Source organism: Apium graveolens, unplaced genomic scaffold (genome assembly GCF_009905375.1).
Source record: "Apium graveolens cultivar Ventura unplaced genomic scaffold, ASM990537v1 ctg7422, whole genome shotgun sequence".
Lineage (NCBI taxonomy): Eukaryota > Viridiplantae > Streptophyta > Magnoliopsida > Apiales > Apiaceae > Apium > Apium graveolens.
Window position 1 is genome coordinate 1 of NW_027420318.1, and position 67,019 is coordinate 67,019.

General features: G+C 31.5%; 2 protein-coding genes across 3 annotated transcripts; both read right to left on the bottom strand.

Annotated features, from left to right (window-relative positions):
* Positions 1–10,888: 10,888 nt before the first annotated feature.
* Positions 10,889–38,311, bottom strand: LOC141704118 (uncharacterized). The gene is made up of 8 exons (XM_074507431.1): positions 38,254–38,311; positions 37,626–37,709; positions 37,387–37,537; positions 37,161–37,286; positions 36,953–37,040; positions 34,921–35,112; positions 16,025–16,136; positions 10,889–10,947 (listed from the first exon to the last, which is right to left on the bottom strand). The coding sequence occupies exons 1-8, from the start codon at positions 38,309–38,311 to the stop codon at positions 10,889–10,891; spliced, it is 870 nt and encodes a 289-aa protein (XP_074363532.1).
* A 16,051-nt stretch (positions 38,312–54,362) lies between these two features.
* Positions 54,363–57,977, bottom strand: LOC141704119 (kinesin-like protein KIN-14K). Of its 2 annotated transcripts, none has more exons than XM_074507434.1 (8): positions 57,610–57,977; positions 57,412–57,510; positions 56,444–56,601; positions 56,241–56,351; positions 55,929–56,076; positions 55,454–55,545; positions 55,235–55,327; positions 54,363–54,600 (listed from the first exon to the last, which is right to left on the bottom strand). In XM_074507434.1, the coding sequence occupies exons 3-8, from the start codon at positions 56,597–56,599 to the stop codon at positions 54,478–54,480; spliced, it is 723 nt and encodes a 240-aa protein (XP_074363535.1). In that variant the 5' UTR covers positions 56,600–56,601; positions 57,412–57,510; positions 57,610–57,977; the 3' UTR covers positions 54,363–54,477. The 2 variants fall into 2 exon arrangements, with proteins under 2 accessions (XP_074363535.1, XP_074363533.1); XM_074507432.1 differs by having other exon boundaries at positions 54,363–54,664.
* Between the last annotated feature and the right edge of the window lie 9,042 nt (positions 57,978–67,019).

Here is a 67,019-nt window from a genome sequence, read left to right on the forward strand (position 1 = left end):
TAATTTAAACCAATTCCGGTGAAATCATTCGATTCACACCAATTCTCGGGAATTCTCCATTTGACAACAATTCCGGTGAGTTCAACTCATCACCTCCGACGAGAGTATATGCCATTACCTCCGACAAATTCATTTCCGAAAACTTACAAGTAAAATAAGACTTGTATTAATCAGTTCATGTATATGAACAATTTAAGTTTATTTTTAATTTTTTTCAAATTTGTTTATCATTTGGGAGAGTTAATTTTATAATATTTGATTTTCAATATGTTACTAGAGGATTGAAATTGTGGTATTTAAAAATCTATATTACATATTTATGTAATTTTAATATTAGTAAATAAAAATTCTTATTGTGTCCGTTATTATTTTATAATATTACATTACGGAAAACCTAGTAAAAAATTTCAAACAAAAAATTTGAGCAACAAAATGCATTCTGCTGCATATTGCTGCTATATTTTAAAAATGTGGCGCTTACTAAATTCTACCAAATTTGGTCGAATTTAGCACACTTGTTTCGACCATATTTGGTCCAATTTAGCGTAGTAATTTCGACCAGATTTGGTCGAATTTAGTATTTGTGGGAGGGAGTTTTGAATTTTTATGAAATTTTGAAATTTTGTCAAAAAAATTTGGGGATGAGTTTTTGCAACCAATTTCGGTCGAATTTAGTTGGTCGAATTTATTCAGTCGAATTTATTCGGTCGAAATTAGTATGGTCGAATTTAGCTAAATTCGACCGCACCCCTTATTTTCGACTAGCCTTTGTTCGACTAACAACTGGTTGGTTGAAAATAGCTATTTTCGACCTAAAAAATTCAGTCGAATTTAGCCGAATTTCTTGTAGTGTATCTCGACTTAGTCATTTGCCATTCTATCATCTCTTAGTTCTCTATAATCATCTACAATCTTTCTATATCTCCCACGATGCACATATCTAATTATATACATATACATATTTATATATCTTGTTGTATATCAATTTGTGTTGTAATGTTCTTTTTGCTGTGTTTTATGGCAAATTGGTATATTAAATGGCCTTTTCAAGAAAGAACGCACACTTTAAAATTATACGAGGAAAATATTAATTTTGAGTCGTTCTCTAGTTTGAACATGTTATAGTTCGGCTCGAAAAGTTTAACGAACATTTTTGTTATTCGAGTTCAAGATCGAGCTCTTAACGAACTGAGCTGAACATAACTTTTAAGGAGTCGAGCTCAAACTGTTTATGATAAAATAATATAATTGTTGGAAGGTTGTTTTAATTTTAACTATTGTATTGTAACCGTACCTAGGGCACAAATACAATATGTTTTTACTTTTTTTAAATTTTTGAAGTATTTATTTGACCTTGTAATATTAGATAACGATATTATGTAAAAAAATCATGATGTTGTAATTATTAAAAAAATGATACAATGATTGTATTATAGTTAATTTAAAATAATTTAAATAAATATTCTTAGGGATTGGGAGTATCATCTGTCATTAATAATATAGCTAGTTATACATAATAAAACCATGCCTGGTCTTTATGCCTTGCACATCTGTACCACATATGGAGTACAACATGGTGTAGTTACTCAGTTCAAGGACCTTGTAGATGCTGATTTCAATATGGGAAATAAAAAAAATTCATATCAGAATTAAGGATCATTCTATGTGAAGAATTATAGCCCTAATTTTCCTTATTTAAGAATAAACAAAATAAGTTATATTCTTATCTATGTTGGGCAGAAAAAGTGAGTGCTTTAGCATTTACATTATCAATTTGGAGAAAACTACACCATTTCAGTAACTCTGATTCAAAAACAAGGAAGCCAACATATGGGTGACCATTTTGAATGGATCTATCACCATTTGATGGGATTGCATGAGTAAAGAAATTACTGAGGATAAAAAGTTTAAAATCAATCTCTCATTTTGGGAATAGGTCTTCTTTAACATGTATTTCATGATGATGATCTAAGAAAAAGGATTACGCCGGCTAAATGCAACACAAACACCAGACATCAAAAGAGCAAAGACAACACCATGAGCAGATACTAATAATTAACCTCTTTTTTAGACTTCCCTTCGAAGTTTAACAAATATAACAAATTTTCCACATACCTTGTAATATCTCGAAGTAAATGCGGCTAAAAAAATATTCACGAACCGCTGTGATTGTTTTATCCCTTTCAAGATGGCTAGCAAGCCCTCCCCCATGCAAATCCTAAATGACCTCTTCTTGTAAAAATGTTCGAGCAAGATGAAGCTGATTGCCATGCATTAAAAATCCATCATGAACATAAAAATCACGTGAAAGGTGCCCGGTAGTGCAACTCCCCTAAATATTTCCAAAGTCCTCATCACCAACGTAACAATATTTTAAACCTTCAATCCCAATAATTTCTTGTTGCAACGTGACTAACATTCTTTCTCGATGACTTAGGGCATTAGCCACAATATCGTGTGCATGTCTTTACTAATCCGTTTCTGCTGTTCAAATATTTTAAAGCTTCGTGATCATAATAAAGAATAAATTCTTTACCCACAAGATAGTGCTCTGATACTTTCAAAGCTTGCACAACTGAATAGAATTTTATATAATAGTTACTCAACTTTTGCCTCGCGTCACTGTGCTTCTCACTAAAATAATATATAAGCTTGTGTTCGTGATATAAAACAACACCAATCCCCACACCACTAGCATCACAATCAACCTCGAACAACTTTTCAAAACTTAGTAAAGCTAAAAAAAGGTGCAATACATAATTTTTGCTTTAATATAGAAAAACTGGTATCTGCCTCTTCACTCCAGTTAAACTTTTATTTCTTCGTATATTCCATAATAGGTGACGCTATAGTGCTAAAATCTTTGATGAAGCGCCCTATAGAAAGTTGCAAGCCCATCAAAGCTACGAACCTCTAAAACCGTTCTAGTTGTAGGCCCATACCAAATTTCTTTTATTTTGACATCTTCTATTTGAATTCAATTAGCACCAACAATATAACCCAAAATTAACAATTTTTTGGTCATGAAACTACACTTTTTATGATAAACATAGAACTTGTATTCTCGGAGTATTGTTAAAACTTCTCGTAAATGTGAGGCATGCTTCTCTTCTGTCTGACTATAGATCAAATTATCGTCAAAGTAAACAACCACAAATTTACCAATAAAGCATTTTAGTTACTGGTGATTAGACGTACAAAGGTGCTCGGCGAAATAGAAAGTCCAAAAGGCATCACCAACCACTCAAATAAGCCTTATTTTTTAAATGCAGTCTTCCATTCATATCTCGGCCTGATTCGAATCTGCTGGTTCCCATTCTTCAAATCCAGCTTAGTAAACCATTTAGACCCATGTAATATATCCAACATATATCAAGCCTCAACATTGGAAATTTATATCCCACCGTAATTTTATTGGTGGCACGACTATCCACACACATCCTCCAAGTTCCATCTTTCTTTGGTGTTAAAAAGCAGGTTCAGCACACAGACTCAAACTCTCTTGGATATGTCCCTTGCGCAACAACTCCTCCACTATTTTTTTCAAAATCTCACTCTCTTTGGGACTTATTCGATAATAAGAGAGATTTAGTAAAATAGCTCCTGGAATCAAGTTAATACAATGTTGGATATCTCTTATAGGTGGTAATCCATCAGGATCTTTTTCGAGCATCACCTCTTTTAATTCAGAAATTAATGGGCTTAACAGCTCTGGAATATTTCCAACTTTGTTACCACAAGATTTTTTGTTTTGACACCAATGTGAAAATCTGTCATGTCTCTTTTGCCTCTGCCTCAAAATAATGAGTTACAGTAAGAAAGTTTTTTTGCATCAACGAGTTACCTTTTTGTTGTAAATTACGTGGCAAAGTAAATTTCACTCCCCCTTTCTCTAAAGTTTATTGATTACTTTTCCCAATGATCTTCCAAATAGCAAATAACATATGTCCATATCCACCACATCGTAAAATATTTCGTCACTATATTTCCCAATGGAGAATAGAACTTAACATCTCTCAGTTACCTCGATAGTGTCTACTCCAGACTTTATCCAACTTATAGTCACTACTAGAAATACTGCCTACGATATCACACATTTAATATCGGTTAGAAATGTCACCGATTTTACAAGAAATTTTAACATCGAACTTTTTTAACGCGATTTTAAAGATCGTCTAAGACATCGCTCTATAAAGTAGCCGATGTCTATTTTCGTTTTTATAAAAATAAAAAACACCCGCTTTTCAAATTCCTCCGATTTTATACAAAAAAGTTCCCCCTTAAACCAAAAATTCATTTCCCCCTCCCTTCATCCGAAAAACCCTAATTCCCCCCTTTTCATCAAGCTATCTGTATTCTCTCTCACTCTCTCGATACTCTTTGTCACCATCTCCGTCTCTCTTACCATAACACTCCATCATCATCCTAGTATCTCTTTTTTCTCTCACTTCTCTTACCATCCCCGTCGCTCTCTTCATAACCCTAATTAGGAAAATAAACCCTAGTTTGTAGTCACCAACAACATCTCTCTCACCATAGCCCTTATTATTCAAAACACAGTTTGAGGTATGTTCTTATCATGCTTAATAACCTAATTAGAATCTAAGAATAACACACACAAAACCAGACATATATTCGATTACAAGGTGAAAAAATATGCACACGATATAATCAATAACTATTATCAAAGCGAGGAACAAGAAATATTTTATAATCCACATAATAAATTCTTAATCAATCGATAAATCTTAATAACAAATTCTTATCATTAGTCCCCCAATCCGAAATCACACCTTATGTCACACTTTGCGAGTGACCGACATCTTATACTTTAATCCACACTTCCCAAGTGACCGGGTTCTTATTCTTATTCGATGAGGGGGCTAGTTTACGTCCCTCTTCAACTGAAACCAAAGCTTGAAAAGGTATAGATGTGTTCCGGACGTGCACAAACTAGTTCCAAGTTCTATGTGTCACACTGCCAGTGATCGAGTTCTAATTTATACATTACTATGACTGGGGATTTCCAAAAATACATTATCTTATTAATCATATATCCATGTCATACTTATAATAGTTAAACAAATATTGGAGAACATCTAATCACACATAATAAGGCACATTACAAAATACATACGGAGCAATAAAGATTCACCTACGTAATCAAACAGATAATTCATGTTTCAAAATATACGGAGTAATGGATAATCACTTACAGAACACGTAAGTAAACAAATGGTACGGAGCAACGAAATGTTACTTAGCTCAATCACGCACACAGATAAATCACATTGGAACACATATTCGATTAATAGTATCTCAAAATACATGCACATCTCAAATCTCTAATATCTCCATGAATTCTGATCAGATTATGATTTAGCCTTTTTAACCTTTTAAATAACATTTTCTTGGAAAAGACGAACCACAAAAGTTGTAGAGAACGAAATGTTTTTTTCGAAAAGTCCATAATCAACGAATTCCGACTTACGATGATATTCTACGAATTTTACAAAAGTGCCGATTTTTGTGTAAAAGAGCAATACGAATTTTGATATTAAAAATGAGAAATACGAATATAGTGTATTTATGATGATACAAAACTCTATATCTTAACCTCCAAGTTATCCGTATTAGAATTTGATCAAAATTTTAGGCACATTAGTCTAATTCAATTTTAAATCCTAATCTTTCTCAAATCTTACCTCCTTTTTACTAATATTATTATTATTCTAAAAATTACGGGATATTAAAGTTAGTGCCTTATAGAATATAGGGTTTTATCTAATATAGTGGCAATAATGACGTGCATTAACAGTTATCTTTTTTTTAACCCTAGCAGTTGCTCTCTATTCATCTAAATTAAATTTTTGAGTACTCTATTTGTTATCTTCAAAATAAACTAATTTGAGCCTTTTTCTAAATGAAGTTAACGGTAACCGCATAAGTATGTTTTTTTGGCAAAAGTTACCATTTTTTGTAATACTATGTTCCAGAATGGACCCTTAAAAACTAGTTCAAGAAAGTAGAGATTTATGATTTATTTGTACTTTATTTACATGTTTTGTTCTTCTGCACATCTTTATTAATAATTTATTTAATTTTTAAAATAAATTTTCCTATAATAATTGTAATTATACTACTTTAATTTTCTTAGGAAAAATTAATCTCCTTTTATATATATAACATATATATATATTTATCAAAATATATATTTCAAATGTTTTTAAGAATAATAATAAGACATTTTGATTCAAAAAAGATAATTACAATAATAATATAATATAATAATAATAATAATAATATAGCGTGTATGCATAAATTTTAATATAAAATACAGTTCAAATTTGTTAATGAGAAATATATAAAATGTGTTGAAGAATACTTTTTTAATAACTTTTAAAATACATAAAAATTTAGTGCATTTCTATGTCTATTAAATATTTAAATTATGTTAATTTAAAAATCTATACGTGACACTAATTATGATTCAGATATAAACTATATAATATAAAACGAAAAGAAAAGAATGGTATTTAGGTGAATTTACACAAAATACTATTAGTTTCATCAACTTTTATAATTATGTAGGAACTTAACTTTGTGAGTTCAAATTACAAGTTTCAAGATAACTAAATATATGTGTTTGGTTTATTGATATGCAACTAGAGGTTAAGTTATTAATTTTGGTAAGTAACTAATATTTTTATATTAAATAGTTAGTTAACTTGTAATAATCACTTTGGAGTTTGATAACACCCTTTTTGTGTTAACTACAAAAGTTATGTAAGTTGAAGTTAGTAGTTTAAAATACAGTAAACCTATCATACACCAAATCTAACACTATAACTTATTTTAAATTCAAAGAACTTTAAGTTACTTTAGTAGAAAGAAAGGAGGCCTACAGCAAGTTAAATTTAAATTAAAAATACATATATTTTTACCAATCTAAATATAAAAATAGTAATGTAATTCAAAGTGCTTATTTCTCAAAAAGTCTATCTATATATTTCCTGCATTTGTACGAAAAATATTGATAAACATTAGAATATTAATAAGTACACGTTGCTGCAAGGTCAAAACACTAAGTACCGGCCTAATTATATCATCTTATCATTGAGTTTTAGCAACAATTACATTTTACCATGATGTATTTGTAATTAAGTAAATATAGTACACCAGTTGTACTTTTTCAGCTAATGAGAGCTCCTTTAGTTGCACATGTCTAGATTTGGCCTTGTAGTCTTTAGAGCAATGAGATCGAGCTGCTTTAGTTCGACCAAACATGGACCAAGCCACCCTGTTGACCAGGGTATATCTCACCGCGTTCTTCATCATAAAAGACATAAGTGATGTCTTTTAGTGCACCTTCAACAGTGCTCTTGATTTTAGTACCTTTGATTGGCTTGCTTAAGTTGCACCTTCTACCACTGCACTTGCATTCTTTTATCACACTGGTGTTACGAGCATTGATCTTGGCAAGGCATTTACCGGTCAAGATACTGCTGATCTTTATTGACCCAGCTGCACAAAAACACATGAAATGCAATATATAATTCATATGTTAAGAATTAATCCGCAGTGTGTGCGTGCGAACGTGGTGGACCATCATCTTCATCTTCATCAAGCACTACAGGAGTGTCAACAGTATTCTTGAAGCCCTGTTAGGAAACAAATGCACCATCAAGCAGAATTTATGAAAATGCAATAATTAAAAATTGATAAGGAGAGTTAGATATTACCCTTAGCATTGAGTATCTTCCTCTTTTCCTGTTTCTGAAAGGAGGATTGGGAGGTGGTATTCTCTTCTTCTTCTTTTTAGGACTAATTTCAACCTCACTCTCACTGGAATCCATATTTGAACTATCTCCATTAAAACTCACATCATCTTTCTCTTCATCCCCCTCACAGTCATCTTTCCCCACTTCTTCATGTTTTCCTTTTGCTTGACACTCTTCAATCATACACTCAACTCTTTGTATTCTCTCATCAGTGTTAAATTGAGTGAAATCAAAGTCAAGCAAGTCACTGTAATTATCTTTGGCAGTGGTATAAACTTGAAGGCACTTAGTGTAAACTAACATATCCAACATGGTCCCAACATCATCATCGAAATCTAATGGATTTATAGTATCAACACATAACTCTCTCTCAGGAAGGGAAAACCACAGATCATATGAACCCTCTCCTATGCCTATTTCCTTACACATTGAGTCCAAATCAACTATTCTAAAATTTCTAAGAGAGCACATATCAAAAAATTTGCATTCCCCGTCAATGTACGCAGTAAAATCTTGACTAAACTCTCCCCCATATAACAGTTTAATGGAGAAATTAAGTGAATAATCTGAAATAAAACCAATTTTGTATACATGTAAACAATAATATCACAACATAAACACATTGTCACAGTTAAAAAAGACCACGAATTGGACAAAAAAAACCCTAAAAACTCAGATGACAAAGTAACCCCACTTGTATAACTTATAACTGAAATTGCTAGATGACAAAGTATTTAGGGACCACCAATTGTTCAATAAACAATAGAAACCCTAAAAATCATGCATGCAAACATATTGGGTTTAATCGATACCATACAAACACTATAACCAGACTTGGAATAGAAATTAACCCCCATATTCTGGTATTTCAGCATCATCTTCCATTATTGGTGCTTCAATCACCGGGATTTCAACTCCTTTGTCCAACACTTGTAGCCAATAATCCTCTGGAACTTCATTCCAACTTATTGTTCTCAAGTTATCATCACTTACTACTCGCATACGGCCTCGCATTTTCTCACAGATGTCTAGGGTTCACAAATTAGGGGTTTCAATTAGGGGTTCACAAATTAACGTAAATGAGAGAGTGGTTAGGTTTAATTGATATGGAGTTTGGTTTCCTGTTTTGGTTTATTTTACTCTGTTTTTTGTTTTTAATTAGTAATTGACTAAAATGCCCTCATTCCCGTTAACGTTAACGGCACAGTTGGATGGAAAAGCGCCCATGGCGTGCAAAAAGAAGCGAAAATAATTGTTCGGGGTGCAAACTGACAGAAAAAATAATATAGGCCCAAATCGAAAAAATGAAAATAATAGTAGGGTACAAACTGCCAATTACTCTAATATTTAGTATCAGGTATTGAAAAGGATGTTTACCATTTTGTCCCAACCATAGGTCATCTAAATGAGCCTTGCAGAAAAATATAATAAGATCCTGGCTAGCTGTGACATAAATGTTCTTAAAGCTTCTACCAGGAGACCCATAAATTATATTTTAAGAAATATCTCTTGAAAATAGGTGTTAGACAACTGCAAGGTGTATTGTTATAAAGTTCATTACTATATTTTTATATAAATGAATGGTGTCTATGACTTGTGTACTGTCTACATAAAGATCAAGGACTTTGAGTAGCACCTTCATAGTCATGCATTTTAAAGGGCTTGAGCAGCAGAGTCAATGTCTTAGACACAAGCCATCCAAAGCAAGTTAATTAGGCTCTACATATATACTCCAAGATAGACAAATAGAGAATGGCAGTGAAAAAAACCTAGCTAGCTAACCTCTTCTTCAATTTTTTTCTCCCATATACAAACATAAATATGACAATTCACATAATCTGAATGATTTCAGTGAAAAAACCTAGATAATCTCTTTTTCTAGTTTTTTTCTCGAATATACAAACATAGACAAAAATATTTAAAAATTGAATTACTTTCGGATCACATCAGTTTTCGGTTATCGTATAATTACATCAAGTTCATATTATATTGAATTAGGTTAGGTTCAGGTTTAACTCGTAAACAAAATTATCAGAAAAAATTTCGATTAAGTTATTTTTATACAGAAATATCATCTTAAATACAAAATTTTCTGATGAAAAGATAATTTATTAACTTAAACATAGTTTAATTAATATGAAATATAAGTTATGACTCTTTAAAATTATAACAACTAAACTAAAATTCAGTTTTATTCAATTTTTAAAATTCAGATATAGATACATATTCGATCTCGTACTTTGAGTCATATTCTGTTCAAACAATTTATTATTTGGTTTTGATCGGTTTCTGGTTACAATTACATATAATACTTCAAATTATTTTCTCTTAAATTTTCGGTTTAGATAATTTTTAGATTGTGGATCAGATTGAATTTTGGATCAGTATCGTATAATATATATCGAATAGTTTTATGAATTTTCATCTGGTTCTTCAAATCTGGACATAATTTGTTAAGCCTATTTATACACGCCTACATGATTTTCCATGTGGATTGAGGTGTGGGCTCCATTGAACTTTTCCTCCTAACAAATTTCTTGTTTATGTTTTATCCTCTAAGTAAATTCGCACTATCCTAGCACAACATGCAGGTGGAGCAAATTTCTCTTCAATAACTACGCTGTCTCTTGTATGATGAGGCTATTTTATATTTTAGACACATATAAGTCACCTTTATTTCTTATTGGGTTATAATATTGCTTTTATTGATTCTACAAGTTGTTTGACCTTCATGATTAATTTCGTTAATTAATTTTAATTGCATATTCTTGACTTGTTATTTAAATTTAATTTATTTCCATCTAGTTGTGTGTGACATTTTTTTTAGTTTTACCAAGGTATACCCTAGTATACTTGGATATAAGGGATATATATATTTGAAGTATGGAGATATTGAATATTAACCCATTTTTTAAAAAAATGAATGTGAAATGATATATATTTAGGGGTTAATTAGTGACACCCCTTAATTAAAATCAGAACTAATAACTTATTAAAAATCACTAAAATTAAAATCAAACACCAAAAAATTAAACATAGATAATGACCATCCACAACCACTATTAATACTATCAATGATATCAATGTCGACCCCACCTACCCATCCGTCAACATGCCACCATCACCACCCCGTTCACCACTATCAAACCACCATAACTACCACCCACTGCCACGAAAATTACCAAATTTAATTAAACTATACCACATCACAAGTTGTTGAATCACTAAAATAAATGTCAATCATAAAAAATTTATCCAAATTACAAAATTTTATGTGCAAGTCACTAAATTTATCATACTATAATGATGAAACCACATCATAAATAAAAATAACCGTATATTTATGCCCTTAATGAATATAAGATATATGGTGTATTTATAAAATAATGATGACTTTTTCGGAACTCTGGAAAAATGACGATTTTGAATGACATTTTGCGCAATTTGTGGTGTTGGGAGATGAATGTGAAGAAAAATATACGTAAATTTACACATATGTATTATATATATGATGAGATGAAATGAAGGTTAGAGGTGATGTAAAAATAAATATTTAAATTTGATGTTGATGTGCACTTGATACTAATTCTAGACATGACAAATTTGATTAGTATATATATACCTAAGTTACACAAAAATTTTATTTAAAAATCATTTAACATTAATGAAATAGTTTAAAATGATTATGTAGTAGAATCACATTTATCCAAAATTATTCTACAATGGTATTAAAGTTAAAATCAATAGTTTTTTTTATCAGATTTTAAGTGATAAAATTTTATAATATTCTAATATAATTATCATTATACAGTACTATGAAATTTTATAAATTTTGAATAAATTTTTACATTTTGGGATTGCATTCTATAAGAAGGAAACATGGATAGAATTATATGGGTTCTCGATGAAATTCTGTAAAAGGGTTCTCTGACCTACACATAACAATAAATTATATTATAACTATTTAGGGCCTATCAATAAGTTACACATAAATAATTACTAAATTACCGAGAGTCGTAAAATTATATAATGTGATCACTAAATGAGTAAATGAGTGTGTTGTCATAAATATATATGTAAGTGCATTATTTAATATTAATCAATAATTATACCTATACCGATCTCGGTTGTTAGTTTGAGTTATAATATTGATTTTTATTTAATCACCAGCCCATCCAATGGAATTTGTTGTTAGTAACTAATTTCATAATTGAGGAATTAGGTAGTATTTATTGGTTAAATATGATTCTACTTATTGATTGTGCTTATTATGTTCTTGAGGTGGGTGGGAAACTCTTTTTAATATATTTAGGAGGGGTAATGAATTGGAAAATTAATTATAATTCTAGTTGATTATATTATGAAATAGAATTTTACTTGGATTTAGCCGTTTATAGTTATATATTGACTGAAAGCAATATTTTTAGGAAAAATTAGACTTGATTTTCACTTATTGACAAATATAATAGATTATAAAATTTTACAAATATATTTCTTTTGAAATTTTCGTATTTATTAAAATTTTATATATGATTTAATAAAAGATGGTGATCAACACAAGTTAGACCATGACCGAAGCTTCAGATGAAAGCATTGTTACAAGTCAGTAGTGTGTTTATATCACTAAGCTTCTTTAGTTCGACCAAACATGGACCAAGCTACAACGTTGAGCAGTGTATATCTCACGACTGCGTTCTTCATCATAAAAGATAGAAGTGATGTCTTTTAGTGCATCTTTAACAGTGCTCTTGATTTCAGTTTTTTATTGGCTTGCTTAAGCTGGACCTTCTACCGCTGCACTTGCATTCTTTTACAACACTGGTGTTACCAGAATTTATATGTTAAGAATCGGCAGTGTGTGCGAACGTGGTGTATTCATATTTAACATCAAGTATTTAAAAGGATTTTTATTACCAATTTGTGCCGACCATAGGTCAAACTAGCCATGCAGAAAAAATAATAAGATCCTGGAATGTGTAAATAAAGTTTTTACCAGGAATAATCGGGTGTTGTGAAGAAAAATGAACATTGATGGTGTCATAGATCAGCTCAGACGTCAGAACCTGTACATTAAAATTTCCAACTATTACAAGTTACAAAGGGAAATAGAGAAGAGAACATGCATGTTATTATAAAGGAAATAAGTATATACATCAAGAATTAGCAGATTTTCGTTCTCCTGCTTGACCAGCACCTTTTCTTCGAACACTCCAATAAAATTTACTCTTTTGTGAAGTAGGTATAATTGAAGGATTTAAGAACACATCCATCTTTTAGTGAATGAAACTTAAGAGGGGCATGTCTTCTGGCTCTGGTGTAAATCAACATCATTAATCCCCGGTTGTATGTCAAGAAGATGTGTCAAAGTGTTATTGGTGGCAGTTACAGCACCAAATTATTCAAAAAAGTGTACTTTACTAGTACATATACATAACATTTATATTCTATGAAATATCTGTTGAAAATAGGCGTTAGACAACTAAAAGGTCTTGTTATAAAGTTCATCCAAGATGTTGTTAAACAAGCTGTTTGATACGGTGATAATACTTAGGGTAGGGCAGTAGATTTAAACCAAGTTAATACCTTCCACGTGGATAATTTATTAATTTCATTTAGTTTATTACTATATTTATATATAAATGGATAGTGTATATCTTATGTATTCCAAGATCAAGGACTTGGAGTTACTCGTTCAAGGTCATGTGTTTTAAATGGGATTAAGAGAAAGTTCAAGAGTGTCCTAGGAGAAATCCTATAAATATTATAAAATATAATCTCTTGATGATTTAAAACAAGGTTTTTGCAAATCAAATCCAACAACATGCCTTCTTTCTTGCCTTATTATTAAAATAACAATATATTAAAATAATAATGGGGGGCAAATGAAAATGGTGAGAAGGAAGTGATGTTCGAAAAAAGGGGGAAACAAATATTTTATTGATAGAAATAGTATAGGGCATGTAAAATGGTGATTTATAAATAAGGGCCGATACAAGCCCTAATTTAGGCAACCATTAAACAACTTCTTAATCGAGCAAGAAAGATTAACCTGTAGCCCTCAAAAGTGTTATACAACTCGAATCCAGCCAAGTTTTACACCAACCGAGCCTTATTTTACACAAATTGAACCCTAAATTTGTAACTATATTTTCAATTAAATTTGAGTTTTTTCATCTTTTGATTCATGTGTGTGTATTTGACAGATTATTTGTGCACTTATGTATCTTTGTGAATTTAGGTGTATAAATTGTTCGTTATTTATGTGATATGTGGTTTTGCCGATTATTTGTGCTAATATTCTCGCAAATCTTTTAGTAATATTGTTTTAAATGATTTATGAGGACTAATATATGAGGTAGTTGTGTAATTTCTGAAATACAGTTGAGTGCGCGACTGCAATTTTAGGTGTATATGAGTTTTACCTGATCTAAATAAATTCTCGAGAACAAATACATTTCGCTTCTTCATTTCGACTCTGTTATTTCTTTCCTTGACACAAAAAAGAAGAAAGGATTATATAATGTAAAATAATAAAAAGATCAGTAATTTTATTTGTAGGTATTTGTATACCGAGGTTCGTAAGAGAAAAAAGAAGAAAGGATTATATAATGTATGCATTTATTGATCCAGCGGCCATTTGTAAGCTCAATGATGATTTTCAAGCTTATATTTTCGCATATTCAAAATGTCTCATAATAATAAGTAAGTTCTAGCGTTTTCATAAGTATATATTATATTAGTAGAACATGTCTCTATATTTTTTAAATTCTAATTTTTATTTATTTAAAATTAAAACAATTATCATTGGATTTTGATAATGATTTGGGAATCGGAAATCTTCATTCTCAACCCTTGGCTCATCTGACAAATTTTCCAAAATTGGAGCAGCATTAACGCGGTAATATTTATTAAACTATTTTTTATATATGTATGATGTCTATTTTATTTAGGATTTTTTAGATTTGACGCTACTGCATACTAATTCCAAGGCGGTTAGATCTTATAATGCTAAAAAGGGATTGGTCAACAATAACCCCAAGGTTAAGAACCTTAGTTTAACTATTAATTTATGCACATTTCTATTTAGTAGGGTTTTTGTGTAAATTCTTTCTATTTTGAGAATGATTGATTGTTAATTTTTTGTTGAATTAGGGATCCCCGAAACAACCGGGTGATGAAGTGCAATTCGAGGCTCTTCAATATGTCCAAGAGTTTGTTTAATTTTCATCTGTGACAAGGGAACAATATTTGATCAGTACATTGTTGGATAGTTGGTCTTTTGGCTGGTTACTGTTTTGCAGGTACTTGTAGTCTGGTACTTGTAGTCTTGATCTGGTACTTGTAGTCTTGATTTGCTTCTTTAGTCTTCTACTACGTATTGTTGGTTGGTGTTTGATATGGACACATTATGGATGGATTGTTGATATGTAAGAAATAATTTACGTAATTGGACTAGTTATGGAAGATGAAGTATGTAAGGTATTGTTGAAATGATAGTTAACGCGCTAATTATGCTTTTGAGATATATGCGACCATATTATGGATACTTTGCAATGTTTTAACTTTTGTTTTATGTTAGTGCTAGTTTTGGAGCTTGTTAGCTTTAAATTTTTTTGTACTTTTGTATCTTTGGAAAGTTTTGGTTTATGATTGGTGAATTTCAGTTTTGGTATGGATCATTTGTTAATTTGGCTAGTTGAATATTTAAATATTACACATCACTTAAAATGTGCAAACCGATGTCTATGATAAGAAAAACAACAATTACAATGTGTTATTTTGTGCCGAAAACGGATGTAAGTAATAATCAATAACATCGGGTAAAAGAATTACAGATTGATGTTAAAGCTAAAAGACTACGGCTCTGAACCGATGTTTTTGTTAATTAAAAAAAATCCAATCTTTTTTACATCAGTCATGCACCGATGTCTATTATAATCAATATAACATCGCTCATATTAGACAACTGTTGTAAAAGACCAATATATACATCACATTTTTTAGGAAACTGATGTCTATATAGCCATTTCATATCGGCTCTCTATGGGCATGACGTGAATTCTTATTATAAATATCATTTTTCTGAAATATACCATGTAACAGGTTATAATCACAGTGTGTATGATATGTTTAAATTGTTTATAATCTCTTAACTATGCACAATTAAAAAGCTATAAAAACCTTATTTAAGGTGAAATACATCAGTTTTTAATAAATAAATAATGTGTGTAAGGTCCACACACTTATTGTTTCGTTCCTTAATGTCAGGAATAATATGGTGTTGTGACGAATAATGAACATTGATGGCGTCATAGATTTAGTTCTCTTCACCTCTATCAGCTCAGACGTGAGAACCTGTACATAAAAATTTCCAACTATTAGAAGTTACAAAGGGAAATAAAGAGGAGAACATGCATATTATTATAAAGGAAATAAGTATATACATCAAGAATTCATAAATTTTTGTTCTCCTTCTTGACCATCACCTTTTCTCGGAATACTTCAATAAAATTCACTCTTTTGTGAAGTAGGGGATAATTGAAGAATTTAAGAACACATCCATCCTCTATGAAATGAAACTTAAGAGGGACATGTCTTATGGCTTTGGTATAAATTAACATCATTAATCCCCAGCTGTATGTCAAGAAGATGTGTCAAAGTGTTATTGATGGCAGTTACCGCAACAAATTATTCAAAAAAGTGTATTGTATTAGTACATATACATAACATTTATATTCTAAGCAATATCTGTTGAAAATAGGTGTTAGACAACTATAAGGTGTTGTTATAAAGTTCATCCAAGTTATTGTTAAACAAGTTATTTGATAGGGTGTCAACACGTAGTGCAGTACATATAAACCAAGTTAATACCTTCGGTTTGGACGATATATTAATTTCATTGAGTTTATTACTATATTTATACATAAATGGATGGTGTCTATGACTTGTGTATTCCAAGATCAAGGACTTGAAGTTATTGGTTCAAGGTCATATTTAAAGGGATTAAGAGAAAGTTCAAGAATGTCCTAGAAGATATCATATAAATATTACAAAATATAATGTCTTCGTGATTTAAGGCAAGATTTTTGCACATCAAATCCAACAACATGCCTTATTTTTTTCCTTACTATTAAAAACAATATATATAAATAATAATTGGGGAAAAATGAAATTGGTGAGGAGGAAGTAATGTTCAAAAAAAGAGAGAAACAAATATTTTATTGATAGAAATAGTAGAGGGCATGCAAAGTAATGCTTTATAAATAAGGCACATCATAAATGTCCTAGTATTTTAAGGCACCACTAGGACATTGTTGGAGAATGCCTCAAAATTTAGTTTAGGACAACAATTTAGACCACTCTTGGACTTGCTCTAACATCAGAGTCAATGTATTAGACACAAGCCATCTAAAATGAGTCAATTAGGCTCTACATATACTTATATAAATATAAATAAAACTTCTATATAAATATATATACATATAAATAATACTTATGTAAATATACTTATCTAAAAATTTGGTTCTAAAATATATGTGTATATGATGTTAGAAAATTAGGATTTTAGAGCTTAATTTAATTATGTTCTTGATGTTAATCCTAAAATCTAATGATTGGAAATTGTTCAATGATATTTGAACTTAAATTTTCAGTATGGTTTTAAGAATTTTCTTAATGAAATCCATATGAAATGAGAGTTGAAAGTAGCTTGGAAAAGCTTGGAAAAATTTGAGAATGTTTGTCCCACATTGAAATAAATAAAGGAGGTTGTGTGCTTTATATGGTATTACCCACATAAGTAGTATACAACTACTAAGGTGTATGATGGTCCATTGTGTTGTTGTGTGCTTCACGCGCACACACACACGCGCGCGCCCCGCCCCGCCACGCCACGCCACACACCGGACCGGACCGGGTCGAAGGGCGATTTGGGCGAACGTCTCGGCGTCTCGCGTACGCGATGCGACCTGGGCGAGGATTTTATTTATTTGAGAATTAATTTTAATTCGAATTTATTTATTAGTGATTGGATTATTATAAATTGTTGGGCTTAGTCTAAATACCTTGAACCTGGACAAATAATATAATCTGATCTGTAACTGATGAATAAAATCAGAACTTAAGTTCTGATATGATATCTCAGAACTTAACTTAAGTTCTGATATCAGAACTTAACTTAAGTTCTGATCTCAGATTAGAAATTAACTTAAGTTCTGATAATAATGTGGGTTTTAATGGGTGTTAATGTGAAAAGCTGTTACAAGTAATTTAAATTCAAAATCTGATCAGTTTTGATTTTTTTTAATGAAGCAGTTTAGTTCAGACATTAAGTGTCTGGACAATTTCATTTTTTCCTCTCCTATAAATAGAGGTTAAAGTGAATGTATTATACACAACATTCTCTTCTCTTCTCTTCAACCTCTCTGCATTTCTCTCCCAAAAGTCCGAAGTGCTGATATTTTTCGACGACTGAGGTGCTGGTCGAAGTGGAGCTTTTGTTGCTGCTGTTAACATAAACTCCGAGCTGTTTTATCCTGGTGGAGATATTGTGCGTATCCCAAACGCAGCAGGTAGGGGCAATATTCTCTTCAAGAGCAGCCAGGACTTCGAGCAAGGCCTGGTGACTCAGCTGTGATCATTTTTCTTGGTATTTTGTATCTGTGAACATTTATTTCAGTCACTGTTAAAAGCTATGGTTTCAAGCACATCTTTCTTTCTCTCTTCGTTATTTCAGTTACTGATTTTGTTTACCTGCATGTTTTGTTTTGTTAACTGTGGTCTTGGCCTAAACTTGCTAAATTCTTTATACACTTGCTTCTATGTTGCTATTTGTTAGTGAGATTTACAACATTCTTGAAGAGAATATTAGTTATATAGAATTTAGCATAATGGTTAACGAAAGTGAGGTTATCGTTGGTGGTGGTAGCAGTTCGGGTGCAACTGCTGGGGCCATTGATTGGACCACCTATAGTTTCCCACAGGCTGTTGAACTAACCGGTTTACCGGAGAAATTCAACGGTGGCATTGGCTTTTCTCGCTTGCAGAAAAGGATGAAGTTGTGGTTGACTATAAAAGGTCTGTGGCCGGTTGTGGAATATGAGAAACCAGAAGTGGATCAAGAGAAGGCTGACACAGTTAAGGCTTTTGCGAAGTGGGCTGAGAAGGATGGAGTGGCTAGGGCAGCAATTCTGGCGGCACTAACAAACACTTTGTTTGATGTCTATTCTTTTGATGCCTACTCCGCAAAACTCTTATGGGAGAAGTTGGACCAGACACATAATACTGACTCACAAGGTCTAGAAAAGTATTATGTGGCAAGGTTCCTCGAGTTCAAACTGGTGGACAATAAGTCCATGACTGAGCAGGTGCATGAGTTCGAGATGATAGTGCATGCTTTGAAGGAGTCTGGAATGAATCTCCCGGAAAAGTTCAAGGTGATGAGTGTGATTGAAAAACTCCCGAAGTCTTGGGAAGAGTTCTCTCTCTCCCTGAAAAGACAGAAAGGAGAGATCACCTGGACCAACCTTATGCTGGACATCTCGGTGCAAGAACAACACAAGTCCAAATAGGGACATGTGATGCCAACTGAACACTGTACCTCGAAGGTAAACATAGCAACTATAGGACAGAAGAGGAAGGCTTTTGCTAAGAAAGCTAATAGTAATAAACCTAAGAGTGACAAGGACAAGGCCAAGAAACCCAAGGCAAACAAACCATGCTGGTCTTGTGGGCAGGTTGGGCACTGGAGTAAGGACTACCCTACGAAGAAAGCGAAGAAAACCGAGGTAGCACAAGCAAATGTTGTGCTTGGAACCACAAGTGGGCCTGTAGTGAACATGGTTGTTGGTGAGGCTACGGCTTCTGAAACCGACGTTGACCGGTATGTATCCTACAACCCTGTGATATTTTCTACCTATCTGTCAAATGAATGGTTGATAGATACTGGAGCTAATGTACATATTTGTGCTGATATTAGTTTATTTGTATCTTATCAACAGAGTCATAGCCTGACTGTGAAGATGGGGAATGCTAGTGTTGCTCAAGTACATGGAGTTAGAAACGTGGATCTGAAGTTCCCTCCAGGATGTATTCTATCTCTGACGAGAGTGCATCATGTTCCCAACATGCGTAGAAATATAATAAGTGGAAGCTGTTTAGTTTCTAGTGGTTTTGAAATTTCGTTCAAGTGTAATAAAGTAGTTCTTATTCACACTCGTACATTCTTTGGCAAGGGTTACTTGTCAAATGGTTTATTTGTTATTAATGCGGATCCCGTTTTGGGAAATTTGAATAATAATGTTATTCCTACTGTTAACTGTATTGAATCCTCAAATATAGGCATGCTAGACTAGGTTATTTAAACTTTGGTGCTCTTAAGACCATGATGAACTTAGAGTTGATTCCAAAATATACCATAGAAAAGAATTCTAAATGTCAAGTATGTGTGTCTGCTAAACAGATAAGGAAACCTTTTCATAACGTTGTTAGGGATTCAGACTTGTTAGATTTAGTACACAATGATATTTGTGAATTTGGTGGTGTATTGACCAAGGACCAGTTTAGATACTTCATTACTTTTATAGATGATAGTAGTAGATACTGTTATGTTTATTTACTTAGACATAAGGATGAAGCACTTAGTAATTCATTATATATAAAACTGAAGTAGAAAAACAAACTAGTAAGCTACTTAAAAGATTGAGATCTGATAGAGGTGGTGAGTATACGAGTAATGCTTTTAATGAATTTTGTGCAAACAATGGTATAGTTCATGAAGTTACTCCACCATACACACCTGAGTCTAATGGGGTTGCTGAGCGAAAGAACAGAACATTTAAAGATATGATTAATAGTATGCTTATTAACTCTGGGTTGCCTAAATACATGTGGGGAGAGGCTCTAAATACGGCTTGCCATATTTTGAATAGAGTCCCTCTGAAACACATGGATAAAACACCCTTGGAGTTATGGAAAGGCAGGATGACTAGTCTTAAGTATCTTCGTGTGTGGGGGTGCCTTGCTAAGGTGCTTGTTCCTGAACACAAGAGAAAGAAACTAGGTCCAAAGACTATTGACTGTATCTTTCTGGGCTATCTTGAAACCACTACAGCTATGAGATTTTTAGTGTTAAAATCTGACATAGATGGTATAGTGGTAAATACGATAGTTGAATTTTGAGATGCGACATTATTTGAGGATATTTACCCTATGAAAACTGGAATACCTGAAATGATTTCTGATGAAGATCCTACTCACACATCAAGTTCTATTCCTGATCATGTGGAAAAGATGACAAATGTGGGGGCGGAACCTAGTAGTAGCTCTAGTCCTAAGGAACTAGAGGAACCAAGGAGAAGTAAGCGTGCAAAGGTAGTCAAGGATTTTGGAGGTGATTTCATCACTTACAATATCGAGGACGAACCTTTAACTTTCCGGCAAGCAATGGATTCTTCTGAGTCAAGGCACTGGAAGGGCGCTATCAAGAGTGAAATTGACTCTATTTCTAATGGAACATGGGAGTTGGTTGATCTCCCTCCTGGGTGTTCTACTATTGGGTGTAAATGGGTTTTTAAAAGGAAGTTGAACCTGACGACTCAATAGATAAGTACAAAGCTAGATTGGTAGCTAAGGGTTTTAAGGAAAAGGAAGGAATTGATTATTTTGATACATACTCTCCGGTTGCAAGAATGGTAACAATCCAAATGGTTATAGCATTGACTTCAGTCCATGGTCTTATCATCCATCAGATGGATGTAAAGACGGCTTTCCTTCATGGTGAACTTGAAGAAGAGATTTATATGGATCAGCCTGATGGATTTGTTACATCAGGCAATGAAAGGAAAGTATGTAAGTTGATCAAGTCCATCTATGGCTTGAAACAAGCTCCCAGAGATTGGCATAAAAAGTTTGATGAAACTATATTGCCTTTTAGTTATAAGATTAATGAAAGTGATAAGTGTGTCTACACTAAAGTTAAATGTAATGAGTGTGTTATTTTATGCCTATATGTGGATGACATTTTATTGTTTGGAACCAATATTGAGATTATTAACGAGACTAAAGAATTCTTGAAAAGGCATTTTGAAATGAAGGATATGGGTGAGGCAAGTGTGATTCTTGGAATCAAACTGATTCAGTCCACTGAAGGAATAACCTTGACTCAATCTCATTATATAGAGAAATCTATACTTGAGAAATATGGTTATTCACAGTGTAGAATCGCTAGTACACCTTATGATTCGAAAGTTTCCCTTGTCAAGAATACTTCAGGAGTGCCTGTGTCTCAGTTAAAGTAATCTCAGATTATTGGGAGCTTGCAGTATCTTGCTAACTGTACTAGACCAGATATTTCATATTCTGTGTCTAAATTGGCTAGATATACAAGTTGTCCAAACAGAACTCATCGGGATGCTCTTGATAGAGTACTTAGATATCTAAAAGGCACAATGTACCTTAGTTTATACTACAGGAGATTTCCTGGTGTGCTTGAAGGGTACAGTGATGCAAGTTGGATAGCTAAGAAGTCTGGTTCCAATGGAGTGACTGGATACGTGTTCACCTTGGCTGGTGGAGCAATATCATGGAAGTCAAGCAGACAGACTATTGTTACTCGGTCTACTCTTGAGGCTGAATTGTGTGCACTTGACGCCACATGGACGGAGGCTGAATGGTTACACGGACTTATGTCTGCAATACCTGTAGTAAGCAGACCGCTTCCTGTTATTGCTATTCACTGTGATAGTCGAACAACTATCGACAAGATTAGCAGTAAAAAGCATAATGCTAAAACTAAGAGACACATCCAAGTTAGACTCAAGTCTATAAGGGGTTTAGTGACTGATAGGATCATAGCTATAGAGTTCATAGGAACTCAGAATAATGTAGCTAATCCTCTTACTAAAGGACTGGAACCTGCAGTGGTCCTTAAGTCAAGGTTGGGGATGGGACTGTCCACCCATCATAATTCATCAACAGTGGGAACCCAATACATATGAGAGGAGATCCCTCGAAGTGTATTCAATGGGTAATAACAAGCTGTAAGGATGAGTTGGTAGTACCTTTGCTACATAGATGATACTATAGTATCTGAGTCTATCCCCTGTAAACCTAGAAGGTACTGACACTTCCAGAAAAGCAAGAGTGGTAAAACTCTGAATGGGATCAAGTCATTTGATGAGATAGAGGCAGTATATCTCTGGAGATGCCCAGCTAAGCGAATGTAATTGTGTGGTCGCAATTAGAGGATAGGGTTAATCCTTGAAGCATTCGATGAACAGGATCGAGACATGACCATTAATGTCTCAAAGCCGTAGATTGGCACCATAACCTTTGACTTGTCGTCGTCTATGGAATATGGTTATACTAAACGGATTAAGATTCAAGGTGAAACATTCCATCTGAGTCCGATAGCCATTGAAGTAGATGAATTAGGAGGGTTCAAACCCGGAAGGGTACCGACTCTGAAAAACAAGTCATGATGGGAAATTGATCGCATTTCTGTATGGATTTGTGGGGGATTGTTAGAAAATTAGGATTTTAGAGCTTAATTTAATTATGTTCTTGATGTTAATCCTAAAATCTAATGATTGGAAATTGTTCAATGATATTTGAACTTAAATTTTCATGTATGGTTTTAAGAATTTTCTTAATGAAATCCATATGAAATGAGAGTTGAAAGTAGCTTGGAAAAGCTTGGAAAAATTTGAGAATGTTTGTCCCACATTGAAATAAATAAAGGAGGTTGTGTGCTTTATATGGTATTACCCACATGAGTAGTATACAACTACTAAGGTGTGTGATGGTCCATTATGTTGTTGTGTGCTTCACACGCACACACACACGCGCGCCCCGCCCCGCCACGCCACGCCACGCACCGGACTGGACCGGGTCGGGTCGAAGGGCGATTTGGGCGAATGTCTCGGTGTCTCGCGTATGCGAGGCGACCTGGGCGAGGATTTTATTTATTTGAGAATTAATTTTAATTCGAATTTATTTATCAGTGATTGGATTATTATAAATTGTTGGGCTTAGTCTAAATACCTTGAACCTGGACAAATAATATAATCTGATCTGTAACTGATGAATAAAATCAGAACTTAAGTTCTGATATAATATCTCAGAACTTAACTTAAGTTCTGATATCAGAACTTAACTTAAGTTCTGATATCAGAACTTAACTTAAGTTCTGATATCAAATCAGAAATTAACTTAAGTTCTGATAATAATGTGGGTTTTAATGGGTGTTAATGTGAAAAGCTGTTACAAGTAATTTAAATTCAAAATCTGATCAGTTTTGATTTTTTTATTAATGAAGCAGTTTAATTCATACATTAAGTGTGTGGACAGTTTCATTTTTCCTCTCCTATAAATAGAGGTTAAAGTGAATGTATTATATACACAACATTTTCTTCTCTTCTCTTCAACCTCTCTGCATTTCTCTCCCAAAAGTCCTGAAGTGCTGATATTTTCCGGCGACTGAGGTGCTGGTCGAAGTGGAGCTTTTGTTGCTGCTGTTAACATAAACTCTGAGCTGTTTTATCCTGGTGGAGATATTGTGCACATCCCAAACACAGCAGGTAGGGGCAATATTCTCTTCAAGAGCAGCCAGGACTTCGAGCAAGGCCTGGTGACTCAGCTGTGATCATTTTTCTTGGCATTTTGTATCTGTGAACCTTTATTTCATTCACTGTTAAAAGCTATGGTTTCGGGTACATCTTTCTTTCTCTCTTCGTTATTTCAGTTACTGATTTTGTTTACCTGCATGTTTTATTTTGTTAATTGTGGTCTTGGCCTAAAATTGCTAAATTCTTTATACACTTGCTTCTATGTTGCTATATTTGTTAGTGAGATTTACAACATATGATAATACATACATACTCGAAGATAGACACATACAGAATGTGAGTGAAAAAAACTAGGACACCACTCTTTCTAGTTTCTTTCCCACATATACAAACATGGACATGACAGGTATATATTTTACACATTAGGTATAATAGACTGACACGTAGATATTATACATAACATAATTGTTAGCATCGGAGATGCTCTTAAACCTTGTGTTTTTGGGTTAAAATAGAGTGAAGCCCATTTACGTTCCAACATATATATTATATATATTATTCTTAAAGTTCTTTTAAGAAAAATAATAGGAAATTTTGATTTAAAAATGATAATAATAATAATAATAATAATAATAAAAATATATTAGTGTGTATGCATAAATTTTAATATAAAATACATTTTAAATTTGTTAATCATAAATGTACAAAATGTGTTGTAGAATACTCTATTAATAACTTTTAAGTATATAAAAATTAAGTGCATTTCTATGTCTATTAATATTTAAATTAGTTAATTTCAATATCTATATGTAAGACTAATTATGATTTAGATCTAAACGATCACTATTAGAAAACGTCAATAGACATCGCCTAAAAACCGATGTCTATGAATGAAAAAAATATCATGTCTTCTTGAGTTATGTTAAAGACCCCCCCCCCCATTTAATATTCCTTTTAACACAGATGTTAAATATGACATATAAACATCAGTTCCTTGTTAAAAACTTATTTCTGTAACTTGATATTAAATTTCTCATGCATATAATCTTCATATATTATTCATAATATGATATTTTTATCAATTAAATATATGCAAGCTAAGAAAATCTTTCCATTTAACCATTAAACTGATGTTACTAATACCAGTAGCAACAGTTTTCATCTAAAACCGATGTAAACATAACGTTTGACATCAGTTCTTTATTGGAAACCGATGTCTATTGGTGATCAACTCATGTCTATAAAGCTTAACAACATCAGTTTTCTATTTTAAGATTTTTTTGTTGTAGTATTTAACATTGGTCTTACTATGTCAATGTTTAACTAAAATTGATGTATTAAGTTTTGACATACATCATTTTTTTATTTTATAACAGATGTTTAGAGTGTTAAATTAACATCAGTTTTATGTAAAAGAACGATGATAAATGGCTTTGTTTTAAAATCAGTTGCTTTGTATAAAATGATATCTGATCACCTGTTTTTATCCATGCAAAATTTAAAAACACAGATGCAAAAAATTGCCAAAAAAACAAGAAATTGTGAATTAACAACCAAATTCAGCTTCTAATATTTACCAAACTATCATTTCCTTCCAAACATCTAAATTAACATTCCAATCTTCAAACATCCAAATTAACATCCCAATCTCCTAACATCTAAATTATCAACCTGATATAATACTAGCTACATAGTTTCAAATCTAAACCACCAAACTTGAACTACTAGAAATCCATAATCTTTTCTAATTACTAGTTACAATCCAAATACATGCAACCAAAATAAAGGTGTTTTTCAGTTTGTAATATAAATAACAGTTGACAAGCTAGGAGTCACCAAGCTAGAGGTCGCAAACAGCTACATGATGGATTGGATATAATCAAGCGTCTCATAGGGAACAACGTCAAGGTCCTCCTTTGTATAAGACCTACGACTCTTGGAGGCCCACTCGAACAGAATAAACCTATGTCATTCCTTAACCAACTGAAAGGTAAAAAAAATATACCTTGTCTAGCAGCTTCATCTCCTGGTCCTCAATTAAATCTTTCATATATCGCCTGACAACATATCCATATTTTGGGCCACCTGGTTGTTTAGGGCATCCCTATACATTCCAAAAAATTGTTGACAATTAATGACATCGAAGATTAACCATAATTCTATAATTTACAAAAATGAAAAATTAAAAATTGACTAAATACGCACAACAAGGTTTTAACTTTGGGATTCTTATTTACCCGTCCTTCGTGAGCATTATAAGATCTCACTGCTTTGTAAATGTTATAATTATAAAATATAGTGTCAAATCCAAAAATTACCGATTATATTCTATATATAATTATAAATTGAAGTAAAAAATTACCGCATTAAAGCCTTTTCAAGATCCTGGGGATAAGGATGATGAGGCAATGGATTAAGGATGAAAGCTTCTGATTTCCAAAGCACGATCAAAATCCAATATAAACTGTTTTCATTATAAATAAATTAAAGTGAGCATTTAAATTACATATCCGACAATTTTACATATATTATAATTAATTTACCAACAACTATATGACTAATCAAGGCCATACAATATTTTAAAAATGGACGCGTAAAAAGAGACGTATTTGTAGTTATAAGGCATAAAGTTCATCCGAAGAACTTCACCTTTTAGCCTTTGCACAACATATTCATTAAATTCATCATTCAACTTGTATGTGGACGGATGAAGAAAAGCAAACATCGCTGATAAATCTCTACTCGGCGTATCCCGAAACACTAAATACAAATACCTAAAAATAAAAAAAATAAAAAATTACATTTTGTTTAAATAGATCGTTACTATATAAAATGAGACCAGATTTTAAAATAGTATAAAAAGAACTTTACGCCATGTATGTTGATATAGCAGACTACCCAATCATTTTAAACTCTAGCAATTCAAGTACGTTCTCATGAAGTAAATATATAGTTCTTTTAATTCCAAAGATTTTAAAATCACATGAAACCGGTATCAATTTTCCACTTTTCTTCATCACCGTCGATACAAATCTATACAACAGCCTAAAGCGAGGAGGCACATTGTCCTGCACAGAATTAAATGCATTATGCATTCTCTGCACCTCACTCACATTCCGCGCATTTTTCTTTTTCCGTAAATAAATATTTAAGCATATACCCCGTATTATTCACTTTAGTGTAAATTGTAATCTCCTAAAAAAATGACACTTGGTTTATAATTAAATTTATATACCTCGGAACAAGTACTGGAGGTGTATATGATCATGTCTTTAGGGCATTCTAAATGAGAACCAATGGCTTGCTGGACGGTCTCTATCTCACCAACCACAGGAACAGGCACCAAAGTATCATCCTGGATGCTTCCGTCCACCCCAACACGAATAAATCCTGGTTCTAGAGGCAATCCATGAACCGATCTACTCATTCCATCCCCCTCATCAAAAATAACACCAAAAGCTACCTTGTTATCAATGCTCTTCACTGCCATTTCACATCTGTGAGGACAAATAGACATTACCGGCTCAAACAATTTAATAACATGCAACATTATCATAGAAATGAATCAAGTATACACTGTAATTGTATACCTTTTGTCCCGGTGGACCACTAGGAGGAATAATAACAACAAAATATACACCCTCTTTATCCTCATCGTTCATCAATTCATCATCAAATCTTTTCCAACTTTCCTTCTGTTCTTTGTTCTTGTTCTTTCACCCGCAGGACATCTTGCTTTTTTCAGACATTGGTGAGTGTAGTTTTTCCCCAGCAACCAAAGCTTTCAACTCACCAATTTGCAACTCAAGATATGAAACAGCTCTTCGAACCCTTCCCGCATGCTCTGAAGTTTCCAATATAGTGGTGAGTACATCATTAGTTCCATCCGGCTTGAATTCACCATTTTTTTCCTTTTCGAGTAAGGAATCCTATTAAACCATTAGAGTAATTAGGTATAATTTGGAAAATTTTAGAAGAAAAAAATTATAATAAGTCTTACAATTTATTGAATTATTTCTGCCAGTTCTGGGTCAAGAGTCCCATCCTTTGTCATACCGGCATTTTTCCACATAATTGCCCTATCTGGCCTTTCATCAGGCTCCAACCTCCCCGAGCGTATCTACAAAAAAATTAAGACACATTCATAAAAATAAAAATGTGAGTACTACAAGAAAAATGATCCGACTCTTACTTCTTCTTCTTCTTTCAATCCAATGTATCGTTTTCTTGACAGTCGGTGTGGATATTTTCGTTGTCCCACTCTTTCACTCTATTTTTTATTCTCTTCCTTTATACAAATAAATCTTGTTAATTACTGTAATTTTTACAATTAAATCTACTCAAAAAATAAAAAAAATCATCTCCACGCTTTCTTGCCGACAAAAGCATATTACTTTGGTGGCTTCTGTAGCTTCTTCTTTTTTCCAACATAGGGCATCACATGTTCCGCTGTCAATTTAGCCTTAAAATTTCTCCATTTTGCGCCTTTCGACTGTAGAAACCTCTTCCGACTTTCAGGAATCAGTTCGTAAGTATCTTGAAGCACAAGTTTAACAAGTTCAGACAGTATAACTTTTTTTATATAAAAACCATGAGATTAATGTCAATTGCGATTGTAACTGATGTACCTTAAATTCATTCCATATTCCCTCTTTGAAGTTAGGGTCAACCTTTGGCCAAGTCGGAATGTCAATTAGCACCATTGTCCTTGCCAGCATACCTATGTAGAAATGTAGTTTGTCATTCGTCTCCAACTGGAACTACAACTCAATTAAAACACCTCGGGCTGCTCCAGATGTCTTGCTTTTGGTAGATTGTGTACTACTTTCAGTGGGTTGTGGAGCTGTCTGTTGGGGAACAATATTGTCCGTTGGAGGAACCGGGTCAGGATCTGGTACACATGGTGCATCTTCCGGTACTGGGGAGTCATTTATGTGCTTCTCATCCAATTATTCTTTACACTATTTTTTAGATTTTTTTTTCCTTTCTTTACCATATTTTCTGTATTAACCAAATAGAGTAGGAATAAGAGATAAGATTACCGATGAATATACAGAATGTATACCATCAATATAAATTGAATAATGCTATTAACAATGAAAAACACGACAATGATGTAGGCACACAAAAAGATTCAATTTATATTTATTCCCATAAAACTACTTAACAATCTACAATCAAAATTCACAAAAACTTATCGATAATCTCAAGTCAACATAAATAATTATATCAGATATTAAATCAGATAATCACAAAAATTTATATTTATTACCGTAAAACTACTTAAAACCACTTAGCAAAAAAAAAACTCCAAGTAATTATATCATATATTTCTACATAAAAAGTTGACAAATATACTCCAAGTTTTTTCGATAACATCCATAATTCTACAATACATCACTTAAATATATATAAATTTGAGAAGCCTATTTTTAAACAAAACTGTAAATCAAGTGAATATGATTTTTAAGCCTTGGATCGCTTCTTCAGCCAGATTTCCTCGCCATCCTTGCTTTTATTGCCAACATTAGACTCTTCGTCGTCATCAACACTAGAATCAACTATGGGGATGTTAGAGCAGAATGAAGGGTTTTCTAGAATTGTATCTCCAAGATCATCATCATTGTATATCTCGTGATAGTCTCTGGTTGTTGAGGTCAATACGACTGACCAGTTAGAATCAACAGGATCTTCGACATAGAAAACTTGTTTCACTTGATCAACAGACACATATTTGTCATTCTTGTGGCCTTGTCGATTAAGGTCCACAAGTGTGAATCCAAGTTCATCAGCCTTGACGCCTCTGTCACATTCTTCCCATTTGTACAAGAACAACGGGGCTTTAAATAAGTTGTAATCCAATTCCCATAGTTCTTCAATCCTACCATAAAATGCCATATCACTCTCTACGTGATTTAAATCCTTAGCACTACAAACTTGGACAGTCTTAACAACTAAAGAGACTACACTATTTTGAACAACCCCAGCATCGTCTCGCTCATTTGTCAAGTATCGGATCCCGTCAACTAGATAACCATCAAAAGTCAAACAGTCACGATGGTTTTCCTGGTAGCCACTTATAGTTTCAGAAATACCTTCGACTTTGTCATTCAATTTAGTCATACCTTTGTTCCCAAACCAATCATCAAATAGCCTATTATGCTCCCTAATCATCCACTGAATAGTGTTTTTTTCCTTCATAATTATTTTTAAGCAACTCCTTATGCATCCTTTGAAAACGCATAAATTTTTTGGTTACAAACTAAAATAATGCTTATTACAAAATTAATCAAGAAAAGGAAAAGAAAAGTGACTTACTTAATATATGGAAACACTTCACTATTGTTTAAGAGGACGTGTAGATGCGCCTCATCTCGTTCTTTCTCTTCAACATATTTTACTGTTGTAACCGATAATGGACCAGAAAGTTTGCCTTGGTCCTTCGAAAGACCGGCAGTTGTGAAACTATTTCTAGAAAACTCTATGCAAAATTCTACAGATTCTTCTTTCAAGTATGCTTCGGCTATACAACCTTCTGGAAAATAACGGTTTTCGCACGTAACTTTCAACACTTTATTAAAACGCTCAAATGGATACATCCATCTATAGAAAACTGGTCCATATAAACGCAATTCCCTGACCAAGTGCACTATTAGATGTATCATTATATCAAAAAAAAAGTAAAAATATTTTTTTAAGCTCACATAAGGTTAATACCACACCAGGTTGCAATTTATCAAGTTTTGATATGTCAACAGTCTTGTTGCACAAAGTGTTGAAAAGAAGCAGAGTCTTATTATGCTAACTCTAACATTCTTCGGAAGTACATAACGAATTACGACCGGGAGTAATTGTTGAAGAAATACATGGAAATCATGAGAATTCATCCCAAATATCTTTAAATCCTCCATGGATACACAATATCGTATGTTTGACGAATGCCCATATGGCAACTTCATTGATTAGAGGGATTTCAACACTTTTCTTTTTTCAGTTTTTGTTAGAGTAAAACTGGAAGGAGGCATATAAGTTCATTTTTCTCCTACTTCTGGAGCTAAATCAGTTATAACCCCCATATCCATCATATCAAGCCGAGATGCCTCACTATCTTGAACTTTAAATTTAGTAGCATCTCAATTAGACTATCGCACACATTTTTCTCAACATGCATAATATTGAGGCAGTGACAAACGTGATGGAATTTCCAGTTTTCCAACTCAAAAAATACCGACTTCTTCTTCCAAGCACAGTCCATCTTCTTGACTTCTTTACTTCCTTTCCATATGAAAATTTAATGTTTTCTTGTTGTGCTAACACCTCTTGTCCGGAAAGGGGTTGCATTGGCAGTCCAAACTCTTGTTCACCATTAAAGGCTGCCTTCTTCCTCTTGTATGGATTATTCCTAGGCAAATACCGACGATGACCTTGGTAACATATTTTCCCACTATAAGGTAAATAGTTAGCAACGGTATCATCACTTCACACTAGATAACCCAAATAACCCTTGTTGACAGAGCCAGACAAATTACCATATGCCGGGAAATCATTAATCGTCCATAACAAAGTCGCCCTTAAAGTGAAAAATGCTTTTGTGAAGGCATCATATACATTCGGTTCACCTTCTTCCTAAAGCTTTTTCAAATCATCAACTAACGGTTGTAAGAACACATCAAGGTTGTTACCTGGTTCATGTGGACCGGAGACCAATATAGTTAACATCATAAATTTCTTCTTCAAACATAACAACGGAGGAAGATTATATATTACCAATACTACCGGCTAACAAGAATACTGATTTGGTCATCCCATTGTTATTTGGGTTAATACCATTAGCTGACAAAGCTAGTCGAAGATTTCTTGGCTCACTTCCGAAGGTAGGCCACCTGTAATCGATATTCCGCCAAGAAGGAGAGTCGGCAGGGTGGCGCATCTGGGCATCATGGATTCTTTGGTTGGAATGCCATGTCAATAAATCAGCTGTCAAAGAAGATTTAAACATCTGTTTAAATCTTGGGATGATCAGAAATTACCACATAATTTTTGCTGGGATTTAAACATCTGTTTAAATCTTGGGATGATCAGAAATTACCACATAAATCTTGGGATGATCAAAACAGGGCATGCATTTTAATATCTACATTATACTGCAAATAGATGAAAGATGTTTACTATATACTATAAATTCTACACAGAACCATCTTCTTGTCATTTTATATATGTTTACACAAAAATTATATGTAAACTATATGCTGTAATGGCATATATAGAACAAAAAGAGGATTTCGTCTATCATCCAAGTATTTAACTCAAAATAACATGCATTTCCTAGAGAAAACAGAGAAAAGACAAGCAACTCATTTCAACAAAAATCCTATCATTTAACAAAATAAAATAAAATTAGGGTTTTCTATATGACAAGCAACTCATTTACTTACATTATGTAACAAGCAACTCAAACAAGCAGATGCAAATGCTTAAACTAATTAAAAATTAAAAAATTAGCGTTTCAAATTGAAACCCCCAATTCTGAAATTAGGGTTTAAAACTTACCTAATAAAAATGTTAACCTCCAACTTAACTTCAATCTCGGACTTAAACTCCAAACTTAAACTCCGAGTTGAACTCCAACTCCGACTTCAACTTCGACTTCAACTTAATGCAATGAAACCCCCAAATTTAGGAGAAAATGAGAGCAACCTTGATGAGAGCAACCCCCAAAAATATGAGAATATGAGAGAACAGAGAGGGAAATGAGAGCATAGAGAGGGAAATGAGAGCACAATGAGCAACCCGTTCTTGGTGAAATGAGAGTTTTTTATGAGAGATGAGAGAATACGTTTTTTGTTTTTTGTGTTTTGTTTTTGATTTTAATTTTAGTTTTTTTTTAATAAAACAGAGGGGGAAGATTTGTGTGAAAAAAGGGGGGAGAATTTTATCAAGTCAAAAAACAAGGGGGGAAACACATGGAGGGAATGAATTATTTGGTTAAGGGGGGAAAACAGGGGAAGGTGCGTTGATTAATTTTTTTAAAAAAGACATATAAAATCGGTTGGGCTAAAACACTGATGTTTATAACAACAAAAGACATCGGTTTCCCAAAATCAATGTATAAAACACCTTTTACATAGGCTCCACAAGCAACCGATCTCAAAGAGGCAGTGTCTATTCTACTTTTTCTAGTAGTGGATATAATATAAAACAAAAAAGAAGAAATATGGTATTTAGGTGAATTACACAAAAGACTATTTCACTTTTATAATTATATAGAACTTAACTTCCTCAATTAAAACTACAAGTTTCAAGATAACTAAATATATGTGTTTGGTTCTTGGCAAAAAAAAATATATGTGTTTGGTTTATTCATATGCATCTAGAGATTATGTTGTTAATTTTGGTATGTAATTAATATTTTTATATTAAATAGCTACTTAACTTGTAATAATCACTGTGGAGTTTGGTAACACCTTTTTAACTGGAAAAGGTATGGAACTTGAAGTTAGTTTACCGGGTATGAAATACAGCAAACCTAACATAGAGCAAATCTAAAAGTAACACTCACTTTCAATATAAGGAATTTTAAGTTACTTAGTTGAAAGAAATGAGGCCTAGAGCCAGTTAAATTTTACATAAAAATATATGTACATATTTCTAACAATATAAATATAAGAATCATAATGCAATGGAAAGTGCTTATGTTTCAAAAAGTTTATCTATGTTAGCTCAATTTGTAGGGAAAATATTGATAAGCATTAGAATATTAATAAGAACAGGTGGATTCAAGATTTTAGGAAGTAAGAGTACTAGGCCGTTTGACATGCCACGCTGCTGCAAGTTTAAAACACCGAGTACCGGCCTAATATCATCTTACCCATGATAATTGAGTTTTAGCAACAGTTACATTTTACCATGATGTATTTGTAATTAAGTAAATATAGTACACCAATTGTAGTCTTTAAGCTAATGAGATCCTTTAGTTGCACATGTCTAGATTTGGCCATGTAGTTTTCAAAGCAATGAGATCGAGCTGCTTTATTTCGACCAAACATGGACCAAGCCAAGCCGTTGACCAGTGTATATCTCACCGCGTTCTTCATCATAAAAGATAGAAGTGATGTTTTTTAGTGCATCTTCAAGAGTGCTCTTGATTTTAGTACCTTTGATTGGCTTGCTTAAGTTGCACCTTCTACCACTGCACTTGCATTCTTTTATCACGCTGGTGTTACGAGCATTGATCTTGGCAAGGCATTTACCGATCAAGATACTGCTGATCTTTATTGAACCAGCTGCACAAAGACACATGAAATGCAATATATATAATTCATATGTTAAGAATTAATCCACAGTGTGTGCACGTGCGAACGTGGTGTAATAATATTTAGCATCAGGTTTTGAAAAGGATGTTTACCATTTTGTCCCAACCATAGGTCATCTAAATGAGCCTTGTAGAAAAACATAATAAGAACCATAGATTTAGTTCTATTCACCTCTATCAGCTCAGACGTCAGAACCTGTAAACAAAAATTTCAACTATTATAAAGAACATGCATATTATTATAAAGGAAATAAGTACATACATCAAGAATTTGAAGATTTTCATTCTCCTGCTTGACCAGCACCTTTTCATGGAACAGTTCAATAAAATTCACTCTTGTGTGATGTAGGGGATAACTGAAGGATTTAAGAACACATCCATCCTCTATTGAATGAAACTTAGGAGGGGCATGTCTTCGGGCATCGGTATAAATCAACATCATTAATCCCCGGCTGTCAAGAAGATGTGTCAAAATGTTATTCATGGCACTTACCCCACAATATTATTCAAAAAAGTGTAAACATTTATATTCTAAGAAATATCTCTTGAAAATAGGTGTTAGACAACTGCAAGTTGTTGTTATAAAGTTCATCCAAGGTGTTATTAAACAAGCTGTTTGATACGGTGAGAATACATAGGGTAGGGCAGTACATTTAAACCAAGTTAATATCTTTGACCTGGACAATTTATTAATTTTATTGAGTCAATTACTATATTTTTATATAAATTAATGGTGTCTATGACTTGTATGACTTGTGTACTGTATAGATAAAGATCAAGGACTTTAAGTTAGACGTTCAAGGTCATGCATTTTAAAGGGCTTGAACAGCAGAGTCCATGTCTTAGACACAAGCCATCCAAAGCTAGCCAATTAGGCTCTACATATATACTCGCAGATAGATAGATAGAGAATGTCAGTGAAAAAGACCTAGCTAGCTAACCTTTTCTTTTATTTTTTTAGCCCATTTACTAACATAAACATGACAATTCACATAATCTATGGTTTTCAGTGAAAAAACCGAGATTATAACCTCTTTTTCTAGTTTTTCTCACACATGCAAACTTAGACATGAAGATCAGATCAATTTTCGATTATCATATAATTATATCAAGTTCATATTATATTGAATTTGGTTAAGTTCCGGTTTAATTGGGAAACAAAATTATCAGAAAAAATTCGGATTAAGTTAATTTTATACAAAAACATCATCTTAGATATAAAAGTTTATGATGAATATATAATTTATTAACTTAAATATAGTTTAATTAATATGAAATATAAGTTATGACTTTTTGAAATTATAACAACTAAACTAAAATTCAATTTTTAAATTTTAGATATAGATACATATTCGATTTCATACTTTGAGTAATATTCTGTTCAAACAATTTATTATTTGGTTTTGATCGATTTCTGATTACAACTAGATATAATATTATTTTCGATTATTTTCTGTTAAATTTTTGGTTTAGATAATTTTTAGAATGTGGATGAGATTGAATTTTGGATCAATATCGTATAATCTATATTGAATATAAATTCAGATCTCAGTTTTATGAATTTCCATCAGTTCTTCGAATCTCCATACAATTTGTTAGGCCTATATACACGTCAACATGATTTTCCGTGCGAATTGAGGTGTGGCCTCCGTTCAAGTTTTCCGGTCATGTTAGATTTCTTGTTTATGTTTTATCCTCGAAGTGAATTCGCACTATCCTAGCACAACGTGTAGGGGGAGCAAATTTCTCTTGAATAACAACAGTGTCCCTTATATGATCACCCTATCTTATATTTTAGAGACATATAAGTAACCTTTATTTCTTATTGGGGTATAATATTACTTTTATTGATTATACAAGTTGTTGCCTTCATGATTAAATTCTTTAATTAATTTTAATTACATATTCCTAACTTGTTATTTGAATTTAATTTATTTCCATGTAGTTGTGTGTGACATTTTTTCAGTTTTACCAAGGTATACCCTAGTATACTTGGATATAAGGGATATATATTTGCAGTACCGAGACGTTGTACATTGACTCATTTTAATAAAAAATGTGAAATGATATATATTTAGGGGTTACTTATGGGTTACTTAGTGACACCCCTTAATTAAAATCAGAACAAATAACTTACTAAAAATCACTAAAATTAAAATCAATCACCAAAAAATTAAACATATATATAATGACCATGATGTTGTAATTATTAAAAAAATGATACAATGATTGTATTATAGTTAATTTAAATAAATTTAAATAAATATTCTGAGGGATTATCATCTATCTTTAATAATATAGCTGGTCTTTATGCCTTGCACATCTGTACCAGAAATGGAGTACAACATGCTGTAGTTTCTCAGTTCAAAGACCTTGTAGATGCTGATCTCGACAAGGGAAATAAAAAAAAATTCATATCAGAATTAAGGATCATTCTATGTTTAGAATTATAGTCTTAATTTTCCTTTTTTAAGAATAAACAAAAATAAGTTGTATTCTTGCCTATGTTGGGCACAAAAAGTTACTGCTTTAGCATTTACATTATCAATCTGGAGAGAACTGCACCATTTCAGTAACTCTGATTCAAAAACAAGGAAGCCAGTATCTGGGTGACCATTTTGAATGTATCTGACACCATTTGATGGGATTGCATGAGTAAAGAAATTACTGAGGAAGTAAAAAACTAAAAATACATGGAAACTTCTGAGAGTACAAGTAATATACGCACTCAATTCTTGTGGTCCTGCATTTCAAGGAGATGTAATTATCTGATTTGAAAGCTGAGGCAGTGATGACCGAATCATTGAACTTATTGTAAAATATTCTCCCAATATATTCTTCTGAACTCAAATTCAGAATACATATCCTTTGATTGGTTTCTGAAGCCATGCCATGCATAAAAAGTTTAAAATGAACAGGTCTTTTTTAACATGTATCTCATGATGATCATCTAAGAAAAAAGATTACCTCGGCTAAATGCAACACAAACACCAGACATCAAAAGAGCAAAGACAACGCCATGAGCAGTAATCATAAAAAAGAATCGGTCAACTAACAAGGTCAACATATATCGGACATGAAGTCCATATCATCTGAGGCTCATATTTAAATACATACACATAAATTGTCACCTTCATTAAGAATATATATCTACAGTAAGAGCGTCTACAATAGAGGCACCATGAGAGGTGCCAATCATGCTCAACACATCATAAGTAATAATTAAAAAAATCTACTTCATATATGTCGTATTTGGCACCCTTTTAAGTGGAATAGTTGACCTGCACCCTATATAAGATTTCATAGATGATTCCCAAACATATATTGAAAAAACTATTTGGATATTATATAATAGGTATGATTAATATAGACTTTTATTACAAATATTTTTGCAAATTTACTTGGCACTGGATGGACATCTTTTTTACTCAAATTTGGAAAACACTCAAGATAGTCAAGCCACATAGGAGTGATGGCCATTAATGGTGCTCTATCCGTAGATTCTTAGTCATAAATTCATTGTTGATTAACAAAACCTGATATGATACTTGATAACAATTATTCCACGTTACTAGGTTTGCCAGGTAATTAGTACATGAGTGCCCTTCCACAGCCCCAGGTGGTTGCCGCATTGAAACATTGGGGCAACCCATTGTTTCATTGCTTGCAGCTAGTACAATGAATTTATTAAATATTTTTTCTAATTTATTTTTTTTTAATTAATTAAATATTAATTTATTGTTTATTTTTTCTAATTTATTTTTTTTGTTAAAAATGAATTTTTAAATATTTTTTTGAATTTATATTTTAATATTTTTGAATTAATATTTTAAACTAAAATGTTTAAATTTAATATTGAATTTAAAATTTTTGAGTGAAAATGTATTTTTTAATTATTTGTTCGAAATAGTATTTTCGAATTTTTATTATAAGGGATTATTTTGAGTTTTATGTTTTTTTTAATATTGTGAGTTTTATGTTTTTTTTATTTTTCTTGTACTTGTCCAATTTAGTTTATCAATTTTTAATTTATAGTAAACGAATATAACGCTAAAAATTGAAAATGTGGAAAACTAAAAAAAAATGGAATTTTATCGATTTTTCGTTAGCTATAAAAAATATAAAACAACTCAGCCCCGGAATATTAAATATATTTTGTAAAAAATAAAAAAAATACCCTCTGCCACCTACAACACTGTTTCATTGCGGCTAGTGCAATGAAACATTGTCGGAGGACGTTGTTTTAAATGTAACGGTTCGTCCTCGCTTTACTTTTTCTACTTGATTTTTTTTCTTAAAAATTAATTTTTTAATAATTTTTTGAACTTATATTTTGATATTTTTGAATTAATATTTTAAACTAAAATATTTAAATTTAATATTGAATTTAAAATTTTTGAGTGAAAAAGTATTTTTTAATTATTTGTTCGAAATAGTATATTCGAATTTTTATTATAACATAATATTGTGAGTTTTATATTTTTTTTAATATTGTGAGTTTTATGTTTTTTAATTTTTCTTGTACTTGTCCAATTTAGTTTATCAATTTTTAATTTATAGTAAACGGATATAATGCTAAAAATTGAAAAATGTGGAAAACTAAAAAAAATGGAATTTTATCGATTTTTCGTTAACTATAAAAAAAATATAAAACAACTCAGCCCCCGGAATGCTAAATATTTTTCGTAAAAAATAAAAAAAATATCATTTGCCACCTACAGCATTGTTTCATTGTGGTTAGTGGAATGAAACATTGTTGTAGGACGTTGTTTTAAATTTAACGGTTCTTCCTCGCTTTATTTTTCTAATTTTATTTTTTTGTTAAAAATGAATTTTTAAATATTTTTTCGAACTTATATTTTGATATTTTTGAATTAATATTTTAAACTAAAATATTTAAATTTAAATATTGAATTTAAAATTTTTGAGTGAAAATGTATTTTTAAATTATTTTTAAATCTTATATTTTGATATTTTTGAATTAATATTTTAAACTAAAATATTTAAATTTAATATTGGATTTAAAATTTTTGAGTGAAAAAGTATTTTTTAATTATTTGTTCGAAATAGTATATTCGAATTTTTATTATAACGGAATATTTTGAGTTTTATATTTTTTTTAATATTGTGAGTGTTATGTTTTTTTATTTTTCTTGTACTTGTCCAATTTAGTTTATCAATTTTTAATTTATAGTAAACGGATATAATGCTAAAATTTGAAAATATGGAAAACTAAAAAAAATGGAATTTTTTCGATTTTTCGTTAACTATAAAAAAATATAAAACAACTCAGCCCCCGGAATGCTAAATATTTTTCGTAAAAAATAAAAAAATATCCTTTGTCACCTACAACATTGTTTCATTGGAGATAGTGCAATGAAACATTGCAGTAGGATGTTGTTTTAATTGTAACGGTTCTTCCTCGCTTTGTTTTTCTAATTTTATTTTTTTTGTTTAAAATGAATTTTTAAATATTTTTTCGAACTTATATTTTGATATTTTTGAATTAATATTTTAAACTAAAATATTTAAATTTAATATTGAATTTAAAATTTTTGAGTAAAAATGTATTTTTTAATTATTTGTTCGAAATAGTATTTTCGAATTTTTAATATAAGGGATTATTTTGAGTTTTATGGTTTTTTTAATATTGTGAGTGTTATGTTTTTTTATTTTTCTTGTACTTGTCCAATTTAGTTTATCAATTTTTAATTTATAGTAAACAGATATAATGCTAAAAATTGAAAATGTGTAAAACTAAAAAAAATGGAATTTTATCGATTTTTCGTTAACTATAAAAAAATATAAAACAACTCAGCCCCCGGAATGCTAAATATTTTTCGTAAAAAATAAAAAAAAATATCCTTTGCCACCTACAAAATTGTTTCATTGCAGCTAGTGCAATGAAACATTGGTGTAGGACGTTGTTTTAAATGTAACGGTTCCTCCTCGCTTTATTTTTTCTACATTATTTTTTTTGTCAAAAATTAATTTTTTAATAATTTTTTGAACTTATATTTTGATATTTTTGAATTAATATTTTAAACTAAAATATTTAAATTTAATATTGAATTTAAAATTTTTGAGTGAAAAAGTATTTTTTAATTATTTGTTCGAAATAGTATATTCAAATTTTTATTATAACGGAATATTGTGAGTTTTATATTTTTTTTAATATTGTGAGTTTAATGTTTTTTTATTTTTCTTGTACTTGTCCAATTTAGTTTATCAATTTTTAATTTATAGTAAACGGATATAATGCTAAAAATTGAAAATGTGGAAAACTAAAAAAAATGAAATTTTATCGATTTTTCGTTAACTATAAAAAAATATAAAACAACTTAGCCCCGGAATACTAAATATTTTTCGTAACAAATAAAAAACATACCCTCTGCCACCTACACCACTGTTTCATTGCCGCTAGTGCAATGAAACATTGCCGGGGGACGTTGTTTTAAATGTAACGGTTCCTCCTCGCTTTATTTTTTCTACTTTATTTTTTTTGTTAAAAATGAATTTTTAAATATTTTTTCGAACTTATGTTTTTATATTTTTTAATTAATATTTTAAACTAAAATATTTAAATTTAATATTGAATTTAAAATTTTTGAGTGAAAATATATTTTTTAATTATTTGTTCGAAATAGTATTTTCGAATTTTTAATATAAGGGATTATTTTGAGTTTTATTTTTTTTTTAATATTGTGAGTGTTATGTTTTTTTATTTTTCTTGTACTTGTCCAATTTAGTTTATCAATTTTTAATTTATAGTAAACGGATATAATGCTAAAAATTGAAAATGTGTAAAACTAAAAAAAAATGGAATTTTATCAATTTTTCGTTAACTATAAAAAAATATAAAACAACTCAGCCCCCGGAATGCTAAATATTTTTCGTAAAAAATAAAAAAAAATATCTTTTGCCACCTACAACATTGTTTCATTGCGGCTAATGCAATGAAACATTGTTGTAGGACATTGTTTTAAATTTACGGTTTCTCCTCGCTTTATTTTTTCTACTTTATTTTTTTTGTCAAAAATTAATTTTTTAATAATTTATTGAACATATATTTTGATATTTTTGAATTAATATTTTAAACTAAAATATTTAAATTTAATATTGAATTTAAAATTTTTGAGTGAAAAAGTATTTTTTAATTATTTGTTCGAAATAGTATATTCAAATTTTTATTATAACTGAATATTGTGAGTTTTATATTTTTTTTAATATTGTGAGTTTTATGTTTTTTTATTTTTCTTCTACTTGTCCAATTTAGTTTATCAATTTTTAATTTATAGTAAACGGATATAATGCTGAAAATTGAAAATGTGGAAAACTAAAAAAAATGGAATTTTATCGATTTTTCGTTAACTATAAAAAAATATAAAACAACTCAGCCCCCGGAATTCTAAATATTTTTCGTAAAAAATAAAAAAAAATATCCTTTGCCACCTACACCATTGTTTCATTGCGGCTAGTGCAATGAAACATTGTTGTAGGACGTTGTTTTAATTGTAAAGGTTCTTCCTCGTTTTATTTTTCTAATTTTTTTTTTTAAAAATGAATTTTTAAATATTTTTTCGAAGTTATATTTTGATATTTTTGAATTAATATTTTAAACTAAAATATTTAAATTTAATATTGAATTTAAAATTTTTTAGTGAAAATATATTTTTTAATTATTTGTTCGAAACAGTATTTTCGAATTTTTATTATAAGGGATTATTTTGAGTTTTTGTTTTTTTTTAATATTGTGAGTGTTATGTTTTTTTATTTTTCGCGTACTTGTCCAATTTAGTTTATCAATTTTTAATTTATAGTAAACGAATATAATGCTAAAAATTGAAAATGTGGAAAACTAAAAAAAATGGAATTTTATCGATTTTTCGTTAACTATAAAAAAATATAAAACAACTCCGCCCCCGGAATGCTAAATATTTTTCGTAAAAAATAAAAAAAAATATCCTTTGCTACCTAGAGCATTGTTTCATTGCGGCTAGTGCAATGAAACATTGCTGTAGGACATTGTTTTAAATGTAACGTTTCTTCCTCGCTTTATTTTTCTAATTTTTTTTTTAAATGAATTTTTAAATAATTTTTTGAACTTATATTTTGATATTTTTGAATTAATATTTTAAACTAAAATATTTAAATTTAATATTGAATTTAAAATTTTTGAGTGAAAAAATATTTTTTAATTATTTGTTCGAAATAGTATATTCGAATTTTTACTATAACCAAATATTGTGAGTTTTATATTTTTTTTAATATTGTGAGTTTTATGTTTTTTTATTTTTCTTGTACTTGACCAATTTAGTTTATCAATTTTTAATTTATAGTAAACGAATATAATGCTAAAAATTGAAAATGTGAAAAACTAAAAAAAATGGAATTTTATCGATTTTTCGTTAACTATAAAAAAATATAAAACAACTTAGCCCCGAAATACTAAATATTTTTCGTAACAAATAAAAAAAATACCCTGTGCCACCTACAACTTTGTTTCATTGCGGCTAGTGCAATGAAACATTGCCGGAGGACGTTGTTTTAAATGTAACGTTTCTTCCTCGCTTTATTTTCCTAATTTTATTTTTTTTTAAAATGAATTTTTAAATAATTTTTTGAACTTATATTTTGATATTTTTGAATTAATATTTTAAACTAAAATATTTAAATTTAATATTGGATTTAAAATTTTTGAGTGAAAAAGTATTTTTTAATTATTTGTTCGAAATAGTATATTCGAATTTTTATTATAACGGAATATTTTGAGTTTTATATTTTTTTTAATATTGTGAGTTTTATGTTTTTTTATTTTTCTTGTACTTGTCCAATTTAGTTTATCAATTTTTAATTTATAGTAAACGGATATAATGCTAAAATTTGAAAATATGGAAAACTAAAAAAAATGGAATTTTTTCGATTTTTCGTTAACTATAAAAAAATATAAAACAACTCAGCCCCCGGAATGCTAAATATTTTTCGTAAAAAATAAAAAAATATCCTTTGTCACCTACAACATTGTTTCATTGGAGATAGTGCAATGAAACATTGCAGTAGGATGTTGTTTTAATTGTAACGGTTCTTCCTCGCTTTGTTTTTCTAATTTTATTTTTTTTGTTTAAAATGAATTTTTAAATATTTTTTCGAACTTATATTTTGATATTTTTGAATTAATATTTTAAACTAAAATATTTAAATTTAAATATTGAATTTAAAAATTTTGAGTGAAAATGTATTTTTTAAATATTTGTTCGAAATAGTATTTTCGAATTTTTATTATAAGGGAATATTTTGAGTTTTATGTTTTTTTTAATATTGTGAGTTTTATGTTTTTTTATTTTTCTAGTACTTGTCCAATTTAGTTTATCAATTTTAAATTTATAGTAAACGAATATAATGCTAAAAATTGAAAATATGAAAAACTAAAAAAGATGGAATTTTATCGATTTTTCGTTAACTATAAAAAAATATAAAACAACTCAGACCCCGGAATGCTAAATATTTTTCGTAAAAAATAAAAAAAGCATTGTTTAATTGCGGCTAGTGCAATGAAACATTGCCGGAGGACGTTGTTTTAAATGTAACGTTTCTTCCTCGCTTTATTTTTCTAATTTTATTTTTTTTTAAAAATGAATTTTTAAATAATTTTTTGAACTTATATTTTGATATTTTTGAATTAATATTTTAAACTAAAATATTTAAATTTAATATTGAATTTAAAATTTTTGAGTGAAAAAGTATTTTTTAATTATTTGTTCGAAATAGTATATTCGAATTTTTATTATAACGGAATATTGTGAGTTTTATATTTTTTTTAATATTGTGAATTTTATGTTTTTTTATTTTTCTTGTACTTGACCAATTTAGTTTATCAATTTTTAATTTATAGTAAACGAATATAATGCTAAAAATTGAAAATATGGAAAACTAAAAAAAATGGGATTTTATCGATTTTTCGTTAACTATAAAAAAATATAAAACAACTTAGCCCCGGAATGCTAAATATTTTTCGTAACAAATAAAAAAAGCATTGTTTCATTGCGGCTAGTGCAATGAAACATTGTTGTAGGACGTTGTTTTAAATGTAATGGTTCTTCCTCGCTTTATTTTTTTAATTTTATTTTTTTTGTTAAAAATGAATTTTTAAATATTTTTTCGAACTTATATTTTGATATTTTTCAATTAATATTTTAAATTAAAATATTTAATTTTAAATACTGAATTTAAAATTTTTGAGTTAAAATGTATTTTTTAATTATTTGTTCGAAATAGTATTTTCGAATTTTTAATATAAGGGATTATTTTGAGTTTTATGTTTTTTTTAATATTGTGAGTGTTATGTTTTTTTATTTTTCTTGTACTTGTCCAATTTAGTTTATCAATTTTTAATTTATAGTAAACGGATATAATGCTAAAAATTGAAAATGTGGAAAACTAAAAAAAATAGAATTTTATCGATTTTTCGTTAACTATAAAAAATATAAAACAACTCAGCCCCCGGAATGCTAAATATTTTTCGTAAAAAATTTAAAAAATATCCTTTGCCACCTACAACATTGTTTCATTGCGGCTAGTGCAATGAAACATTGCTGTAGGACGTTGTTTTAAATGTAACGGTTATTCCTCGCTTTATTTTTTTAATTTTATTTTTTCTGTTAAAAATAAATTTTTAAATATTTTTTCGAACTTATATTTTGATATTTTTGAATTAATATTTTAAACTAAAATATTTAAATTTAAATATTGAATTTAAAATTTTTGAGTGAAAATGTATTTTTTAATTATTTGTTCGAAATAGTATTTTCGAATTTTTATTATAAGGGAATATTTTGAGTTTTATGTTTTTTTTAATATTGTGAGTTTTATGTTTTTTTATTTTTCTTGTACTTGTCCAATTTAGCTTATCAATTTTTAATTTATAGTAAACGAATATAATGCTAAAAATTGAAAATGTAGAAAACTAAAAAAAATGAAATTTTATCAATTTTTCGTTAGCTATAAAAAAATATAAAACAACTCAGCCCCGGAATGCTAAATATTTTACGTAACAAATAAAAAAAATACTTTCTGCCACCTACAACATTGTTTCATTGCGACTAGTGCAATGAAACTGGAGGACGTTGTTTTAAATGTAACAGTTCTTCCTCGTTTTATTTTTCTAATTTTTTTTTTAAAAATGAATTTTTAAATATTTTTTCGAAGTTATATTTTGATATTTTTGAATTAATATTTTAAACTAAAATATTTAAATTTAATATTGAATTTAAAATTTTTGAGTGAAAATGTATTTTTTAATTATTTGTTCGAAACTGTATTTTCGAATTTTTATTATAAGGGATTATTTTGAGTTTTAAGTTTTTTTTAATATTGTGAGTGTTATGTTTTATTATTTTTCTTGTACTTGTCCAATTTAGTTTATCAATTTTTAATTTATAGTAAACGGATATAATGCTAAAAATTGAAAATGTGGAAAACTAAAAAAAATGGAATTTTATCGATTTTTCGTTAACTATAAAAAAATATAAAACAACTCAGCCCCCGGAATGCTAAATATTTTTCGTAAAAAATAAAAAAAATACTTACTACTTGCCTGAATTTAAACACCTAAAGCTACAGAGGTGGCACCTAAAAACATGGAACTACTCCTACTTCTACTCCATCTCCATCAGCCTTGTTCAATAGTGTTGCACATTGCAACACTACAACTGAGCTGCAACACAAGATTTGTGTCTATTGTAACATCATTTTTATAGTATTGCAGTTACTTAAAAATTTGGGCAATTATAACAGAAAGTTATCTTTGCATTATAAAAATATAGCATATGGCCATCTATGACGTAGTCTATAATCATAAACTATCGTGCAAGTTACAACTAGAAATCCATGTACCGATTCATGCGTTGCAACTAAAATTCATGAGCCCCGATTTTTGATCAATAGCAAAATTCATAGTAGGATGAAATTAATTTTGATTTTAGGATCAACTATCCTTCCTTAATTCCTTGATATTCTCCTTAAACAGGTGTGCACCCATAAATTTTCTGGTTCAAATTGAATGGATTTGTGACTAATATCAAAACTTTGGGAGACAATCGAGGAAAAATATGTGGTGAAGACCTCCTTCATTCAGTACCAGCATAAATGGAGAAGAAATTTAGAAACATTTTAGAAACATTGTAAGTCTTAGTCAATTACTACAAAATGGGAACAACGGTGTTAAATGTCAGCTATTTGTAGGTATATGATAGAGTAGGAAGGTTACTTATGAAGGTAAAAAAGACGATAAACTAGTAGACCTTATAAGATTTTGCTTGAAACTAGCAAAATGTTCATATGAGCATACAGTTTATACTAAATGTCAAGGGAGATGTTGATCTGATGATTACGGGTAATAATGTTAGTAACATCAACAAATTCAAGAGGCATATGAACTAGAATTTTGAAACGAATTACCTTGGAATATTATCGTACTAATTGGGTTTTAAAGTGAACCTATAAAAGATATTTATAGAGTTAAAGCAAGCAACATAAATAAAAAATTCTTCTCAATAAGGCTTTACTTAGTGAATGCAAAATTATCAAATATCCAATGGAAATTAATATTCAACTGAGCAAACGTAGGGAAGGCGGTAAAGTTTATTATTTTTAAGAGCTTCATAGTCTTAGGTATTTTGTTCATCCCAAATATAATATAGCGTTCCATGTTAGTATCGTTAGTAGGTACATAAAGCGTTCCACGACTCTCCACATGAATCTACTAAATTGAGTTTTAAGATACATGAAGGGAAATGTCGATTGTGGTTTGTGCTACGCAAAGGGGACCGGAAATTACTTACTTTCAAGATACTAAGATAGTGACTTAACATGTAACACTAAGGATTAAAAGAGCCTTGGTGAAATGGCATTTTTTTTGAAAGATAGTCTGATCACTTGGGTATCTCAGAAATGTTAATGTGTGTCTTTGAGTTTGTGCGAAGCTGAGTTTATGGCCGCTACAGGTGTTGTGTGTCATAAGGTGTAGCTTAGTAATTTACTTCGTTGGATTGGTAATTAATATAGACAATAAATCGTTGAAATAATTGACCAAAAATCATGTGTTCCATTGGAGGAGTGAGCATATCGATATTCAATATATCTTTATGTGATATTGTATGGAACATGGAAAAATTATAATCAGACATATTAGTTTAGGAGACAGCGTGCAGATATTCTAAGCAAATCCACGTGGCTACTGTAAAGTTGAGAGAATGAGAGATTTGCTTAGCATTAAAAATCTGCAGTCTGGAGTTCAGATTACGGGGTTGTCTGTTGAAAATATAATTTAAGCTTAGGTTCAATTAATAATTGTTATTTGTAGAATATTCACTAGAGCACATGAGAATAAGTCTTAGCATAGTTAAGTTTTTCAGGACTTAGTTTTAGTAAGTGGTATCATTTTATGAGTCTGATGCTTATTTCTAGCTAGCTACTATTTCCATTATAGAGTAATTTGTATTCAGCTTTTCGTTAAAGAAGTAATACAATATTTTGCATTACTATATCTTCTCTTCTTCTGTATATACAAAATTTACTTTCTGAGTTTTGTGTTTATATATATACCAGAGTTTAAGCCAATATATTTTGAACGATCCATCACAACCCTCTCATTTTTCAAAATATTATTATTACTATTCTTAATCTCCGATCATTATTATATTCCTTATATTTACGAGAATCTAATAGGACTTATAGACTTCAGTTTGTTTATTAGACAAAAGCTAATAATTCTATAAGACAAAGACGTTATTAGTCTTGTACGCATTTTACATAGCGGACGGCTGCAAAAATGATTTATGTTAACATATCAAACGAGGACGAACGACGATCAATTTTATCGGTTAATAAATTCCACAAAGGGAAGAAATTTGCGAAACATGCCATAGAAGGGAGAACTTAGCGAATCATTAATATGTTCGAACAAATATAATTGATAGAAAGCAAACTAACTAAGAAAAGGGAGTGAAGCGAGGATGTGTAAAAGAATGCTTTGTACGCTTCTGGTTACATTATACACAGCGGGTAAATGATATATCTGCGGCTTGTCATCTTAAGAATGATAATACTCTTCGTTTCGTCGATACCCATCAATATCAAAGACTTGTTGAGGAAACCCATCCATCTTCTCTATTTTAGTACACGCATGGAAAAGCAGTTGTCATCATGATAGGGATTTCAATATTTGAAAACTTTAATTCACTATAGATGTATCTCTTTTCTTTACGTATTTAACCTTGCAATCCATCAAAGTTATCAAAATTTGAAATGGTCAAGTTCTTGCATGAAGACTTCTATGGAAATTTTGTAAATTTCTAATCATTTGTCAATATTGTATACATGTACTAGATTTTTCTACGGTGAAAGGTAAATATTTTTAAATTCATGATTTTTCTGGATTCTTAAATTCTTAAATTTCCAATGTACAATTTGTATATGCATCTGTCACTTACGATGTTGTCGTGCAATACGTTGTCCGTCTATACGGGTGTGGTTTAGTTTGGTACCTACCAACCCTTTTTAATGGTACTGACTTTAGAATTTAATTAATATTTAATAAATTTTAAATTTTATATTATTTATAGTTTTGATATAAATAATAAATACTAAAATTAAATTAATATATAATTATAACCATATTGTTTTAGATAAAAATTTAGGATGTAATTATTGCTAGTGTTCGTGAGCTTTGAGGCTCGATTTGACTGCAGTTGTGCTTCTTGACTCGATCTGCCTTAACAAGATACCTACGTACCTTTTTGTATGCCAAGGATCAAGTAAAAACGTAGTTCTAATTTATGAGGGGAGACCCCTTATATAGGCATGAGATGCCTTAAAATTAGATTAAGGTTAGGAGACTTGGTGAACAAGTCTCAAATTTAGAGTGAACTTTGGAGTCCTATGATGAATGAAATTAAATCCTTATCCTATGAGATTTCTTGAAAGCATATCTCCAAGAAGTTGTGTCCTTATTTAGGCTTTAGTTATCAGTTGATTTTTCCCATATTAATTAATTATTAAATTAATTAATATTCAGCGTATTTGGGCATTCATAAATGGGCCTTGTAAGCAGCCCAAGTCAGGTGTAATTAATTATGTATTAAAGACATAATCGAGGTTTATTTTATCCCCTATCATTTGCCCCCTAACTTTTGGGAAATCGTATTGGATTTTGCTGAATTTAAGTTCATTTAATTTTCAGGAATTTTCTAGAAATTTTCCTTAATTTCCAGGAAATATTTATAATTTTAAGGAATTTTTAGGAATATTCCTTAATTTCCAGAAAATATTTATAATTTTCAAGAATTTTCTATTTCTTTTTTCTTTTTTTTTAATATATAATTTCGACGAGGAATCCATTCGATCGGGATCCTAGTCGAATTATGGTCCCAAAAGCCCTGGTCGAAGCTACTTTCGGTCAGGTTGGTTCGATCAGAATCCTGACCGAATTCGGTCAGGAACAATTCAAATATGACCGAATTATGCTCCCTTTTTGCCTTGCTCATGGAGTAATTCGACCAGGATCATTCGACCAGGAATCCTGACCGAATTTGGTCAGGATTTAACGTTGACTTTGGGCTTTCTGATCAAATTAAGGGTCTTTAATTCTTCATCGAAAGTTTATTCGACCAGTACCTTTCGATCACGATCCTGGTATTAATTTAGGTCAGAATTTCTTATTTTTAACAGAATCCTAACCGAATTATTGGCCAAAAATTCCTGATCATGGGTTATTTCGACTAGGATCATTCGATCAGAACTCCTAACCGAAATTAGGTCATGATTTTTTTTATTTTTGACCATAATTTTTTAGGTCGAGATTTTTGATTAAATTTTTTCATCTTCAATCAGGATGCGTCTATGGGCGTTGTTAAGGGGCTTTCCTTTTGGCCCATCTCTACCTGGGATTTCCTTTTGGCTCATTATTTATCTGGACTTTTCTTTTGGCCCACTATTCCAGAATATTCTGGAAACTATAAATATATATTTATTATTATTATATTTGATTTATCCAGGAAATTTCTGGAACTTTCTTGATTTTGGGCTGGGCTTTTAACCTGTTATGACTGGCTGGTCTGCCCTTTTTACTGGCCCAATGACCTGTTGGGAGTCCTATATAAGAGTGGGGGGAGTGAAGTGGTTTCTCACACTTCACTTTTTCATTTCTAAACTCTCCTTTCAAAATCTCCTTCCGCATCCTTAAAGCTTTTTCCGGGGAAATCAGCCTTTTCCGGCCACCTTCTTCCTCCTTCCTCCACTTCAAGCTCTACTCCAACCTCCATTAATGGCTGGAAAAGGTTCAGAAATGGCAACGAAGATTGCTCCAGCTTCTAAGATAGGTAAGGACATTAAAATTCGCTATTCTTATATGTCGTTGATAGATATAATTAATATTAAGGGGGATGAATATCCATTCGAAACTCATTTAGACTCCTTTGATTATTGTAATAAGTGGTATAATTCAAATGCTATTAACAAACTCAACGAAATCTAGAACGTTCGTCCCCCTCTTAGAATAGTTCCTGCAGAAAGTGGTGACCGTACATGCCATTGAAAGCCCGATAATTTGTTTGTTTATACAGACGCCCTTACTGCGGAGCTTAGGTTTCCTTTCCACGAGTTTATTTACACTTTGTTAGCTTCCTCCCAATGCCTATAAAAATATTCTTTATTTCATGGTTTTGTGTGGTTTCCCTCTTTCAGTTGCTGTGTTTAGGAAAATTTTCCAGTGCTATAACAGTGCCCAAAACTCTTATGGTTGAGTTTATATTATGCAAAGGCCCAAGTGTAAACAAATTTTTAACAGTGCTTCAATTCCTGATAATAACCAACACTGAAGAGACAGTTTTGTCGGGATTAATTGGGAGAATGAAGACCGGGGCACAGTTTTTAGATCCCCCTTGGGGAAGGTCAGTGATGATAGCCCCAAATCCATTCACCTAACTCCCGAAGAGAATGCCATATATAATGATTTTATAAATAATAATGGTGAAACTCCCAGCTGGACTCTCTTAGAGGAGTTTTCTTTCATCCAAGTGGGCTTTCCTCAATCTCGTTGTAGGGTATTTTTTCTTCCCTTCTTATTTTTATTTTCTTCATGCATTATTGACACCAATTATTTTTTTTCCCTTGTATTTGCAGCCGCCAAGGAAATCAATAATAAGAACTTTCCTGTCATTGAGAAAACACCAAGAATGAAAAAGGCCCGGCTTACGGGGTTGGATCCCTGTGGTAATTCAACGGAGCCTATCTTTCTGAAGAAGCATAAAGAGCCCATAGTGGAGGCTCCTTCTGGGGGGAACTGAAACCCCAGATGCTCCTGCTACTATAGCTACTAGTGTTTTCCAGTCTCTCCGGGGATTCCATCGAGGGGATTCCGTGGTTGGTTCCAGGAAGCGCGCATGAGATTGGTCTTATCACTATGTGACCCCTAAGGACTTCACTGATATTGTGGATGGTCCAGACTTGGAGAGGGTAAAGCTTATGGGTGCCCATTCTCTAGCCTCGGTAAGGGTCTTCCCCTTTTAACCATTTTATATATATATTTTTAAAATTTCTTTGTTCTTATGGCTACTTTATCCCCTTTCCTTACGTCCTTTTATTTTTCTTCTTCCTTTCAGTCTAATGCTTATTTCCAAGCAGTTGTAAGACAAGCTGAGTCCTGGAAGAAGGCCTCGGATAACGCGACTAATGCCCTCAGAAGGAAACAGAGGAAGTATGTTGCGCTGGAGAACAAGATGAAGCACAAGGCATAAGAGTTAGGGGATGCCAATGCTGAGCTAGTTACTCTGAAGGCTGTGAAGGACAGAATCATTGATGCTTACTTGGACACGGATGAGTTTGCTCAGTCCATGAGAGGTTAGGAAGAACATGGTGTTCCCTGGATTTTTCAGGACTGGATGGGACACGGCCCTCGGGACCGTGAACGAGACTTGTCCTGATGTTAACCCGATGGATTACATGTGCCCCGATGATGACACCTTACTACAGAGGTTCCGTACTTGCGTAGTCGTCTTAGATGATATCCCTCAGGACTAGCTTCTTCCTCCCCCTAAGTCCTTTTATCGACCCGCATAGGACGATGTCGCCCCTTCTTCTAGTAAGACCGCTACTATAGAGACTTCTGATGAGAGAGAAGGAGGCGATAACATGGATGCCGATGGCACCTCTGCTCCTAAAAGTTTTTATTGGCCCTGCGTGGCTTTGTTATTTATGATTAGAACTTGTAATAGTCTCTTTATTTATCGAACACTACATTTTTATATCCGAATTTATGCACTTAGTTTTATTTATTATAACTTTATGTATTGTAGGAACTCAATACCACATATTGGAAATTTTATAAATTCCATAATCTCTTGGGATTCATCCCTTACACAATTCTTGCTAAAACTAAAACTTGAAAATAATAGTCTTATAAAACATAAAATTCTAAGCAATCAAAGCTTTAAGGTGCTTTTCAACCTATTTGCCACTTTGACAAATGAAGATCTTTCCAATCAGACTAATACAAAATAGACTTTCGGGTTTTGAGTGTGCCAAGTTCTTTGGACATCAAAACGGTCCATAGTTTCTTGCTTCTAGGATCCTCTTCCTTGAACACTTTTAATCTTGTATGGTCCTTCCCAATTTGGGCGAGTTTTCCCTTTTACCCCACACCGGAAGCTTCCACCTTCCTTAGAACCAAGTCACCTTGTTTAAAAAACCTTTCTTTTACCCTTAATTTATAGTAGAAAGAAGCCTTTTTTGATGTTCCTCAATCCTTGCGTGTGCTTTGTCCCGCACTTCATCTATCAACTCCAGGGCAAAACTTTGTCCCTCTTCATTCTCTTCAGCATTATACGCTTGGATTCTTGGAGATGAATGTGATATCTCCACTGAAATGACCGCTTCTACCCCATATGCTAACATAAATGGTGTTGCTCCTGTAGTAACTCTACATGTGGTCCTGTAGACCCAAGTATTGGAAGTATTCCATCCACCCAACTACTCCTGGACTTCTCAATCCTCTTCTTTAATCCATCTAGAATAATTCGGTTTTCAACCTCTGCTTGCCCATTGGCTTGGAGATGTGCTCCAGAAGTGAACCGTAACTCAATCTCATTCTCCTTATAATACTTCTTAAATTCATCATTATTGAATTGTGCTCCATTATCACTCACCAAGATTCGGGGGATCCCATATCTGCACATGACATCACTACGCCATAGATTGGATTCCGCAACCCCAATAAACCATTACTAAAGGCCAAAAAAGCGTTGCTAAAGGCCGAAAAAAGGCTATGGCGACTCTTTTTCGGGGTTGCAATTTTAGGCGTTGCCATAGAATTTTTTGCAACCCCGGTGACACCTTATTGCAACCCTTGTTTATCCGTTACAGAAACGTGCTATTGCAACTTTAATGGGGTTACAATAGGTCTTGAAAAGTGTTACAGTAGGGTTTGGGCTACCAGTATAATATTTATGGGCCATATGTGGGGCCCTTTATCATCTATGTCAACACACCTATTGCAACACCTTTAATGTTGCAAAAAAGAATTTATCTGCATAATTTAGCACCCTATTGCAAAGTACTAATATGCTATTGCAACACCTGAGCTGTAAAAAAATGAATTATACTTTTCAAATACTTGATTTCCCATAAATTCAACAACATTCATAACCAATTCAATTCATCCAACCAGTCTTAACTACACATCCAACCATTACATTCTGTCCAACCAATAATTACAATCCATCACACCAAAATATAACTTAAGAAATACAAGTACTCTTGCTAAGAACTAAACGTGCAAGATAACGCAAAAGCATATAAGTCTTTGAAAAAAACATAGAAGAGAGATAACAAATGGTCCAAGTGCTTCGACCACCGATAAGAGGAGTACCATCAGCTCCTCCTGTGTCACCTGAAATTGTCCCACAAATCTGAGTCATGTCAATGTTCAACCCGGGGTTTGCTTCAAGTAATTTCTGCAGGACCTGTGTTGGATCAAGCAAACTTTTTCTAAGACATAAAAAGAGACTATCGTAATTAAAGCTTATGCTCTGCCCTTGTTTTTTATGGGCTCTTACCAGAGGTTTTAAACGTGTGATCAAGGATAAGAAGTACACACACGACCATCACGTCAAATATGGTCATCTTTCTCAAATATATTTCAGGTTTGGTACATGTTTAGTCTCTTTTTGAACGTTGAATAATAAAGTTTAGAGAACCTGAGAATATAGAGAATACTCAACTGTCAACACCTAAGGTAACTCAGCAAAGATTAGAATGGAGTTGGTAAGGTTTTTATTGATGATAATCGCAAGTCTCGTCCTGGTTTTGCACAACTCATGTGCTCATGTTGTTCATTACCAAGGTAACATCTAACTTCTACTAGCTAGAGCTTACTCCTCTTAGTCGTAGATACCTAAAAGATTGACGTAATATATCTTAGCTCATAAATATCAGTAATATTTGGTTAGTAGGCTTGTCAACAACCACAGTAACTGATTTATTGCTAAATAGTGCATAAAAACTTCACAATTAGTTAAAGTTACCTGTGCCTCTTCATTAGTACCGCTTGCAAGGGCTTCAAGAACTCTAATTCTTGACTGATATCTTTCCTCACGAGCCCTGAACAAGTTATTTTGCTGCCGTGCAGAATTCAATATAGTAATTAGACTCGAGCATTGAATATGAATTACAAATTTACAACTGACAGGCTCTGTTACATTACAATTCTTAAGTGGTCCATAATACAAACTTAATAACATTACAGTTCTTATGTGCTCTGCTTGAGTGGACATACGGCGCTCTATCTCTTGGATGACTTTCCTTAATAGGCATGCCACTCGCTCAGAAAACAAAACTGATATTAGAAAAAACACGAATGAGATATAAAACTAATTTTTGAAGACTTCTGATTTAAACACCTAAAAGAACAAAATAAAAACCAGCAAGTCACAAATCACAATGGTTTTCTGCAACGATATATAGTCTTCAGTAAAACCATTATCATTTCAAATATTAATATACAAGCTTAGGTATTGACAAAGTCACAACAAAAAAATACAGGTGTTATTTGTTAACCATGACTTCCATGTACTGCATAATTTTATGTTCATACAGAAAATTTTATTCAATTTCTTAGTTTGCCTGAATAAATTGGTTTTTCAACATAACCACAGCTGGATTGGTAGAAACAACTACACAAACACATACACATGTTTTTGTTAGAGAGAGAGAGAGTACGTGACATGATGGGATTAAGATCAGCATGTTGATATTGTGAGTTCGATGAACCTTTCCGTTTTTGCTCTTCCAATATTGTAGGTATATAATTTTCTCCGCATGGAGAAGAGTCACTGAGTCCATACGGATCTACTATAGGCTTCGATCCCTGGATGTTTGGGGAACCATAAGTAAGAAAAAATCGGGACAGAATTTAATGATAACAAAGATAGAGAGGGAGAATAACAAAATAAAACATTAGCCTATAGGCATCACGTTTAAATTTGTAATATAGGCAATAATACCAAGTTAATATAATGCAGATAATTTTACCTTTTGAAGATCATGAACTTGAAATCTAGGAAATGCCATCTGGTCAATAGCAACAAGAAACCTTCCAACATTTTCTACGCCCAATTTTGAAGGATGATCAGAACCTCTTAACTAACGACAAAATAAAAGTAGGGAGAGAACAATGAGAACCTAAATTATAAGAACAATACATGCAAAAAGGTAAAGTGAAATCATCTAACTACCTCGCTAACTGAACCAGGTCTCAATTTATTCAATAACCTACATAAAACACTACCATCAAGCAACAATGCTCTCAATTCATCATCAGAAGAATGTACGGGCAATTTCACATTAGAAAGTGTTGTATTAATCCACTCTATCAATGCTGCTCTCTGCATTTCTGCAAAATCAATTTGGAAAAAGACATCTAACTTATAAAAACAGAAAATCAGAGAATAATATAAGGCAAATCAGTATTTCACATTTCATTCTCACCATATTTAGGTGATGTAGATTCCAATACATCATTCCGATTCATTTTATGAATTCGCAGCTAGGATTCAATCATGCTATTACAGTACACATGCAGATAAATGATATTTTCAAGTAGAACAGCTATTGTATTATGCCTGACCAATTATAGGGACGAAATGGGCAGTGTTGCTCGTCAGCTTGCTATAATACAGATAAATATCATGGCAGCCAAGACTTTGGTATCTGCAGGGAAGTTCCAGTGATTCAGCTACTACCACCAATGCCAGACACCTACATCATCTAACACCCCGTATATTTCAACATTTACAGCAAAGTTGTTATCTGCAGGGACGTTCCAATGATTCACCTACTTTCAGCTCATTTATTATAACACTTCATTTGTTTTTCCTTTAGTATCAGATAATATAGTTTCTAGTTTCTGATATAGCTGTTCAAGATCAACAATAATTTGAGACTATTCTCCTTTCTGCTCAGAATAAAAGTATGATTTATATGACAAATGAATATCTAACTCAAAAAAATATCACCAGGAGGAAAATTCGATATATTCAAAAATTCGATAAAGAACTAGAGCACCCTTTTAATATTTGTAACACACCTCGAACCTAAATACAGTAGAAATGTTTATGTCATGATAAGAAGAAATGTAGTAAAACATTAATAATAAAAGTAGCAGTGGTTTATGTGAGGATGAAACTAATCATACCAACTCAACTTCATTTGTACTCAAAGAGAATATTGGTGCTGCAAAATGTACGTCAGCAGAGAAAGAATTATGGATCTTAATGATGAGACTATCCAAAACTTCCATTTCCTGCATAAAGTATGAACATACCAGGTCACTCAAGAGTATCAACACAACTACAAAATACGAATAAACACTTAACAATAGTAGTAGTTTTTATAAGCTTACCATCATCAGTGAACTCGACAAATTCAAAGCGAAGAGGGGAATTTGGATAACCACAGATAAGACAATTGACAACCTTGTATACAAAAAAAACATTTTGGGGATTTAATTAGGAATAATCCCCAAAATCAAATGCTTTAAGTCTTGAAAAATATAATCGAATTTTTTTGGCTATTACTCGATCAATTGGGTATTAGTTATTACTTAATCAATTACGAACTCACCACTACCATCTTGAAAATCTGTAAAAAAAGAAAAAATAACAAAGTGAAGGAGATGGAGAGAATGAAATACACGAAGCGAGATAGATAGACAGAGGGAGAGAGATACACAATAATTACACACATATCAAGTGAGGATTATACCTTAAAATCAAAATCAAACTGAAAGTTCAAACCCCAATTGAACCCTTGAATCCCAACTCACCTCGGACCATAATTTAGATGGAGGGATAAAGGTAGAAGACCTAATTTGGATAGAAAGAGAGAAGAAGATAAGAGTTAGAGTGGGGTGTACTGATTCCCCCTTTTTGTTTTTGGCTCTCAATGAAAATTTCATTTCCCGCCTTATACAAGACTTAGCCGCCCAGCCCCAACCCAAAATTCAACCACAAGGCCTAATATATTTAATTTTGCATTATTTAAATGAAATTTTCAATATTTTAGTCTATAATATTTTTTAAATTGCACATATTATATTTATTGTAATTAATTTATTATAATATATTTTCATAAATTCAAATATGTTACATACTTTGATTTTTTAATTAAAAAATTATTTTGGGAGAATTTAATCAATATTTTAAAATAATTATTGAAATTTATTTAATTAGTTTTAAACAAGTAAAAGAAATTTAATATTTATTAAATATTAAAAAAAATAGTTATTTTGCGTATATTTAATTTCTACAAAAGTCCATAAATTAATTTATTAAAATCACTTTTAAAAAAATAATAATTTTGAGTTACATTAAAGAATATATTTCAATTATTATATCATTTCTATGTTAATTATTAATTAGTTAAATTAAAAAATCATCTTTAATCATCTATGTCATTTTGGTAACACATTTTGACTATACTGCAATATCAAAAAATAGGGGTTGCGATAGAGATGGGTTTAGAAGGCTATTATTACACTTTTGTTTGCAACCCTAGTGTGAATGGTTACGGAATCCAATCTATGGCGTAGTGCATTTTCCCACAGGAATTGAGCAACTTGCTTAGTTGTAATCTTGGCCAAAGGCTTAGCTTCAATCCACTTAGTAAAGTAATCATTTGCTACAATCAAGAACTTTCTTTGAGCAATAGCCATCAGAAAAGACCCGAGAATATCCATTCCCCACATAGCAAAAAGAATTGGAGAATTGATGGAAGTTAACATCTGGGGGGGCTGTCGAACAACCGGCGCATGTTTCTGACAGCGATCACACTTCTTCACAATCTTTGGAATCAACCATCATTTCTGGCCAGTAGAGGCCTTAACTGGTTATCTTATGTGATAGATCTCTGCTCCCCAAGTGTTGCCCGCAAATACCTTCGTGTACTTCTTCGAGAGCTAAACACACCTCTTCAGGTCTGAGACATCTTAAGTAAGGAACCACATAACATCTTTTGTACGAAATTCCATCAATCAAGGAATATCTCAATGCTCGCACAACCAACTTTCATGCTTTAGTTGCATCATTCAGGGCTTTTATTGCCGTTCACGGCTTGTACTTGATGTCGAATTCTCTCCAATTCTATGGCCCATTTAATTTGTCTCACACTAGCTTTCGGAATGTGAATAATGTTTCCAAAGGCTGATTTGTTAGTACATCGATCTTATGAGCTTGGAAGTAAGGACGCAACTTACTTGAAGCCATCACCAAGGCTAAATTAAATTTTTCAATAGTCAAATAATTCAACTCTGCTCCATGCAGAATCTTACGGACATAGTATTTGGGTTTCCGGATTTTAAGTTCTTCTTTAACCAACACGGCGCTCAAGGCATTTTCTGAGACGACAAAATATAAGTACAAAGTTTCATTCAAGACAGGTTTAGCCAAGAACGGGGCTTGAACTATGTAGTTCTTTAATCCTTCAAAAGGCTCTTGAATTTCCTCGGTCCATATGAAATCTTTTACTTTCTTCAAGGCTTTGAAGAATGGCAAGCAGTTGTCTCTAGATTTGGAGATAAATCGTCCCAAGGCAGCAACCCTTCCAGTGAGTTTTTGAACATCTTTAATAGACCGCGGAGGATCCATGTCCAAGATGGTCTTTATCTTTCCAGGATTTGGTTCAATCCCCTCTTGGAGACCATCAATACCAAAAATTTTATAGATCCCACATTGAAAGTACACTTTACAAGGTTTAACATCATTTGTGATATCTCAGAACCTCAAAAGCTTCCCTCAAATGGGTTATGTGATCATTCTTCACAATACTCTTGACTAACATGTCATCTACATATACTTCCATAGTTTTTCCAATAAGATCTTTAAAAATTTTATTTACCAACCTTTAATAGGTAGCTCATGCATTCTTGAGACCAAACGCCATATCAAGATAACAAAAATTATCAAAGTCAGTGATGAATGATACCTTTGGGATGTCATCCTTATACATCTTGATCTGATTGTATCCATTGAATTCATCCATAAAGCTTATAATTTCATGACCAGCGATCGCATCTATCAATACATATATCCTTGGCAACGGGAAACAATCCTTCGGGCATGCATCATTCAGATCAGTGAAATCCATACACATTCTCCATTTTCCATTAGCCTTCTTCACCATTACAGGATTTGCTAACCACTCTGGAAATTGTATCTCTTCAATGAAACCAGCCTCCACGAGCTTCTCCACTTCTAGCTTGATTGCTTCCTGTCTGTCTGGGAAAAAAATTCTTTTCTTTTGCTTCATGATCTTTCGATTTGGATCCACATTCAGTTTGTGAGTGATTAGTTCCGGTTCTATACTAGGCATATCAACATCATTAATCCCCGGCTATATGTCAAGAAGATGTGTCAAAGTGTTATTGATGGCAGTTACCGCACCAAATTATTCAAAAAAGTGTACTTTACTAGTACATATATATAACATTTATATTCTATGAAGTATCTGTTGAAAATAGGAGTTAGATAACTAAAAGGTATTGTAATAAAGTTCATCCAAGGTGTTGTTAAACAAGTTGTTTGATACGGTTAGAATACTTAGGGTAGGGTAGTACATTTAAACCAAGTGAATACCTTCCACCTTGATAATTTATTAATTTCATTGAGTTTATTACTATATTTATATATAAATGGATAGTGTCTATGACTTGTGTATTCCAAGATCAAGGACTTGGAGTTACTGGTTCAAGGTCATGTGTTTTAAAGGGATTAAGAGAAAGTTCAAGAGTGTCCTAGGAGATATCCTATAAATATTATAAAATATAATCTCTTGCTGATTTAAAACAAGGTTTTTCCAAATTCAAATCTAACAACATGCCTTCTTTTTTGCCTTATTATTAAAATAACAATAAATTTAAATAATAATTGGGGGCAAATGAAAATGGTGAGAAAGAAGTGATGTTCAAAAAAAGGGGGAAACAAATATTTTATTGATAGAAATAGTATAGGGCATGTAGAATGGTGATTTATAAATAAGGCCCCATTAAAGCCCTAGTTTAGGCAACCATCCAACAACTTCTTAATCGAGCAAGAAAGATTAACCTGCAGCCCTCAAAAGTGTTATACAACCCGAATGAGGCCAAGTTTTACACCAACCGAGCCTTGTTTTACACAAATTGAACCTTAAATTTGTAAGTATATTTTCAATTAAATTTGATTTTTTTCATCTTTTGATTCATGTGTGTTTATGTATTTGACAGATTATTTGTGCACTTGTGTATCTTTGTGAATTTATGTGTATAAATTGTTCGTTATTTATGTGATATATGGTTTTGCTGATATATTTGTGCTAATATTCTCGCAAATCTTTTAGTAATGTTGTTTTAAGTAATTTATTAGGACTAATATATGAGGTAGTTGTGTAATTTTCGAAATGCAGTTGAGTGCGCGACTGCAATTTTAGGTGTATATGAGTTTTACCTGATCTAAATAAATTCTCGAGAACAAATATATTTTGCTTCTTCATTTCGACTCCGTTATTTTTTTCTTTGACACAAAAAAAAGAAGAAAGGGTTATATAATGTAAAATAATAAAAGATCTGTAATTTTATTTGTAGGTATTTGTATACCGAGGTTCATAAAAGAAAACAATCTGACATGTATGCATTTATTGATCCAGCGGTCATTTGTAACCTCAACGATGATTTTCAAGCTTATATTGTCGAACGGGATGAATACTGGCGATTCTCGCATATTGCTAATATCTCATTATGAAAATGAGTTCTAGCATTTTCATAAGTACAGATTATATTAGTAGAACCTGTCTCTATATTTTTTAAATTTCGATTTTGATTTATTTAAAATTAAAACAATTATCATTAGATTTTGATTATGATTCGGGAATCGGAAATATTCATTCTCAAACCCTTGGCTCATCCGACTAAATTTTCCAAAATTGGAGCAGCATTAACGTGGTAATATTTATTAAACTATTTTTTATATATGTATGATGTCTATTTTATTTAGGATTTTTTTAGATTTGACGCTACTGCATACTAATTCTGTACAGAGCGGTTAGATCTTATAATGCTAAAAAGGGATTGGTCAACAATATCCCCAAGGTTAAGAACCTTAGCATAACTATTAATTTGGGCACATTTTTATTTAGTAGGGTTTTTATGTATATTCTTTCTATTTTGGGAATGATTGATTGTTAATTTTTTGTTGAATTAGGGATTCCCGAAACAACCGGGTGGATACGAGTGTGGGTACGTTGTCATGCGCTACATGAAATATATATTGGAAGATAAGGAAATGAAATTCATGACCAAGGTAATAAATGTACCCTTAGTTGCAATCTGTAAGCACCTTATCTATACGTAGTATGCTGATTATGCTCGTTTTGTACTCTGTAGTGGGCAGCTAAGACTCAAAAGTCCTACACAATGGAGGAACTTGATGAAGTATAATTCGAGGCTCTTCAATATGTCCAAGAGTTTTTTTAGTTTTCATCTGTGATAAGGGAACAATATTTGATCAGTACATTGTTGGATAGTTGGTCTTTTGGCTGGTCACTGTTTTGCAGGTACTTGTAGTCTGGTACTTGTAGTCTTGAACATGTACTTGTAGTCTTGATTTGCTTATGTAGTCTTCTACTACCTATTGTTGGTTGGTGTTTGATATGGACAAATTATGGATGAATTGTTGATATGTAAGAAATGATTTACTTAATTGGACTAGTTATGGAAGATGAAGTATGTAAGGTATTGTTGAAATGATCGTTAACGCGCTAATTCTAATTTTGAGATATATGCGACCATATTATGGATACTTTACAATGTTATAACTTTTGTTTTATGTTAGTGCTAGTTTTGTAGCTTGTTAGCTTTAATTTTTTTTGTATTTTTGTATCTTTGGAAAGTTTTGGTTTATGATCGGTGAATTTCAGTTTTGGTATGGATCATTTGTTAATTTGGCTAGTTGAATATTTTAATATTACACATCACTTAAAAATGTGCAAATCGATGACTATCATAAGAAAAACCAACAATTACAATGTGTTATTTTGTGGCAAAAACCGATGTAAGTAATAATCAATAACATCAGGTAGACGAATTACAGATTGATGTTAAAGCTAATAGACTACGGCTCTGAACCGATGTCTTTGTTAATTAAAAAAATTCAATCTTTTTTACATCAGTCATGCACTGATGTCTATTATAATCATTAACATCGCTCACATTAGACGACTGTTGTAAAAGACCAACATATACATTACATCTTTTAGGAAACTGATGTCTATATAGCCATTTCACATCGGCTCTCTATGAGCATGATGTGAATTGTTATTATAAATATCATTTTTCTAAAATAAACCATGTAACAGGTTATAATCACACTATGTATGATATGTTAAAATTGCTTATAATCTCTTAATTATGCACAATTAAAAAGCTATTAGCACCTTATTTAAGGTAAAATACATCGGTTTTTAATAAATAAATGATGTGCGTAAGTTCCACACACCTACTGTTTCATTCCTTAATGTCAGGAATAAAATGGTGTTGTGACGAACAATGAACATTGATGGCGTCATAGATTTAGTTCTCTTCACCTCTATCAGCTCAGACGTGAGAAACTGTACATAAAAATTTCCAACTATTAGAAGTTACAAAGGGAATTAAAGAGGAGAACATGCATATTATTATAAGGAAATAAGTATATACATCAAGAATTCACATATTTTCGTTCTCCTGCTTGACCATCCATTTTGTGAAGCAGGGGATAATTCACTATTTTGTGAAGCAGGGGATAATTGAAGGATTTAACAACACATCCATCCTCTATGAAATGAAACTTAAGAGGGGCATGTCTTCTGGCTTTGGTATAAATTAACATCATTAATCCCTGGCTGTTTGTCAAAAGATGTGTCAAAATGTTATATATTGATGGCAATTACCACACAATATTATTCAAAAAGTGTAAACATTTATATTCTAAGAAATATCTCTTGAAAATAGGTGTTAGACAACTGCAATGTGTTGTTATAAAGTTCATTTGAGGTGTTGTTAAACAAGGTGTTTGATGAGGTGAGAACATTTAAACCAAGTTAATACCTTCGACCTGGACAATTTATCAATTTTATTGAGTTCATTACTATATTTTATATAAATGAATGGTGTCTATGACTTGTGTACTGTCTATATAAAGATCAAGGACTTTGAGTTACATGTTCAAGGTCATGCATTTTAAAGGGCTTGAACGGAAGAGTCAATGCCTTAGACACAAGCCATCCAAAGCGAGTCAATTAGGCTCTACATATATAATCGAAGATAGACATATAGAGAATATCAGTGAAAAAACCTAACTAACCTCTCCTTCTATTTTTTTATCTTTTATACAAATATAAACATGACAATTCACATAATCAGATTGATTTCAGTGAAAAAAAAAGCTAGATAACCCCTTTTCTAGTTTTTTTTCCCGCATATACAAACATAGACATGAAAATTTACATAATCGAATTGATTTCAGATCAGATCAATTTTCGGTAATTGTATAATTATATCATGTTCATATTATATTGAATTTGGTTAGGTTCAGGTTTAACTCGAAAACAAAATTATCCGAAAAAAATCGGATTAAGTTATTTTTATACAAAAACATCATTTGAAATACAAAATTTTCAGATGAATAGATAATTTAGTAACTTAACATAGTTTAATTTATATGAAATATAAGTTATGACTCTTTAAAATTATAACAACTAAACTAAAATTCAATTTTATTCAATTTTTAAATTTCAGATATAGATACATATTTGATCTCGTACTTTGAATCATATTCTCTTCAAACAATTTATTATTTGGTTTTGATCGGTTTCTGGTTACAAATAGATAAAATATTTCAAATTATTTTCTGTTAAATTCTTGGTTTAGATCATTTTTAGATTGTGGAGCAAATTGAGGTGTGGCCTCCGTTGAAGTTTTCCGGTCGTGACAAATTTCTTGTTTATGTTTTATCCTCGAAGTGAATCCGCACTATCCTTGCACAACGTGTAGGTGGAACGAATTTGTCTTCAATAACAACTAGTCTTTTGTATGATGAGGCTATCTTTTATTTTAGAGACATATAAGTAACCTCTATTTCTTATTGGGGTACAATATTGCTTTTATTGATTATAAAAGTTGTTTGACTTTCTTGATTAATTTCGTTAGTTAGCTGTAATTGCATATTGTAGACTTGTGATTTGAATTTAATTTATTTCCATGTAGCTGTGTGTGACATTTTTTTAGTTTTAACAAAGTATACCCTAGTATAATTGAATATAAGGGATATATATTTTAAGTACGGATACGTTGAATATTGACTCGTTTTAAAAAAAATAAATGAATGTTAATGATATATATTTAGTGTTACTCAATGAAACCCCTTAATTAAAATGAGCAATAATAACTTATTAAAAATCACTAAAATAAAAATCAATCACCAAATAATTAAACATAGATATCGTAGTGATTAAACAATAATGACATCCAGCACCACTATCAATACTATGAGTGCTATATACGTCGACCCCACCTACCTATCCGTCAGCATGCCACCATCACCACCCCCATCACCACTATCAAAGCACCATAACTACCACCCACCGCCACCAAAATTACCAAATATAATTAAACTATACGACATCACAAGTTGATGAATTACTAAAATAAATATCAATCACAAAAAAAATTATTCGTATTACAAAATTTTATATCCAAATCACTAATGCAAATCACCAAATTTTTGAAACAAAATCGATAATATCATTCAGATATGAATATAAGTAGTTGTGTTAAGAGGCTATTTTAGCATACTATAATGATGAAACAAGATCATAATTAACAATAACGGTATATTTAGTCCCTTAACGAATATAAGATATATATTGTGTATATATAAAATATTGATGACTTTTTCGGAGCTCTGAAAAATGATGATTGTGATGACGTTTTGTGGCAGTTTGTTGTGTTGGGAGATGAATGTGAAGAATAACTACGTAAGTATACACATACATGTATTATATATATATATATGATAAGAGAGGAAATGAAGGTTAGAGATGATGTAAAAATAAATGTTTAAATTTGATGTTGATGTGCCACTTGATATTAATTCTAGACATGACAAATGTGCATTGAATATATGTATATATATATATATAAAGATAAAAAGAGTATGAATCCGTAGGGTTAGTTTCTTGATCCCGTATCACAGGCTTCTTTAGACCAAGTATGTGATCCTATCTGTGCAGATTTCTCAACAGCACCAATAAGAAGTAAAATACAAATAAGAGTTATGACATTCAATCTCATATTGCGAGAAATACAAAAATTTATGGGGGCACTAGCACGAGCAAAAATGGTTGAAAAGTCCACAGTTTGAAAGAGAGTAAAACAACCCGAAATCTGGAGGTTACCTTTGTCAACACTACTACCTATATATATACATATATATATACCTAAGTTGCAAAAAAATTATTTAAAATCATTTAAAATTAATGAAATAGTTTAAAATAGTTATGTAGTAGAATCACATTTATCCAAAATTATTTTACAACGGTATCAAATTTAAAATCAATTGTTTTTTTATCAAAGTTTTAGTGTTAAACTTTTTATAATATTACAATATAATTATCATTCTATAGTAGTATCAAATTTTATAAATTTTGAATAAAATTTTACAATTTGGGATGACATTCTGTAAGAGGGTAATTGGGGTAGAATTATATGGGTTCTCCATGGAGTTCTGTAAAAGACGGTTATGTGAC

Coding starts and splice junctions, on each gene's coding strand:
- LOC141704118 (XM_074507431.1), bottom strand. CDS start 38,311: ATGGGTTGCCCCAATGTTTCAATGCGGCAACCACCTGGGGCTGTGGAA. Junction 37,538..37,625: donor TTGTGTTGCATTTAGCCGAG/GTAATCTTTTTT, acceptor GCATGGCTTCAG/AAACCAATCAAAGGATATGT. Junction 35,113..36,952: donor GCATAAAGACCAGCTATATT/ATTAAAGATAGA, acceptor CATCTTCTTGAC/AGCCGGGGATTAATGATGTT.
- LOC141704119 (XM_074507432.1), bottom strand. CDS start 56,599: ATGCAGAGAGCAGCATTGATAGAGTGGATTAATACAACACTTTCTAAT. Junction 56,352..56,443: donor GACCTGGTTCAGTTAGCGAG/GTAGTTAGATGA, acceptor TTTTGTCGTTAG/TTAAGAGGTTCTGATCATCC. Junction 55,328..55,453: donor AAGCAGAGCACATAAGAACT/GTAATGTTATTA, acceptor TCTGCACGGCAG/CAAAATAACTTGTTCAGGGC.